The following is a 72089-nucleotide window of genomic DNA, read 5'->3' on the forward strand; positions in this document are numbered from 1 at the left end:
TGAAAAGTCAAGAACTGCACAGGCACCAGGATTTAATTGAAGTATTTCTTGTGATTGCATGATGCACAAAGCAGGACAAGTCTTAGAACAACTACATAGGGGTCTATGAGATTTGGTACACCAAAACCTTTTTTTTAAGTGGAAGTAAACCTAAAACCAACCCAAATCAAAAAAATCGCACTTACCTTCAATCCCGCAGATCAATCCATCTGTCAGGAGGTTTCTTCCATCGGGTACCACGTCGTCCCGGTATCTGTCTTCGTTCTGGCGCAGAGGAGGCGCCAGGCACCGACATCTTTTTCTCTCTTCTTCCTACGTCACTCAATCATAGATTGAGAAAAAACGTGCCAATCTCACTGCGCATGCTTGAGATCAGCAGTTTTTTTCTCGACTGATGAAAGGGCTCCTTCTGCACATGCCCGAGATGCCAAGGCAATCAAGAATTAAGAGGGGAAGTGCTGCACCCTTTTTCTTTTTAAAACACTAACAAACAAAATTTTTACTTTAAAAAAAGGGTTGTCCACCCTTCTATGTAAAGTGGAAATTCTAAGTTTAGGTACACTTTAAACTTTCATACTAAGAGTCATTTCAAACCTACATTCTGCCATAAGCTTAACTGTGATCCCAAACTCTTCCATTTAAGTGAAAGGGAGAGGTTGGGAACTATTTTTTCCATGTGTTTGCATATAGCCACACGCAACTGTGGGAGGTTGAAGTGCAGTTCCCAAAGACAACAAGTTGTTTGAAGATTTGCATTGCAGCCGTGTGCATATCTGGTTACCTGTGGGGTGCTTTGCCTTTTCCCAATGCAATGTAACAGTATTCTGTATACCCCAGAGCTTTTAGCCAATGCAGCTTCACACTGCTGGTGTGAAAGGGCCCTAACCCTGTTTATATTCACTTGAATTCGCCTTAATTAGGGGCCGTGTTGTTTTGGTATGGCACCCACCTTACCCTCCCAGCCACATTCATGATGGGCATGTAAATCTCCAAACTTCTATGGCCAATTGCTCATTGCATTGGGACTGTGGAGGTGAACAAGGAAGAAAGCTTTAAAAAATAAAAAGCCAACCCAATGTATAGAACCTGCTTGAAGTATATATGAACCCAATCACTTACACCTCATATATTCTTGAGAGATTAAAGCTGAAGTCTAATCTGCTGCAATCTTGTCTTCCCTGGCAATTTGTGTATGATGCAGAGGTTTATGAAGGCATCCTAAAGGGGTTATGGAGGAACCAACAATTGGAAACTACAACAACCTATACCAAAATATCTAGAATAGATAGAAGTTGGGATTTGTTTTCTCGATTTTCCTTGGCCAGTGCCCCCTAAAGAGATTTGCACTCACTTCCTGACAATGTTTTTTATTAGACAGGAAGTAAGGAAAATCCGCAACAGCAACATTTCAAACAAAAATTGCACAGGAGCTCAAGCCATCCGCTACTTTGTTTTGTTCTGTATTACTGGTGGAGAATTCCCCTAACTTCCTGCCTGTTGAAATGTCAGCAGGACATCTCTTAAATGGGGACCCAGTTGGCATTAAAAATTTAACATGGGTTCTAACTCTTCCCCCGCTTTAACCAAAAGAAAACAAAAAAGCTATGGCTGGACATACACTGTGAATTCTTCAGCTGGGTGTTCCAATTATTCTGTAATTGATCAGAAACAGGCTTTAAAATAAAGGTACTTGTGCAAGATTTATTATTTATCCTCTGTTTTACTTGTCCTTCTCTGTTCCTTCGGAATTCTAACAAGCTGCAGTAACCAGGACGTACAAAGAAAATGACTCTTTTGTTTACTTTCACTGAACAAACCTTTAGCACCAGCTGTTCAGAACTATATGTACTGACAAAATTCAATCTCGTGGAACACGCTTCGGACAAATGTTGTCTTAGTGCTGTCTTTTCTTATATAAGAAAATATTAATAAAAGTTATTGAAAAAAAAATAATTTTGTCATTTTGCCTAAAAAATGTTTCATGACTTTTTTTTTAAGAAGCAGAATCCTAGTAAATGCTAATGCTGACAGCTTCCACGCAGTTTGATTGTTACATTTGATTATAAAATATTGTTAAATGCAGCACAGAAAACAACAACAAAAAAAATTACCAAAAAGTACATTAAAGTGACTACTTTAGTAGAAAAACTGTTCAGATTTAATATCTGGTACATATATCAGTTATTGGCATAGAAGAAGATAAATGCAACAGTAATTTCGCTGTATCCGTCAAATAATCATCTTCAAAAAGTGCTGTCCAGTCAGATGCAACCAATCAGTGACTCAGCTTTAAATATCCTCCCCTTTAAAGCGGAATTAAACTCAGCCGACTCACCTAGCTACATTCCAGCATCAGCTGCTGCCATCTTCCTTCATTTATTCCTCTTCCAGACAATCTCTGGCCATCTTAATTGGCAATGCTGGGATGACATGCAACTGGTGGATATTTTGTAATAAAATGTATTTGAACATTCTACATTGTTCTACGTTGAGTATGCCCCAATGTTATTATTAATAATATTATTATTATTAATATTAATAAACTGGATTTATATAGCGCCAACATATTACGCAGCACTGTACATTAAATTAGGTTTACTAAGGACTTGGGTGGGCTTATCAGGGTTTTTCATATTTGTGTATAATAGTCCCTGACCACTGGTAAACTACACATGGGCTTTTTATATTTGGCTAATTGGTATGAGAACAACTGCCCTATATATATTAATTTAGTTAAAAAATTACTGTTTCAACTCAACTTGGTTTGAACCAATACATAATAATATAGTAAGTGCAGAGGTCGATGTAGTCAACAGTGGGCCCTTGTGCAGAACTGACTTGAAGCCCCAGTGGCTGAGTAAGGTACAGGCCCCAAGTGAATCGGCACATTTTGCACCTCCCTATGTCTGCCACTGAGCAGGTGCCAGTCTGATATATGCTATATTACCCAATAAATTGTGAAGATATGACTGTAACCTGTAACTCTGAAAGTGAAAAGTAATTTTAACATGTCTAAAAACAGGTTGTTTTTTTAAAGCAGCACCCCAGTTTGCTTCCCTGCCCTATTTCTACCAAATACTCCCTTAGATCTGTTAACAAAATCACATTCTATTCATACTTTCCTGCCTGCAGTCCTTATGACAGTTTAGCAATGGTGTAGATCAGGGGTAGGCAATCTCCAGCCTTTAGGCCAGATATGGCTCAACCAATCGTCTGTTCCGGCCTAACGCCCCCCTGGTCAATCCTGCCTAATCCTGGCCGGCAGGGGTCGGCAACCCGCGACTCCGGAGCTGCATGCGGCTCTTGAGCTATTTTTTTATGCCTTCCTTCCCTGTTTACTGTAGCCGGCATTACCACTTCCACCGGAGGAGAGGGATTTCCCTTCAGGGGCATTCCTGGTGGGGGGGGCAGAGCCATCAGTGTGGGAGAGAGTCCGGCCTAGTGTGCCTTGACCTCCTGAAATGGCCTAGTAGCCAAAAAAGTTTGCTGACCCCTGCTGTAGATCCTTCCTCTTCTGCCTGAGCTGCAGAAGGGCAATGAAGAGCTTGCTGAGGGCAATCCTATGCCCAGGTAGGACATGTATTTGTCGCTCACTCAGGGGATACTGTGATCCCAGGATCAGTGATGATTCACCCCAAGGTGGTGTAATTAATTATACTTGACATTTCAGAATAGGACATGCATGGCACTGGGCATTGGACTAGTAAGCATACAGGGGACGGTGCTAGGGATAGGGTAAGTATTGCAGCAAAAGTTACTTTCTTTTTTATTATGCAAATTAGGAAAATGTATAATGATTAAAAAAAAATAATAATTTAATAATAATAATATAACGTCAGGCCTTGAATAGGCCTTGTTTCCAATGGTATTCATTAGAAAGAGATCATAGGACTTGTATTTTTTCCAAAAAAGAAAGGTAACCATATTTAAAACTTGTCAGCCAGTTACTCTTTACAATATCAATTTGTATGCATAGCAAAATTATAGTCTTTGCTATGAAAAAGAACATAATGTGGTATTCAGGTCATATCTGAACATCCAGCTTTATTCTATTGCAGAAAATAAATTGTATGTCACTTACGTAGATTAATACAGATAGATCTTAGAAGAAATCCATAATGTGTTGTGTCTGGGGAGAGCAAACAAGGCTGTGCGAACCACTAGGACTTCCTGTGCACCAGAGTAGTGTGTTGTTTGAAGCCAAAACAATGTTCAATAAATGCATTTTAGATAACCTTAATCAGATTGTTTTACTTGCAAACAGTTCCTGTTTGTTCTAATGATAGTAGTTTCTATTATGTAGTCAGCATTGTTCTTGTGAAACACATTTTGTTTGACTTTCAGAAACACTTCTTGGATGTTGTCCTGAACATATAATGAGAGCACTGTCACTCTTCATTGTAGGTTACATTGCATATATTACACTTATGGTTGTATTTACCAAATCATAAAAAAGGTTGATGGCTTCTACTAGCAAGGGCTTTTAAATACTACCCAGATTGTGGTATTGTGTGGTAAAAGAGGTGCTTCCCAGTAACATGTAGTAGCGCATTGTGTATCCATAACACATCTGCAATACAACACACAATACCACAATGCATGATGAGCTGAGCTCCAAAAATGCAGCAAAAATGAGCTCCAAAAATTAAAAGTTTTTAATGGTGCATTGGATGACAAGTTTCCTGGTTGTTATATATCCGAGCTCAAACTTGTTGATAGTTGTATTATGTATTTAACTAGGACAGCCACCAGGCCCATAGGACTTGTTGTCAAGGTTAATAACAAGAAAGATATTACAAGGCGGGTACTTTTTCTTACAAAAGGTGATGTCCTTATATGGACCAGACACTACGCCTGCCAATCATTTCTTCATTGGCTTCCTGTGTGGATGGTGGGATTGAATGAACTCTCGGCCTGGCCCTGCCAATCAAGGTGGCTGGATATTAGAATGCATAAGTGAAGAAAGGATCACATTATCTGCAACACAATGGATGCATATTACCAAAGTTTAATCCTGCTTTAAGGAGCCACCCCACCCATACCTATTCTGCAACTAAACCTTCATGGCTGCCAGCTTGCTTCTTAAGAATATACTCGGAGCTGGTTATTCTCATGAAAATGAATTATCTCCAGTGTGCATGCATTGTGTTACCCCTAGTCAATCCCCAGCCAAGCATTGGCATAGGGGTTTGTATGTCACTTACCTGGAAGAGAGGTAAGTATTGGTGGAGTTAAGTCATACTTTAAGCATATACATCTATGGCCAAAATAGTCAAACATCTGGATTAATAGTTTGCTTCTATATGAGCACATAACTAGGATCAGATTTCTTTGTCGATTGTATCTTCTTTTCAAGGTCTTCTAGTCAAAATTTTGTTCAGTGTTAAGTGGAGCAAGCATCTGATATATTTTTTCATGTGTAAAGCTCTAATTTTTAAAATAAAGAAGCATTGCCAACACTCTCCCAGCAATACTGTCTTCTGCTTTTTGTCCCTGGTGGGCAGATCCATTTCTGTTCAGGCTTTATAAAAGGTCTGCATCTACTTATCGAGAGATGACACAGTCATGAATGTACTAGTGATTGCATTGCTCTAGGTTGTATTTACCTATGTTAGGCACAGATCTGACCCCTGCTCTGCAGCCATTGCTCTTGAGACTTACTACAAATTCACAATACTGCACTCTCATCTCTAGGGGTAAGAAATGCCTCCTTCTGTCCGCAAAATACTTTAATGGGAGATAAAGGACTAAATAAAACAGTCTTTTATTGAGATCCTGAGAATGTGGAGGATGCAAAATCTCATGAGAAACTATATAGAGTGCTGAAGATTTGCGATAAAATATTATAGAATACAATGTTTTTTGTTTGTGCATGAATTGTGTCAGAGCTGTAAAACACAAAATTAAACTATTCTATTCCAGAAGTGCAAAACCCATTGTGTATTTGGTGCTTTTGTGTCACTTTACAATAGCCAGGAAAGTTATAGTAATAGGAATGTTTCACTGCTGCCCCCTAGAGGTTTGGCAGCATATTACATGGATGAACCTTACAACCTTTGCATCTCCAGACTTCTTTACATCTGTCACCACATGCTCAATGTGAATCTGTTCTCATCTGTGAGCAAAGCAGTGTGCCAATTGTGAACATGCTATTCTAGCGTTCTCTGGGAATGCTAATCAAGCTGCACAGTGCCGAACTGTGTCCTACTACTGCACATTGGGCCCACGTCACCCTCATGGTGTCTGTTTCGAACAGTTTTGATAGAAACATGCACATGGGTAGCATGCTGATGACCATCTTGTAGGGTTCTGGCAGTGCTCCCCGTTCCTCTTTACAAATGCAAATCCTGCTGCTGGGTTGATGCTTTTCTATGAACCAGTTCAGCTGAGAAAGAAAACAATTAGCACTTTCTAAGGTGAGATCAGAAATTGGAGCCTTGTTTTACCTTTTGTGGGTTTAGTTTAACATGTTTTATATTGTCATTGGGCTACTTTGGAGCAGTAAAGAGAGGAATGTATGAATCAAGCTGCTGTGATTCATAAATGTGAATCTGTCTCAATGCTCCTGTTTTGTACGGCCTTACTCGGCAATAAAGTTCATAAATCCACAGCTCTGTGTTAAAGTCTGGCAATAGACATGAAATGTTTGGCTGATACAGAAACAGTTCAAACATTTTATAGGATAAAACGCTGCATGTGTTTAGTGGACAATTACAAAACAATGTACCAGATCCATGGAAAAGGTTGCTTACAGACAAGACAAAGAATAAACTGAAAATAAATTCCCTGAATTATAGATGAACTCCAGGATTGTCTTCATTCTTGCAGAGTTGTACGGGTCCTTTTCTGGACTAATATTGCTTGATTTTACTACACATGGTCAGCTTACCACGATGTGCTTCAGAAGCCACAGCAAGTCAGACAAGGCCTGCCTTAATTCCTGACTGGATGATATCCCAAATGATCTAAACCTGTGATTGCTAACCTTTTCGGACCGGCGGTCCACTAAACTTACTGGCTCTGGACCATGCATTTGCAGGGAGCTGGGAGTCACCCAAAGGGGAAGAAACTTCCCCTTTAGTGACATCATGATGCCAAAACCTGCCCACTCTCCTGGCGCAGATCTGAGCCTGCAATGGGCAAGTGTCTCTGGACACAACTCACCCACTTCCCTGAGCCTGGGATCCGTACGGGAGACATGGTCTGCGGCTCTGGCCGGCCATAGCTGTGGACCACCAATTGGCGACCACTGATCTAAACCTTTCCCCATCTTTACTGACCCTGGCCTGCCCCTTTTAATGACTGGATTATCGTTCTTTCAGTTATGAAGGATCAGCACCTTGTGGGTATTACCACAGCTGGCCATTTTTCAGGAAATTATGTACGACACATTTCTGCCCCCTACTACCAGCCATGATCTGTCTGCATTGTGTTAAAGATGTGTTACTAGCAGAGAAGGGTAGAGTGTGTGTCTGTGTATATTTTAATATTAAATTGCAATTGAATATTATTGATCATTACATAATATACCACAACATATCACAAATATTATTTTTAAAATGTTCATTATACCATATCAAATCTCCCTCCAAATGTATTCCAAATAAAATTAAAAATCGGACGCCAAAAAAAATTTTAGATTTGGACGGAGTGAGGATGGACAATGGAAACACTAGATTCTTGTCAAAATGAGGGGACAGCCCCCTTATCTTGGAGATTACCCAAAGAAAAAAAAATGTCCACTATGTTGTGTATTTGGTATTTTCCATTTCTATATAAAAAAATTTAAAACCAATATATGCTGTATAGCTATCTATACTATATGTAAAATATAAATTAGAATGGGTAATGATTGAACATGATGACATATTATGAAATAGAATTAAATACGTTTAAAATGAATTAAAATTTCAAGAACTAAAAATACAATTAAATAAGGACCAACCCTAACTACAACTTCCAAAACACTTGCACATTGCCATACATGTGTTCGGCAGCTCACACATTTAAATGGTCAGTGTAGTGCATCACTTCGCACAGATATGTAGTATATGCTGTGCTGCACTGCAGTGGATAGGTATAATTAGGAAATGAGCACTTATAGACAAAATATTATGAAAAATCTAAAGGAATATTACCAAACAAGACTGAAAAACAAACAGAACAGGTACCCACACTGCTGGAACTGTTAGAATGGTTTATTAGAGTGACAGTACATTTCGCCTACAGTACACAGCATGTGATGGTTAACACATGGAATGGCACAGTACAAGGATTTTCCCCTCTGCAAGCCCAGAACAGTCATAACTTTAAAAAATATGCATCGATGCTAAAATCATTACAATAGAAGATACATTTTAAAAAGATGCATACATAAAATTGAACTTCCCATGATTTTCCTTTGCAGTATAAAGGTTTTTGATTATTGTCACAAACACAGTAAAAGAAAAAAAAAAACAGCTATCAAAAATATGAAATCATTTTGCTTTTTAGTAATAAAAGGTGACAACACCATGCTGATATAATAAGTAATGGATATGAATATACCGAGTGTCTAGCTGGTACCTTGGAACACATGAAGACCAACCGTACAATGAAAGCAGCTTGCAGGTTACGGGAGATACAGACAAATGGGTCATAAATATTCATTCCTTTTTAGAGAAACTTGTATACTTCCATCCACGAATAAAATTCTGCATTGAACCAGGTTGTCACTCCAGGGCTCTCTCTTTAATACACAAGCTGCCCGTAGTGATAACACTTACAGCTGGACTCACAAATATTCCACTTTTTATACAAAGCTTAAACATTCACCTACCTCCTAGAGATTTCACAGATGTCAATGATTGGTTGGTACAAAAAAAGGGGTATTTATATATGTGTGTCTGCAATTGTACCAGTGTCAGCAACCAGAACTGAAGCAAATGATATCAACATACTTAACACATTCATGGCTTTGTGCGTTATTGGAGCACTGTCTCCAGAATTATGCAGCATTAACATTAAAAAAACAAACAAAAAAACAGCAGGTTTATGTTGAAGACACTTGTCCCCAGGTTACATATGTTCTGGGTGACTCTGTAAGCAAGAAATGACTTCTTCCACAGGTTTTCCCTCATAGCAAATTTGATAAACAGCAGTGAAAAGTGGAAATCTGTAGAATAAAGAAACAAAGGCATAAGAAAAAAAAAATATCAAAGAGGATTCTTTTTTTTCTCTTTAAAGCCTAATTAAAGCCTGCACAGTTCTGTAGCCCTTACAGATTAAGGTTTGTTAAAAAAAAAAAAAAAAAAAAAAAAATATTTTGCAGTGCCCAGTGCAGGCATAGCCGAGTAAAAGCCACACCAATCAGCCTTGCCATACAGACTTATATAGAAGAGGAAATAGGAGCACACTATCTACAGCCTCTAACAGTTTTGGAAATACAATGCAACACCCATTAGGCTCTTTAAAGTTGGCACATTTTTATGGAATTTGTTCTGTACCGGTTAGGTAGACTACAGATATTTTGTAGTTAGGTGAATTCCTGGTATACTGTGACCAATAGTGTTAAAGGTAGTCTACTCTGATCTGTAATGCACATGTTTCCAATTAACCTTTATATTGTCATGATATGCTTTACATTTAGGTGTACAATTTGCAGGGAGCTTTAAAATCATCAGTAACTTTTTAATGCTAAGGACAACTTCTTTGTTCCTTTATTATATATTAGGCACTGTGTTAGAACAAACAGAAAAACAGGCACAGATGTAGAGAATATGCAATACCATACAATGATATAATATAGGATATGCCAGGAATACATCCCAGCCCTGGTTTGGATCTTTTTTTATATTAAAATCCTAATATTCAATATGTTTTAGGCCATTGTTTAATGGAAAAAGCTATGAACAGATTTGTTTGGTATACAAAGTTTCCTGGGCTTGCCCATCATGGCTTGTGTATATCTGTAGCTTGGGGAACCATTGAAGTTCTGGTAGGTGTTGCTTCAATTGAATGTCCCAGACCACCAAATCTATTTTTGATTGAAGACTAGGTCTGAATGGTTCAAATGTGAATGATGAAGCCTGGTTTATGTTAAGCACCTCCACCGAGAACAAGGGGCAAATGTATTTGTAAAATATATCAATTGCACCCATTAAGGGCATGTGCACATTTTTTTAAGTATTGTGAGCATGGATATTACAATTTTGCAAAGAATTCCATTCTCAGTGCTTTTATATTCTATGCTTCTCTAGTCTGTCTCATGTTCCTTGAAAAGCGTTATTTTAAAATAGGGGATATCTAAACTGCCATGCGATCAAGGCCTTTGACAAGTCACTGTCATGAATGCTCACAATCTGCTTTCATGATAATGAAAACAACATTTTATCTGCAACAATGTCGGCTTGTCAGCTATGTACAATTTGTATGTGCTATTCATGGTTTTAAAATGCTTTCTTTGATAAGGTAAACACAAAAGATGGATCACACAGTTCTTTGTGTAGTGTGCCAACTCCATTTGCTGAAAGTCCTACAAATAAAAGCAAAAACACTCACTTATCTACCATGCCCTTCTGCTGCAGGATGCGGAAGACTTCTGCCGAGGTCTGAGGGCCCTGAAGTTTCTGTCCATTAAGCATCTCCTGCTCAAGTTGTTCAATACTCTGGCAAAACAAAACACATCGTCATTACACTCGCAAGTGTTCACAAGAAAGAAAGTGCCTGTAAAATGATTTCTAGAATAATTATATAAAATGATTACATTAGTTTTGAAAACCTACCTGAAAATAAAGACAGTTATTGGTACACACATTGTGGTAACTTAACCCACGGCTTCTCTACCGATCTTTCAAATGGAAGGCTTTAATAGACCTCAACAGAAATGTGCCACCCCGGGGAGATAATGCAATGACAGCACATGGTAAATGAATCTTTCCAGTAACAATACCGTGTTTCCCCGATGATAAGGCAGGGCCATCAAATAAGACAGCCCCCCCTTTTTAGGTAAAAATGAAAAATGAACAATAACTGTGTACTGTAGTCTTCTTCATGGGTAAATAAGGCATCCCCCTGAAAATAAGCCCTAGAGCATATTTTGGCCTTCAAAAAAAAATAAGACAGTGTCTTATCATCGGGGAAACAGGGTAGGACAGCTGAGTAACACACACAGAGCTATGCAAACTGACTGTGCACAGCAAGCTGTGAGTTTACCAACACATAAGGCAGGGGGTTCGGAGAAACCCAGGACAATATTTAAAGGAATTACTAAGAACAGACATCCAGAATTATGCTACCGAAGAAAAACAAATACAATTTGTAACAAAACCGTGCACATGGTGAACTTAAATAGAGTGTTATTTTAGGTGCATCTAAAGCCACAGCTTGTTTTTTTCTCATATTGGGCCTGATTTTTTAAAGCTATCTATCTAGGACTAGAAAGGATAAACTTTCATCAGTGAAGCTGGGTGTCCCAGCAAACCTGGAATGGATTTCTTAAATAATTTGCTATTTGTTAACAAAGGTTTCAGGTGACCAGATCCATTCCAGGTTTTATGGATCACCCAGCTTCACTGATGAAAGTGTATCCTCTCCAGCCTTGGAGAGCTTTAACCTCCTTGTGGTTCATTTCTGTCCGGATATATATGTATAAAAGCGGTACACTGTTTTTCATGAAAATGTATTTTAAATAATAAAAATTAAATATTATAATGAGTTACTTTCAATTACTTTTATTAATTACTTTGTATTGGATTCAATACAGTTATTTACTTTGTACTGAATCCAATACAAAATAATTTGAATTTCCTGCCACACTCTCGCACTCACATACGTCACCAGGAACTACCCCTGAATGTCAGCGCACTCGACAGGGAACAGACCAGAGGAAGGGGACATTGCCAAAGGATGGGAAGTGACCGGCAGGACACAGATGGGACCAGGTAAGTGTTTTTTTTTTTTTTATGTTTTTAGCTACCCCGATAGTGGCTCAGGGGTACTGATTTCAGCAGGTTTTTTTTACCCCGAGCCACACTCGGGATTACCGCTCAGGAGGTTAATAAATCAGGCCCATTGAGGTAAAGAATTGATGAAACCCGGAAACATTTATTTTTGCCATTGGAGTCCTATTAAATAGACAACAAGAAGTGAAAGGAGGCAAAGCACTGACTTTCTGATTTAAGTATTTGCATAGTAGGGAAACCTAATAAGCCCCCATCCTATCTATCTATTAATTAAAAGGTATGTACGGGCTTCTACAGGTCCAAATTAACACAGTTTTTTTTTTCAAAGCACAATTGCCCACAGGTTTACTTTCATCATTCGTCATTTTGGAGCTCAGGTAAAAGAAATACCTTGCCAGTTTTCACAAATGCCTCTGCAACTTTTCTGTTGCGTCCTCCATAACAAGTGGTGATGAGATCAGCAACTCCACAGCTCTCAAGGAATGTGGCTGTTGACACCTGACCCTTACAGAAGATTTTGGCAAATGCAATCATTTCCATTAGTCCTAAACGGATAACTGCAGCTTTGGTGTTATCTCCACACTGGAGGCCATCGCAAAATCCTGCACCCACTGCTACGATATTCTGCAGGAAAATAAAAACAAGATGAAGGATGAACATTATATACAACATCTTTCTATTAACATCTTGCAGTACAGGGTATTGGTCAGCTGAAAAGATTCATGCCAAAGAAAGCCGAACATCTAAAGTTACATAGTTTTGTTTAAAACAAAGATAAGGGGAATCTGTGAGTAAAACAACAAGTCTGTTCGTCGAGCCCCAGAAGGAAACTACAGACACTGTAGAACAAACCACTTCCTAGGAAGTGAAGGTGACCTTAATCAAATTTACTGACAGCTATACAATTGGCCTATGCTATGCAACCCGTTGTGAAACCAGTTTTCATTGTTAAACGCCGTCTACTAATATTTCACAGAGTGTACAGCAAAATAGTACAGGGTCACTTCACAGTCTCAGTTAGTGAAAAGTACTGACAAGGTATACAATACATCTCATTCTCTTTTTACAAGTAAAAAGCAATGGTACTTTTACAGATGTGTAGGAGAGTGGATATTGCCATATGCTATACATTGCTAGGTTACTCCACACTGTGGCCTGCATTTTGCAGCCCATTTATACAATACCGGCCACAGTGTGAAACCTGCAGTATTTCAGGGTTCTCTTTGCCTAATGTTGGAAAAGAAGCCGGTGACAAGACTGACAGGTCAGATAAGAGATTTTTTGTATTCCCAAAGCCTGTGAAGTGCTAAGCACGTTTCTGAAAGCATATTACTGTGCCAATATAAATGTGTTTATTTATAGCTGAAGTATGGCTGTAGTAGGGCTATAATGGTGTTTTTTAATGGACTCCTAAGTATTGTTCTGCACATCAAATTTATTTTATACACTAGTAAAATGCCGTGACCATATGCAAATTCTTACTCATCAGACTGCATGTTGCATGATTAAAAATTTTATTAACTTTATACAAGCAACTAATCTCCCAATTTAAATAAACCAATGTACACTGTTTAACCCCCAAAGGATTTGTAATTTTTTTGTTTTGTGATCCAAATACTCCCACCAAATAGCAGATACAGGCGCCTAACGTTTACTTTTAGCATATATGTACTGCAGCTGAGCCTGAATGACACCTATAGCTGGTCCTTTTTTGGCTGGGTATGAGTGCTATTGTGAAGTGTAATATATATATACATACATACACACAAATACATACAGTACAATCTCTTCTATCCAGCTCACGAATATCTGTCCCAGTACAGAGCCCGGGGAAAAAAAAATAAAAAATAAAAAAAACATTTTAAAATGCCAGGGTGGCGCGGGTGGACGTCTGCTGCGGTGCTCCTTGTGACGTCCCTGCTGCCTGCTCACTGGAACTCTGAGCAGATGTCCGCTGGTACGGAGAGAGGAACACTGCCCGTGTGTGGAGGTGAGTATTGCACTTTATTAATGGGACTCTGGACTATCTGGCTTTTTTGTTATTCGGCCCACCCTGCCGCCACATTAGGCCGGATAGTCGGAAGTCTAGTGTTAGTGTATGTGTGTGTGTGTGAGTGTTATATATATATATATATATATATATATATATATAATCAAACTGTATTTACTGAAGTTTTTTTTCTACTGGAGGTTTGAAGTGAAGCCATACATGGCTCAAGCCAGGCATCAGATTTGCTTACCTAATTAAATTAATATCTAGTGGTAGCCATTCATAATCATTTGGACTAGAGCAAGTCTAGTTGAATTTGACTAACTATTACTAGATATATAATCACCTTGAAAAATGGGAACCTTCGCTGGCACACAATATATTGCAGCATTATAGCCATTATTACATTTTTAAATATGACCCGGTATCCGCTTGTTGCAGGATTTGTACAGGAAGGCTGGATGTGTGTACACGGAAAGAGCGATCACTGTTCTACTTCTTTTATTCTTGTTATGCAGTCAATGATTGGGGTGAATTGCAGCTGACCTTAATTCAGGAGTGGGTTGAATGGTGCTGGCTATCAGACCAGGGACATCTAGTGGTGGTAGAAAAGTATTGCAGAGGAAACCTCCGAATTAAAGGTCAATTTAGCAGCTAAAGAATTTTTTGTTGTTTATTTAATAATTTAATAATTAATGTAGAACCTATTATTTTTGGACAAAAAGCCCTGTTTCAATCACATGATAATCTGGTTGGAGCTTACAAAGAGACATCTGCCCCACGCTACCATCACAGCACTCAAGCCTCTTTATTGGCCACTCAGGCACTAAGTAAATCCTTATGGGAAAATAAGAAAAATCTTCACTTCACTATAGCGGCATACAGCAAACGGAAGGAAAGTATTAACACTGGTACGAGATTGCCATTTCAATGAACCCGCTGCTTTGCCCTGCATGACCAAAACACAGATTTGTTTTAGGCAGGCAGATATAACTTTTCTGTAGTTTAGCTTTCTCTCATCTATAGTAATGAAAGAGCATACAAATTAAAGATTTAAGGCCACCCAGAGGTACAGAAAATCCTAAAAATAAGTATAAAGCTTCCAAACAACAAATACTGTGTCTTTTTACCGAGGCAAGGCGAATGCTGTGGAGTCAAATGATGTGATGCATCACCAAGATCATAAAACCATATTAACAAGCTCTCAAAGTTTACGAGGACACACTGGGCAGCCAACCTTGATTAAAAACACACTAAAAAGCAAATGAAGCAGCTAAGTGGCTGCACAGACCCCACAGCTATACTTATTTAGCAGTGATCGGCTTGGGTTCCGCTGTATTGAATACGAGCATATTGCGTTTTATTTTTTTACCTAAGTATTGTAATTAATCTTGTGTTATCTATATCATTCTAACCCTATTATAAGACATTTCAATTCTCTTTTCTTCTACTTACATAAAATGAAACCAATTAAGTTTTTAAGACATTTTGCAGTGATCAAAGGCTGCATGTGTTTCAGGAGTCAGTGCGAAGATGGAAAATCAGAGGAGTGCATTCCCTGACAGAATGGCATATGAATGTCAAACAGCAGAGTGCCTTTTGAAGAACAGTAAAGTGTATGTCCCCCCGAAGCAAATATACCTTTCAGCAATCTCACATGATATGAAGCTGTTCGGTAATAATAATAATAAAAACAGAAGAAGAAAACAAAGCGTGGATGTCTTATCTTTGCGGCTTCCGAGGCACTCCGACACCGGCTGCATCCAAATGAGGCAAAAGCAATTTTTGTGTTTAGCACCGAGCTTACAAGTCTCGATATAAATACCCTTTTAAGTAATGAGTGGCCACTGCAGCAGAGCACAACACAATGGGAAAAGACAAACAAACAGAGCATCAGTGGCAGATTAGGTAATGGGCAATTTAATATTTTTAGAGGTAATAAGGGCTGGAGATAGGTAATGATTTAAATGCAATGTAAGGGCTTAACATAGGCTTTCCGGGCACATTAAAAGGCTCATTGCGGTGTGCCGAGCATGGCATGCAGGGAAAATTACTATTATAATAGAGCCCCATTATATTTTGTGAGACGATGATCAGCTGCAGATTAAAATAACTATCTAATAAAAGCATGCAGCAGGTTAACGTCCTAGTAATCCTTCTGAAGCCAAATATCATGGGAGTTGCCCAGTTTTAATGAACATCTCTCGTCTGTGTTTATTAAGTAATTAGAAGAGGCATCAATAACATTACAAAATTGCACTCATAACAACAAAGAACCTATCCTGAATGTGTACACACTGACTTGAGGATAAAGACTAACCCATACAAATGTTTACATTCAGAGAAAATCTAAACTTGCAATTGCACAAGTCAAAATACTAAATGCCATCAGTAAATGGAGTTGTGGGTAAGTCAAGTATTACCCCTAATAGCACAACTGTGCACAACTAGCACAATTAGCACAATTAATGCACAACTGTAATATATTGTAAACTTCTGTTTGTGCCCCCTGTATAAAAAACCTCAACATATGGAAAGCTGGTTAATATATATATAACTTAACAGAAGCTTTGGGTTCCTTTCTGCTACTTTACCGGTACACAGGGCAACTTTCAGGCAGATCATATCCTATCTTATCCTTTGATATATATATACATGTGTTCTCCTGCTGCAGCAATGCTCCAAATGACTTTAGCAGAAGGAAGCACAGAGCTGATAGCATTTTACTTTTACATTAGTTTAGAAAAAAAACAAAGTGGTTGAAACATGTAGTTTTAGCTTGTCCTAAAAGGTATTAGGAACATCCTAAGTGCCACTGCAGCATTATATTTCCAGGCCAGAGAGTCTCATTGAAGGATTAATCATAGGCTATGCAATTAGTAACCTTTGCCACAATAAGATTTTTATTTGTGCTGGTAAAGGGAACGCATTGCCTTTTCCAAACTGTTCCAAGTCTTTTTCATCTCTCCACCCCCAAGGCATTGTTTTCTCCTGGTTTCAAAGATATCTTGGCTCATCAGCTTATAACATACCTATCGTAGTCTACTCTATTGACCATATACTTTTTCAGGATCAAAAGAGCTTCTTTGAAGTGCTATGTGGCAGGATCACATACTTGATAATGATTAGTTTGGCTCCTAGACTTCATACTGGACTGCAATGGATTACTGAGACCCACTGGAGCTATTAAGCCTGGGTTCCATTTTAAAATATTGTTGGGACAAAAGACTGCCTTAAACATAATTGTGTCTCCATTTCATTTTTTTTTTTAATTTTATTTACTGTTTTAACTTACAATGTCTCCCATAATTCTATGGATCACTAAAACAATGCATTCCTTAAGTGGCTAATGATCAATCTTAACAATTGTTAAGCAAAGAGGCTTATATTGTCTAACCTACCTGTTCTGTACGAATCGCTGTGTTTAAAACAATAAAAAAAATAATCTGCGATTGTAAAATGTTAACAATTACTTATCAACTAACTGAAATATGCTTCAGGATTTCTCTCCATGACTGTAAATGTAAAAATAGGCATAGCCACTAGATGGCAGTCAGATGTACAGAATACCAAAAAGACAATTTTATTCTGAAAATACTGCTGCAGCATAGATATGAATGCTTGTAGAACATGAACATGCATTTCTATACACCCAGACAGCTATATTATTGTAAATACAAAGACTGAGATTCATGGATCTCCTTGAGAGCAATACTTTCAAAGATAAAACAAAAAAAAAAAAAAAAAAAAAAAAAAAAAAAAAAAAAAAAAAGCATTTTTTCACATATTCACAGCCTGCACTGTATGTGAAGGCCATTGTACATCCTTAAGATCTCTAAGATGTAGAAGAGCTCACACAAGTGCTTTCTTAGAGTTTGCATCACCCAAACAACAAAAACGGAAGATGCTGAGTGCAGTAGAAGGTTGCAGCTGCAATGACGGAGAGTGCAGAGTTGTCACTGCTGGAGGATAGCAAACCTAGAAATTGGTTGTACCTAACTGTCCTTAAATTGCATCCTCCTGTGATAGCCATTACTATGGGGCAGGTGGACTGTGGATGAATGTGCAAATACGCTGCCCATATTGGCGGCTATTGTGAAATGATGTGGCCTTAAGAGGGAAACATCACCCCAACAAGACTGTTGGAATTTCAGTTTGACCCTCTGTCAAATTTCTATTGCTGCCTGTGTCTTCACTGAGAGAAGTCAACCCTTTCATTTATTCCTGTGTTATTCTACAAAACAGAAAATGAATGGGAAAGCCAACATTTTAAGTTGTCATCTGGGCAATAAGTGAGGGAAAATCTTCCAATTAGGACATCTGTTTCAGGCATGAACATTTTACTTGTTTAGGATATTTTTCTTCTCATTTCCTTTTGTGTCTTTAGGGCAGACAATTAGGAAAAATCTCTCTAGTAGGGTACAGACAGCATACAATACCCTCATAGGTTTTATTCTATCCCTTGCTATATTGAAAACTTGCCCGGACATAATTAAGTGCATTCAAGGTGGGCTCACATATTACCCAATTTGCATACAATTACTGTAGTTCCACCTTAACACATTGTTTCTGTTCCCTTTATATTAATAATTCTTATGGTGGTGGCCCCATTGACATCCAATGTAACAACTCTTTACATTCTGATAATGTCATAGACTGGAAACAGTCAGCTACGCGTACTGCTGGGCTGGCATTAGTGTTTGTGGAAAGCTGGATCTGACAAAGGACAGCACGGAGATAAGTGTAATAATTACATTATACATACCTTCCACAGTACGTTTAGTTGATACTTATATTAAATGTATAGGTAATTGTCTTTTTCCTATTATGTAGATTTTAAAAAATAGAATAAATTTTTTGACTGTCCTTTAAGAAGAAACCTGTTTGTTCAAACAGATTTTAAAAGTGCATCCAATCTGATTAATATAATAATTCAGAGGCTTATGAGACACATGTGGCTCTCAGCTTCTTTTTTAAACCCCCGGCACGTGCAAAATAAAATGAATGTCAAAAAGCTGAAAATACATAGGAAAACAAACAAACAATGATATTAGCAATAGGAAAAGAAACAATATTGTAGCCAGAATCTATTGCAAGAACACAAATCTTTTATTTGCCATGGAGAATCTCATACAACTTATTCTTCTTTGGATGGAAATTTCTTTGTCCACTCACCCCATGCACAAAAATAAGAGTTATGTGGTAGCTTACGTTTACATACAGAATCACGGTATGGATATAATGCTGTTTTCACGTAGACAGTAAAATATCTTATTATACACTGCAGGCTGCACCTGAGGATGGCAAAATGTGCAGCACTCCTGTCATCGGTACACATGGCTTATCCCCTACTCAGCTGGGTAAACACTCAGCACATTGACAAGCTCCACACACATCAGGGGAAGGAAAACAGCAAGAATCACTGCAAAATGTTCTCAAAACAAGCTCTCCAACTGTAAATTGCTTCAAAAACTATAAATGTATGGATAAATATTCCCTTCGCTAAGAAAAGGGATGTTTACATGAATATATATATATATTTCTGCCCAGTATAGTCTTTGCTAAATGTAATAGGAATGAAATAATAAATATTTGCTAAAGTTGAACAGTTAGATTTTCCACACTGGGCACAGAAGTCTGGTTTCATGGATGTAAAGCTACAGTGTCAATGCTGCTAGACTGTCAGGCTGCTCAACCTGTTTCAGCAGAATGCCTTAAAATTCAATACAAAAAGTTCCTTTACATTATGGCATTTTTAAAAAATTTGGAATAGGTCATTATATATATATATTTTTTTTTTTAAATAACCTAAGCTTGTTTGTACTATTCAACGTTGACAGGGGCATCCTTTATCTAACTGATGAATTTCAATTTAGATTGACAAGGGGCCTCTCAATGTAAGCAGCTCTGTTGTCATGTATGTATCCTAAAATTGCTCCGATTATTTTTTGATATAAATGAGTATTTTGTTACCCATATAAATGCAACTAAAACTAAGCTAAGATCACTGATGTTCCCCCCCTTAAATGCTCCAGCTCTGCTTGCTCTATGCAGGAATTCTGCATACTATTGGTGGAAAGAATGCTCCTAAAAACTGAATTTCTTGTATGTGATTGTCACACTACCTTTCTGCAGCCACTGCTGCCTATCTCAGTGAAACCCTGGTGGCGATGGAAGGTGGTGATGACAAATGCTCAAAATTAGAACATATGTCGGAAAAAGACAAATGAACAGAAAAAGGTATAAGAAAAAAACTGCGTAAGAGTAAGTGAAACGAAATTGTGCCAATTAAGTACATAGCAGGGTGTCTTCCATGTCTGGTATTCGCACATACTTCACCAACAAATTTGATTGCTAGGGCTGGTAGAAAACCCCAGTAATTTGTGGTTAATAGAACACAGGACACTCTTGTTCTTCCAAAACTTCAAAAGGGAACTAAACTCAAAAATACACTTAACTTCAATCCCGCAGGGTCCGATCCCACCAGGGGTGTCCTGCTTTAGGTCCCGCGTTGTCCCGGAGCCGGCGCTCCAGGTCCCGCCATCTTCTCTTCTTCATCATACGTCACCTGACCCAGACATGAGATCGGGTGACGTAGGATGAAAAAAAAAAATTGCCGATCTCACTGTGAGATTGGCAAATTTTTCTCTTTGCGCAAAAAGGCTCCTTCTGCGCATGCCCAAGATGCTCGCTCAGGCATCCGGGAGGCTTTGCGCTCCCATTCATTCTCGACCGCCTAGGTGATCGAGAATTAGGGGGCAGTGCTGCACCCTTTATAAAAAAAAAATGAATAAAAAGTGTGTAAGTGTTGAACTTAAAAAAAAAAACAAAACAAAAAAATCAGAATTTTTACCTTACATAAAATGGTTGTTAGCCTTTTTATGTAAAGTGAAAACTGTGAGTTTAGGTACGCTTTAGGCATTTGTGCTTATACACTCAACTGGTGGGAGAAACGGCAGCAGAGGATTACTTTGACTGAACTTATGCACTGACTTTGCACTGAACCTATTTGTTTGCCAATATTAGTGAACGGTGTCATTTAATAGTTACATTTGTTCTTTTATCTTTTTGGAGGAGGGGGTGATCAGAATTTAAATTGAATTTAAATTGAAATGTCATATGTTGTTATACATAGGGCAAAATATTAGGTATTTTAAAAAGTAAAAGGAAAAGGAATGAGCAAAATTCACATTAAATAGTTGACGTTACCTTTAAGGCACCACAAAGTTCCACAGTATCTGCATCGTCCACCACAGTTATACGGAAATTTGGGGTCTGAAGTAGTTCTTTGAATAAAACTCCGTGTTCAAGTACTTTGCTTCCTATGTAAAAACAATGCACTGTTAGAACTTTTATTTTTTTCCAACAAACATTACATGGTTATTTTAGATATTTCTTCACAATAATTGGTTGTCCATTAAAAAAAAAAAAAAATAAAATCTTGCCAGACAGGAACTAACTAAACATACACAGGTACTTGGCGAGGTAATTAACGAGCTAGACTTAGCCAACTCCAAAAACAGTTTGCAGCAATGTCATGTACAATAATTTTCATTGCTTGAAATGACCCTTCATGATCTTCTGTAGGAGAGGAATCGAATGCAAATATAGGCATTCCCTGCCATTGTTGATGGGATCACGAAAGATCCACGGTGTTGGATCACAAATGACAGACACCATTGTCATTTTACTGATATCTGCAGCAGGATCGTTTTCTGCTTTTCCTCCTTCTTCCCCCCACCATAGAACAGAATAGGTTGCTTGGAAGAGCTAACTGGTGTACCTGCATATGAATCATTGCCAAACTGTCATTTAAAAATGATCAGCAACAATCATTTCAGGCTACAGTAAAATAAATTGTGTACCAGACTTTATTCAAACTGTCTTTAAGAAGTTCCTTAACCCCCCTAGCGTTCTAATGCTGTCATTTTTTGATGCAAAAAGTGATCCTATTTTTTTTGCGTAGAAATTTTTGTTTATATTGTGGGCCTGTAATTCTTAGGATTAACTCCCGGGTATACGTGCAAAATGTAAATCAGGGCACTGGGCAATGATGCTTGGTGCACTACAATATGTATTTATACTTTTATTATATGTTTTGATGTGTTTTTACTTTAAAAAAAAAAATTTTAAAGCAGATTACATAGTAATCTGCTTGCAGATGCGTGCATCGGGGTGGTGGGACCCGGGCGGTATTTAAAAGCAGATTACTCCGTAATCTGCTTTTAAATTTCCCGCCCGGCCACGCCCCCCGACGGAGAAGCGCCCTGCCATCACAGCGGGATCGTGAGATCGCCGCTGGAGCGCGGGGATAAAGTAAGAGGGACCCTCAAAGGTACCCCGAGTGTGACTCGGGATTACCGCTTTTTGCAATTTTTTCCACCCCGAGTCACACTCGGGAATACCGCTAGGGAGGTTAAGATAACTTTATGTGGTCCAGGACAGCCAGCCAGCTCTTCCTTTTTATCTTTACAGTTGTAAAATAAAAACATAACTTGACCTGAATCAGATCTAAATGATAAAAGACACAATATAAAAAAAGTACAAAATAAATATATTTACAAGCCATAATCTCTCACAACCAGAAAGGTGAATACTTAAGCTACGTACACACGTCAGATGATTTTCGTCTGACAATTGCCTCAGAGCTGATATCAGACAAGAATCTGGCGTGTGTACAGCGCTCATCAGACGTCGTACATGGATCTGTCCTGGCGGATCCACAAACGACAAACCGTCATACTGGAAGCTAAGGGGAGGGAGCGCAACGGGGTGCAGCTCTATCATTCTTCCCCCTCCCCTCTTCATAGGGGAAAACAGCGCTGTATGTGAAAGATCCTTTCCAACAAAAATTGCTGAATATCCTTATGCATCCTTAGTTAGGATGTTCTAAAGATTTTCTAACTAAACCTTGCTCTAACTAAGGCAATCTCTCTATCACCCTTACCCTTTTTTAACCTGGCACCCCATGAGGTCTGAGATCTCCTCTGGCACAGCCATAGCCCATAAATTATTATTATTGAAATGTATTAATAAAGGGCCAACATATTACTCAGTGCTGTGCATCAAATCGAGGTTGCAAATGACAGACAGATACAAACAATGACACAGGAGGAGGAGGAGAAGACCCTAGCCAAAAGATCTCAAATGAACTATGAATAAATCCCTATTTAAGTCTATGACGACTCACCTTGTAGGCATGGCCAGTGCCAGAAAAAAAAAATGGGGCTCCTGAATGTAAACAGAAGCCACAAGGAGATAGGAGCAGCAAGCATTTGGTGGGTTCTAGTTTGGGTTAGATGAGGCAAGGGAAGGTGAAATTAATAGGTTTTAATGAAAAAGTGAACATTTTATTTAGGAGAGTTGGCCTTACTTTCTGACCAATAAATTTATTTTTAAAACTGAAAACTATGAGAAAAATAACAGGGTTTCACGTGTTTAATGGAAGTCATACAAGGGTCTGATCACCAAGTCACTTCTTTTCCTGTCACTGATCTAAGGTAACATTCCATTCTGTTTTTCAGCACCTGTTGCTTGAAAATTCCCCATACTGCGAATAGATAAAGAAGAGATTACGGGACCCAGTGGATTGGGGTGAAAACGGTGGACATGTATAAAATACTCAGCTCCCTACGGGTCTTTTTAGATTTTCCAAAAGCAGGTTCACCTAATATCTATCCTAAAGCAAGTGCACAATTATAATTGGAGCTGAACACGCAGTAACAAAAGATACATCAACTGCCCTGAACAGGTTTTAATGACCATCATAATATACATATTAATAAACCTGAGTACTTTTTATGGGTGTCACATTATTACCTGATCTCCAAAGCATGAAATTGGATAGCTGGAACATTATGTCCCCTATTTGTCGTTTTCAAGTCGTTCAGTAGATATAATGAAATTATGCAAGGCAAAAAAAGCCTGTCTGATTGTGCAGAATATATTCCTTGATTGGATATAAATAGCTTTTTATTTTTTCTGCTGGGTGATATACTTTAATGTGTTACATAATGTGGATATTTTATTATTACAAGTGGACATACAGTAATGATACATCTTCTAGAGGAAATCCACTATAAAGCACATCTACTAAGTCTTGCTCTGGTTACATAAATGGTTGATAAATTATATATTTGTCACAACTAAAGAATATTAAAAGACAAAAAAAAAAAAGACATAACAAAAATAAACTACAATTTTCTTTAAATGGAAAAAAAGTTTTCTAGGATTAGTAACCTGCATTTCCCTGGTATTTTGCATTGCAGGCTGTGATATCATGACTTTTATGCGAAACTTCCGAAGCCGATGCTGTATGTTTATATATGGATTCTTTTTTCCCCTATACTCCAGAGATTTATGTTCTTTCCTGTGTAGAAGGTAAATACTCCAGAGCTTTACTGTGATTGTGAAACTGTGCAAGGAAGGCAATTCCTCTGAACTGGAGATGGACATAGAGTCTTCAGATTTACAGTTCTATATAAAGATTGCTTATGGTGTATATTCTAAATACCAGAGGTCACACACAATTTGAAGCAATTGATCAAAATTCTGTTTAAAAGTGTGGACTGTATAATTATTAGAATTATTTGATAATTAAAGACTATAGAAAATGTAAATATACTGACAATGTCTAGTTTATATGATCAAGATGCTGATGGAAGGGTTATTAGGAGCAAGATAGTGCAAGTGTATGACTGAATTCAGAATATCCACTTATGGTATTGTTAAAGTAGTCATTCCTTCTCTGGTGTTGCCACTGGCATTTTATTGCACATACATGGCACAAAGATCTTTTTATGCTTCCAGTTCTCACAATAAAGTATGTGACCCAGAGGGTAATATTAGCAATCCTATACTAGGTTAAAAAACGGGATGCAATATTATGCCTAAATCCAATACTCTGCCCTATACCTGTAAACTTGGGTATACTAGGGCTACACATAAGCACATTCCTTGGATCCCCTAAAGCTCAGCTTGATGCGTAAGAAATCTTTGGCCTGCTCATTTTAACCCCCCACAGTTTCAACTGCTAACATTTCTTTTTACTGCAGCCAAAATGGTCCTGGCAAAAGCCTGGTGGTCAGCTACCCTTACAATTTCCAAGGTAAAGCAATGAATGTAATGAAAAATTTTGTGCAATGCCGTTTGACACCAAGATGTCCAAGTTTTAACAAGTCTGGTCCCCGTCGGTAGAACAATTTTTTACCCTCCTTCAATCGTATACTAATGGCCAACTAAAAGAATTCCCATTTGAAGTCCCATAATTGCTATGGTTTTATTATATTGGTAATTGATTTATGCAGCTATGGTTCCCACCCCATATTTTATCCCCCTAGCCCTTTTTTGTTCTGTGTCCATAGATTTCCCCTTTCATTGGGGGATTATTATTATTGGCCATTATCTATGACCAAGTGCATGCACAGTTATGTATAGAGAAGTTGTGACTGGACCTAAGTATTTACAATGTTATAAAGGCCAAGGGCTCAGAAGCAGATTGGGGAAGCATTGTGGAGGCAATATTAGAAACCATAGGGTTGCCTGCTTGCAGTTATTTTGACATATAGTCAGTGCAAAGTTACTTTATCATCTTCTATAGGATCTCCAAAATCTATGTGAGTAAAGTATACGCAACTTACCTATTGTTGTCTCACAAAATTTCTCTGCAGCCACTTCATTTGCAATGTTAGCTCCCATCAATACACTAATGTCAATTCCCATTTTCTCACGGATAATGTCAGAAATAAGTTTCAGACCCTCTGGGCCTTCGTCTATACCCTAAAAAAAAAAAAATAAAAGAGTGTCAGACTTGACAAAGAACAAACGTCCTTTGGATAACTAAAAAACTATTTTTAATATAGAAAAAAACATCAATACTTCAAACTTTAGCACCATTTAATTGCATCAATAGGAGGTTGTGTCTCTGAACAGTGGTGTGAGTCAACAATTTACAATTTTTACAGGAGGACACAAATACAACCTCCCCAGTGTGATAATACTAATGCATTGTCCATTTGCAAGCAAGGGCAGGTTGGTAACCAAACTGTATATCTCCACTGTAACAAATAAAAATGAGGTCACTGACCTGGCTGTGTTATCTTGCAAGGTTAAAAAAAAAAAAAACACACAAAAAATGTATATAAAAAACTGATACCGTTTGCAATGCTGTCTACCTTATAAAAGATACCCTTTTTTGATTATTTGGATTTCTAGGAAGTAAACAAGTCTGGTATTTTGTTATTACTTTATAAATGTGTACACAATTACAAAGGAGTCTTATATGTTTATTTGGTAAGGCTGCTTGGATCACAACACTGGCTTAACAAAATTACAAATCATTTGATATCTGCATTTTAAATGCGTACTGAGCAGTTTTCCCGGACTTCAGTTTTAACAAACAATGTTGCAAATTAATAAATAAAATCCTTTTTTTAATAATGTACACATATCAAAAATATGTTAATGTTGCTACTACTTAAGTCTATACTTAGAGGTATCTTGTCTTGCATCTTCTCTTGTCTGTGCACAAGGCAGACTGTGGTGGCAGACTATATCATAACTAATATGCAAATTATATACAAGACGCAAAACACCTTGTTAAAGAAAGGTGTTCAGAGTTTCTGCTCTACTGATTCTGCTACTGCAATAGCATTCTTTAAAAAAAAAAAACTCCAATCCACTATGTACAATCAAGTTATAGCAATGTTATTGTAAGAAGCATACTTCCATTCCAAAGCCTCTTAAAGGATTTAGATATATATGCAAATATTATCAGCTTAAAGCACCTTCTCAATATGTGCTAATGTTTAAAGTCTACTTACTTAAAAGTTCTTGCACATGGGGATAGTTGCATTTACACATTGCATATGGAGGCTGCTCTTCCTCAGAGTGCTTGTAGTGCTGTGCTTATCTATCCCAATGTCAAGGTTTATGTAACCAAGTAAAAATGAAAAAGAATTTTATTTCCATCTGTGTCCTGGAGAGCCTCACAGTCTCAATTTGCCCTATTGACCAATATCAACAGAACAGAAAGTAATGATAAATATGGGGAATGCTATAACAGGCATAGCTGTTTTGGGGATATCTATCCAAGAAAAGTTCAGACTCAATTCCCAATTGTCCACCCGAAATAGGAAGCAAAAAGAATATGTCAAACATGCAACTGAAAAGGGTGTATTCTACCAAAAAACACTGGCCCATCCTTTATGGTAAAGGTTTCTACAACATGCCACAATCTTCTCCCAAACTCAGTTGACAAGTATGCGTTGTGTGTGCACAAAGGAAATTTGTATTCCCTTCCCATTCTTCTTAGACTATGGATTTATTAATGTCTACTAACCAAAACTAAATTCTAAATTAGCTAGTAAATTGCCTTTTTAGTAAAAGCCCACCTAGAACTAACATTTTAGTATTTAGCAGCTGATGAGAAGTTAAACCAATGATTTATTTTGACTTTTTGGTGCTGTACTTATTCTTAAACCTTCACTGTTAACTGCTAGTCTATACCTATGTTTACAACAGTTTTAATTTTTCATATGGCATAGGAGAAAGGTGTACAGGGGAACCCAAGAATACAAAATAGGCATTAAATAAACCAGGAAAGTAAGGCTGAAAGTTGTTGCTTCTGGAGGCTACAAGAGACATAAAAATCAGCAAGTGACTCAACCTAAATCTGTATTAGGAGGCTTGAAAGCCATAGACAGGACAAATAATATATTTATATGTTATTATTAATCTTCCTATGTTTTTACCTATAGCTTAAATGCCAGTCAACAAACTTTACCAGACCTAACTGCTTCCAGACACTGGTAAAATAAGCAGTTTATAAATTAGTGGCAACATCTGAACAGATGTAGGTGCTGGTGTTTTATAGTGATAATTGCATTCATAGAATGTTTGTAATATCAGCCATAAAGTTACACTGCAGAGAAAAAAAAAACGGGAGCGTTTCATCTCCCCTACAAAACAAAACAGTCACCTTGATAAGCGTTATTCCGAGAGCTTTCTTTTGAACTTTCCCTGAAATCTCCTGGCAGATTTTATGTATAAACTGGTGAGGAATGACAAACACTAGAAGATCAGCATCTTTCACCGCATCAGTAAGACTTGGAATGGCAACCTAAAAGGAGAAGAAAATAATTAGGATAACATGAAGCAAGAAAGACAAAAATGGAAAACATCTGGAAAGCAGATCATGGGGAATATTTGTGGCATTTATATTTTGATTTATGGGAAAGATGTAATGTGTGTTCTCATGCCTGATAATTCATTGTTTTCTTTTTTTTTATATTTAATAAAGAACTGTATGACGTGCTAATACTCAAATTTTCTTATGACATTGGAAGTTCTGGTTTAGGAATTTGGGCGATTAGGACTACAAATACAAATCTGTCCATAATTTCTTTTGATGACGCATACACGGTTCTCTATATTTGAATCTAAACCTCCAGAGAAAGCAAAGGATGGTTGTAGAAATGGGTGCCTGTGCAGTGCACAAATACCTAAAATCTCAACAGATAATTGACTAACAGTATACAGACTTTGAGGAAATAGGCATACAAGTCTGGTCAACCTCACATGTCTGGCATGGGTCTGGGACAGCCCAAGGGCATTTGCAATGGTAACCATAATATTAATAAAGAATTCTGGCAGGGAGCCTAGATGATAGTAACAAGGGACTCTTGGCTTGCCTCTGCATGTTGAACACAGGTTATATAGTGACAAACATGCTATTACCTGGCCTGAGAAACTAAGTAGTGGAACAAGCTAACTGCCTATGTATATAAAAAGAGGCATCACTCTAAACATGAAGGTTACATAGAGGAGCTAAAGGACTAGATTATGGTTCCTTACTAGCTAAAAGCTTCCATCAACTACATACACTAAGCAAAGGCTGGAAATAAAAGGGGGTTATGAGGGTGGAACAACATTCTTTAGCATATAAACCAGGAAAAAAAGACCTGGAGATAAAACTAGTTTCCTTTAAAGGATGATAAAGAAAAGATTGACCTCTTACCATTCAATACTTGATAAACCAGTACTACTGGGTATACTACCCCTGTTTATCTTTAGGCAATGAGCAATTTGTGCCTCCCAGGTCAGCTTAAGTGACACCATTTACTATTAAACTGTCATTAGAAGGTACCACCATATTATGTAGTAATAATAGTAGTAATAGTAATAGTAGTAATGCTGTACATTAATTAGAGGTTGCAAATGACAGACAGATACAAACAATGACACCGGAGGTGGAGATGACTCTGCCCAAAAGATCTTACCATTAATCTATTTACCTTTCTGTAAAGGTATCTATAAGGGACATTCTTTTCACTGGCCACCATGTTAATGTACTGTGACCTGAGGACATAGTAATTATAGAAATGGTTCCTGGAAGACCTAAACGTTTTTTCAAAAGTTCCCCCATGTTAAAAAGATCTAGAACGGCTGGACTACGGGTCACCTGTATAATGTATTATACTGCACAGCAACAAAGACAGCAACTTTCATTTAACAAATGTACAGCTTGGCTGTTGTAGGATAAAGAGCATCAAATCTTTGTAGCACATAGTTGGCACTCCCGTGGGAATATTGTGAATTATGTACCCTTGGGAAAAAGCCATGGCAGGGCTAACTCCTCACAAAAGTGACAAAATGTCTTGAAATAAAGCAGCCTGCAAGACACTACGGCTACCCCAATCAGAAAGAGATTTGTTATAGTATCCAGAGCACTTCTGAAATGAAAATAAAGATTTAACCCAAAGCTGTTCAATGTCTATGCACACAGCCCTTTGATACCTGATAAAAGTACAGTGCTGAACCCAAAAATTATTTTGAGCTGGGTGGGAAGAAATTGTAGGTGGGTGGCAGCCCCTGTATTGTGATCCAACTCTTCAGTAACCACCCAAAAACAGCCAGGTGGTTACTGAAAAGTGCAGAGTGGTGAGCCTGGCTAAAAGGGGCTGGGGAGAACACTATAGTAAATGTACAGCCAGAACATTTTCTTAGCTTAGGAAGGAGTAAAAAAAAAAAAAAATTAGTAAAAACATCATAAATGTCAGATTTCTTTTCACTTGCAGTAAATCTATACACGGGCATAAAAAGATGCCCATATATGCAGAAATTACATAAAATTGCACTTGAAGTTTCGATAATTCCTACCGAACTTTACCCATTTGTAGACAAAATACGTGTTGATCCTGCCCGTCCGAAATCCCGTCCTGTTTCTTGCTCAAGCAGTGTTAGCAGCCCTGATCATGTTATCTTATAATACCCCATCCCCTTGTAATAGAGATGAGAGATGGGGAAGTGTACTAAACTCTCTACGAAGGAGGTACTGAGAAGTTCCTGGCTTTGCCCCCTTCCAGATAAAATAGAAAAATGCGTGTGGTGGCATATGGCAGCCTAATATCTTAGTATGTAACTGTGCAAATATCAGGTCTTTGTTTTTCTTTTAGTGAGAAGCTGTTATGGCAGAGGCACAAGCAAGTTTCACGTCGTTGGAGTTACGGGCCGTCATGAAGTTTTTGTTTCTCCAGGGAAAGTCAGCAAAGGACATTCACACTGAGATGTCAAAAACACTGGAGGAGAAGTGTCCTTCCTACAGCACTGTCAAAACCTGGATCTTGTTTCAAGACTGGGCATTTCACCATTGAAGATGAGCCCCCCAGTGGGCGTCCCCCAACCTCAACTGACAGGCAACCTATTTAATGTACAGCGCTGCGTAATATGTTGGCGCTATATAAATCCTGTTTAATAATAATAATAATAATAATAATAACCTGCGATGCTGTCCATGAGCTGAATATTGAGGACCGGCGAATATCTGCAAAAAAGATAGCCCAGATACTTGACATCTGACGGGAGCGTGTTGGGTTTGTGATCACCACTATCCTAGACATGCGCAAGCTTTCAGCGAAGTGGGTGCCGAAATGTTTAAACAGTGATCACAAGAAGGAACGAGTTGAAGTATCCAAAACCGTTTTGGCCCATTTTGAAGCTGCACAGGACTTTTTGGCTAGGTTAGGGACTGAGGATGAAACCTGGCTCCACATCTCTGATCCTGAAACCAAGAAACAGTAAAAGGAATGGCTCCACAACAGGTCCCCGTAGCCAAAGGAGTTCCGAAGCCCTGAAATCAGCCAAAAAAGTCATGGTGTCCGTTTACCAACAAAGATGGTATTCTGTTGGTGGACTACCTACCTCAGGGCTCTAGTATCACCAGACAGTATTATGCTAACCTCCTGGACCAGCTGAAGGAGGCAATTAAGACAAAACCCCCGTAGAAAGTTGACCAAAGGGATCCTTTTTTTGCAGGACAATGCACCTGCGCACACGTCCAACGTTGTGGCTGCCAAATTGAACACCCTGGGTTTCCAAATTGGTCTACTACCCCCCTCTACTTACCTGACCTGACCCCTTCGGACTATTATCTGTTCCCGAATTTGAAGAAACACCTGAAGGGCAACATTTTTAGGACATTTCTGACGTCAAAGAGCTGCTGAGAGCTGGTTTGCAGCCCAACCAAAGGACTTTTATTTGAACGGTCTAGAAAAGCTGCAACTACGCTGTACCAAGTGCATTAGTCTCAAGGGGGAATATGTTGAATAAATGTGTTATTTCATAACTCTGGCTCTCTTCTTTCCGGGCAAAGTCAGGAACTTCTCAGCACCCCCTCGTACACACTTGTCCTAGGGCAAGAATGCTGCTCCTTCAAAAGGCATAGCAATAGTGAGTAAACTTGGGCACCCTGGGATGGGAAGATTGTTATTAGGAAAAAATCTTTCCATGTGGGGAGGCTGAATGCAGGCATGACAGAGCAGTAACAGGATCCATTCAGAATCAGAAAACAGAGTACAACTCAAGCTCATTGCTATGAACACTACAAGAGGGGATTGAAAATTGATTGAGAACCATGGATAGTGAGGTGAATCACAGTATCACCAATAATAAAGATAATTAGAGAAAGGATAAGTAAAACAGAAAACGGCTTTAAATTATAAATGCTAAACTGCTGCCCCTGCCTGATCTCATCTGTATAGATGGGGCTATATGTGTCATAGGAACCAGATATTTTTGTCTCCTCCTTTTCCTGAAGAAGCGGATTTATTCCATGAAACACGTTGAAATCAGCAAGGTTTTCCCTCATATATGTGGGCAACCTAGACAGGAGTATTTAGTTAAATCTATCGCACATTTTTTATGGTTTTACATTTATGTTTTTAATGTTGTTCTAATAAAGATTTGTTTTGATAAGCTACATGTTCAATTTGATTAAGGGTTGGCCTCTAAAGTTCCAGATATTAGGTTAATCTCAGAGGTTATTTGTTTAAAAGAAAATCTAGGTGAAAACGTAAAAAAAAACACTAATTGTAAAAAGCCAAGGATTAGAACAAACTGTATACTAAGAACTACATGATAACCTTTTCCGATACAAAATAATAAAGGATAAGGAATACAGTATCAAATATACTTTTTCATAATTGTGACCGGAGTTGAGAAAAACCAAAACCTAATCTTAAACTGCAACTTAAAGGTAAAAATAAGCAACCAGTTACTACTGCTTCCATCACTACAGGTTGTGCTTCTTGGCCACACCATGTTTAAGAGGTGACTGAAGGTCATTGGAATGAAATTTCTTTATATATAAATGAAACTGAAGCACTTATCTGAGTTTGACACTCAGTAAACCAGGAAGGGAAATATATATACAATTTTCTGATTATACAATTATCTGATTTTAGATTTTGGTATAGACAATCTCTATAATACAATGGCAATGCAAAGTGCTTATAAAAAAAGAACCTCACCACATTCTCTGGCAGCTTATGACCTGGGAGATATTTTACATTCTCATGATCTGTGTTGATGATCTCTGTGAGTTTCCTCCCGTTAATATTTTCCTCAAACACCCACATATTGACAGTAGGAGCAAATTTTGGCAGATTCTTCACATTGTTTCCCACAATTTTTGCAACTGCAGAGCCCCTTGAAACAGAGAAGAAAAACAAAGTCAAGAACACTTGAACAGTGTAAACATACATCAACAGTAAACATCACAGAAACAGTTCAAGAGTAGAGATTTGAAGAGGAAATTCAGGTTTCTTTTTAGGCTTGTCCAATATTCTTTCTCTTGTGCCTGGAAGGGAATGACTAAACATCAGCACTCAGGGGTTGGGTAGAATGGAATTTGGCACCAAGTACAAGGCAGGTTCATTCACAGGTAGTACAGTCTATAAACCTAACAGGGTCAATTATAATGCAAATCTAAAATGTATATATTTTACATAGGTTATCTTACGATAATACTACTTAAATATTGGTAGAATAAGAAACACACTAAGGTTGAGTACAAGTTAGATTTTTGTAGTTGGAAATTATATTTCACGATCGTTTCCAACAACAAAAGACAGAAAGATTAATGAATGTGCATACAGCACTGTTCTGTTCTATGGGGAGGGGAGAATAAGCAAGAGGCACCCTGCTGCACTCTCTTCCTTCACTTTCATTACAGATGTTCGTCTTTTGTTGTTCATGGCCGCTGTACACATGCGAGATTCTTGTCCATTACTAGCCCTGACGCTTGTATCGGACGAGAATCATCGGACGTGTGTACATAGCCTAAAATCACTGCTCAGGGGTTGGGCAGAATAGAATTTGGCATTGGGTTGATCTCCTTTGATAAGCATAGTAAAAATGTAACGGGGAAATATAATGTGAATCAGAACTTGTTTACTTTTTACAAACCTTACCCATTATCATTTTGCTAAATTACTTCATCACACAGTATTCCACTAAATTTAAAGACGGGGCAATAGGATACAGTACATTTACAAAGCCAGCTGTGAAGAAAACATTAACTGCATAGTCCTGACATAGGCAGAGGAGAGCTTTGCTGCTGTTCTGGGGATATATTATTAGTAGAAGTGTTAATCAGATTAACACATAAACAGTCTGCTATTCTATGCAGACAAACTGGCAGTGATACAATGATACCACAACACCTTCAGGAAATTATTGGAACAACAAATAAAATTTAGGTTAAAATTAAGATATATATATATATATATATATATATATATATATATATATATATACACACACACACACACACACACACACACACATCTTAAAAGAAACACTACTACTAGTAGATATATTTATAAAATGTATGAAATAATTCTTCTTGTTGGCAACAATAGGTTTAATAAACAAGTGCTTTGGTTTGTGAAAACTATAGGTCTACAGATCCCAATCCAAATATACCCAGTTACAGGTGACCCAAAGGGTTCCTGCCTTGAACTTTATTTTCAACAGTACAATTAGTAAGCAAAACAAGACCCACAAATGTCATTAAAATGATGAGAGTTGTCAGTCTTCCTCAACAATCCACTGAATCTGTACCAATCAGACATTGCACTGTAAAGCTGTTGGTTGACCAAAAAAAAAAAAAAAAAAGCAGATCAGGGTAGATTTATACTACTAGGCCAGTGGTCTGCAACCTGCGGCTCAGCCTCCTTGTTGTGGCTCCCTTCGGCTGCTGCGGGGAGATCTCTGATGGGGGATCCCCTTCCTCCCAAGACACTGCGGAGGAGGGGGATTCTTAAAAGTTTATAAACTGTGTTATGTTTTGCGGCTCCAGACTATTTTTCTTTAGTGGAAGAGGAGGCAAAATGGCTCTTTTGATAGTAAAGGTTGCTGACCCCTGTACTAGGCTGATCTTGTATCTAGACAAAATTAACATTAAGCTGATGATGTATGCAAGGACCGAGAGAAACAGAAATGTTGTCTTAGTAACACTGAATTACTATGAATACTCATTACATTATTCAGAATATCATATTTGGCTTTAAATGTTGTGTCAAGGTGTAAAACACTTCACAGGACAGGATTGTACCCAATAATGATGGAAATAAAACATGTGGCTGGTGATTGTACATGGAATAGGTGACTATAGGCATGGACCAACTGTACACAATGGATGATCCAGTGCTGGTAGAAATGCCTGAGGATACCAAACACAAATGAAGTTACCTAGAAGCTTTGTTGTTCCTGATCCCCATGGTGAATGCAATCTCTATAATTACTAGAAAAAGAATGTCTTTGGTATAGGCCCTCAAGCAAATGCTTTTGTCTGCTTTTCTGACCACATCCTAAGGGTTATGATTGTTCATTAGATCCATACAAACATCCTATTATTGTCACCTAAAATTATTCTTATCATTTTTATATTATTTCAATTTGAATGAGGGCTGTACAAAGAACCTGCTTGGTGTTCTGTTCTGGAAGAGGAATGGGGGCGGGGGGGGGGGAGGACAACAACGCCAACCCCCAATTGTGGTGACACCAACAGTTTAACAACTGCAGTTGTTAGTTTACAATCTTTTAGTGATCAGGCTTGGCAGTTAGCTTAATAATGTCATGAGGGACCTGTACTGATGATTTTCATGCAAGACAACCAAATACGAACATCTCAGGTGACACAAATCCAGTGTCTGTATGTACCCTAACATGGAACTAAACGCAAAAATTGAAGGCTTTTGAAACAGAGGTCATGCAAAATCTTTTTTAACCTCCCTGGTGGTATGATTATTTTGTATTTTTAAATGTCAAATCGGTACATTTGCCATTTAAAAATACTTCTAATTTTAAATTTCCTGCCGGTCCCGCCACCTGGCCGCACACGCGTCACATACCTGGCCGGCATCTTCAACGTTTACACGCCGGGATGCTAAGCCAGAGGATGCAAATGCTGGGCATCACCAACGGGACACCATAGCTGGCTGGGCATCAACAAATGCACACAGATAGAGGATGCCGCAGGCTCATGTGGACCAAGCAAGTCCTCAATTCCACCCTGGGTGTGGCTTGGGGTTACCGCTTTTTGTAAAGAAATTTCAGCCCAAGCCACACTCGGGAACACCGCCAGGGGGTTTAATAAAAAAAAAAAATTTCCCTTGCTCTTTGTGGCTTTTTGTATTTTGCTTAAACTGATTGGCACAAGCAATGTAGAGCTCGACTGTACTCTTGGTGGTATTGGTAACAGACAAAATGTAATCCCAACATATGTGCAGGAGTTACATCATCAATGGCCGGTCAATAGCTGAACAAGATCATTGTGGACTTAGAGGCAAAGACAGTGGATTTGGGGATGCAGCAGTAACAAGATCCTGAACTTGTCCTTGATACAGGGCACAAACATAAGTGTGTGCGCCATGCCTTCAGACTATGGCAAAACTCATCCCAGCAACATGGATTTAATTCTGCTTCAACTTCTGGGAGGTTTTACCCATTTACAACTTGGGTGATCACTAGCAGACACCAGGAAGAATTCCCCCATTGGCCCTATCTGCTATTTGATCACACAAAGTTTGTAAAACTAGAACGTTTACTTAGAGAACAGCAGCCACTGTCAATTTTTTGAAAATGCTTATTTCCTGGTGGAATCACTGAGCTGGAACATGCAGAAAGTAAATGAAGCCAGATCTTGTAATCTGCATATTTGTGTCAGAGCCATTAATGAACATTGCAGCCAGGAGTCTGGCATTTCCAGCAGGAATATTATGGCTCTGCAGATTGCTACCAGCTTATTTAAATTATGTGATATACATCTGTGCTATTCCTCTATAATGGATGCAAGACATTGATTGCAGTTATTATTTTAAAGTAAATAGTATTATGTGCAGATTGATCAGCAGCACACTACAGGGAGGACATGTGTTACTCCCTGTGATACTGGGGGAGGGGGCACATGTGGCCACATAGGAATCATCACTTCCCTTTTATAGGACATCATGCACACAGCCTTATCTTCAGCTCCCTGACTGGGGCAGCTAAGGCTGCAGGAGGTTACACCCTGGGATGTTATGAGCAATGTAAACAAAGCCTGCAATGATTATGCCCTGGCAGACATACATGGGGTGTGTAGGTCACTGCCATCCTCATGCCCCCTCGTGCCCAGCTCTCACCAGTTTCCTGAGCCCACGATGCACACTTTCAGAGGTCCTGCCAGAGCCATGGCTGTATACGGAGCGGCTGGGTGACTTTGTGCGGGGAACCAATGACTCTCGCCGCTCCCGGATTGTTGTTGTCAGCCTTGCCCGTGGCTGCAGAACTAACCAATGAGAGAGCAGGAACCGCCCCCAACAACGGGCTTTATGTCACTTATTGGCGACTGTAGAGAGAGTACCCTGCTGCATTGTGGGTGATGTAGTCCCAGCGGCTGTGTATGTTATCTCTATGCAGTGATGTGCAGGGAGAGATTTGTACTTCTCATACATTTTATCTCCAAATAAAGCTACACTTTGCCCTAATAACATTCCAAAAACAACTTCCTTTAAATAAACACCCCAATGTAACACATGCAAAGTGACATTTTCTTTCATAGTACATTAATATTATTATTATTACACAGTATTTATATAGCACCAACATATTATGCAGCGCTGTACAAAGTCCATAGTCATGTCACAATAAATCGATATCACAATCATATCATTTCAGGTTTTTCTGATCAGCAACAAGCATTGAATTTGCTTTTTTGAAATTACATTCCCATCATTACATCTAACTGAAATTTTAACTGTGACACCAAAAGCTTTGTTAATTGGTGTTTTAACTCAAGAGTCAATCAACTTTTACCCAAAATTTACACTTTTTGTACGTTGGATTGAAGTGGAAATATCTGTATCATCTTTTACTCATTCATACATAAAAACACTATTAACCCCCTGGGCGGATCATTTCCGTCTGAATTTATATGTCTATATTGTGATAATTTGTCACAGACAATTATAAACAATGACAAATTATCACAATATAAGTTTACTTTGCCAAAAAAACCCAGCTTTCCTGTTCTTCTTATTTATATTTACATATTCAAAATATGGGGCGGCATTAATTATACTCTACCAGGTGCTATTGCTTTACTATTTCCACTTGTAATGGGTTTATATGTCTAAAAGCAGTACATTGTCTTTCATAAAAATGTATTTTACATTGTAGGCCTGAAATTCTTAGGCATACCTCACCGAAATATGTCCAATATTTAATAATAAACTTTAAATAAAAAAAAAAAACACAAAAATCTGTTAAAACAAGGGTGCAAAAATAAATAAAACATACTGAAACCTGTAATGTACCTTTACAGTAGCATATATCTATCTAAATAATGATTACTTTGTATTGGATTCAATACAAAATAATTTGAAATTCCCGCCATGCTCCCTCGCACGCACCAACTTCACCGGGAACTACCGGGAATATTCGATATATTACTGGACTTTCGCAGAGCTTAGTCAGTGTTATCCTCGGCCATGTACAGGGAAATGACTGTAAAACGTTTTCATCATGCCTATATTTCTCTCTCTCACTCTCCCCCAGTTGGGCCATATTTGGGGATCCTGCTTTGCAAGGCTAACAAATAAATAAAGGATGCAGTACTCTCTTAACAATACAGTCTTTGGTGGCCGAGAAAACCATCTTGCATAGCTGGATAAACCCTAATCCGCCTACTGTAGCCTTGTTTCGGGAAAAACTATGGTACATCATTCGGATGGAATGGGTTGAGGCGTCTTTGAATAAAGAAACTCAAATGTTTGTGTTTTTTTAGTGTCACTAATTTTTTTGAGGTGTGGGAATCTTACATTGCCCCTTGCTTGATAATGATCCCCCAGTACTATGTTAAACAAGAAATGTTACCTTGGATGCAAATTATTTTTTTTCCTCCCCTAAAATGTGACCATAATATATAGTCAACTCCACCTATAAATAATTTATCTTCTTTTGTTTTGTAATTTGTTTACCCTAACACCTATGTTATAATAATTGATATGTTTGTGCTTTAATATTCTGTATGTTGTATACTTATTTCCTCTGAATAAATAAATAAAATGAAAACAAGTTTTGAATCACATTTAGGGCTCTGTTTAAACAGAGAATCTAACATTCCCTCAAACATTCCCTGGTCGGAATTAATTACTGGTCTATGTGGTACTGAAACACATGGACTTGGAAGATTCTTACGAAAGAATGTATGAGGGAATGTTTTATACCTAGAACCCTTAATATTTGCAGAAAAAGACAGGCAATGTCCATTCTGTAATATCCTGTCTTACCTGCCTGATCATGCCGGTAAAATCTGAAAAAGCTGATCTGCACATGTAAGGTTTGGTTGCCAGTAAAACCTGACAATCCCAGCTTTCCATGCATGTGCTGGGAATGAATGAAACATGTAGGAGTTATATCACCTGGGCACAACCAATAGTCAAAGAAGGAAAGAAGAAAGAAAAATGGTAGCACCATGCAACTCAGAAAGGTGAGTGGTTCAGCTTTAGTGTCGCTTTAAACTACACATATGCTAGATGTCTGTCGCTGGAAGCAAGCTTTTGCGATCATTTCAAGTGACAGTAGAATGAACAAGTGCTGTTCACACAGTCATTTTCAGTTCCATAGAGAGAGAAGAATGGGCGTGAGGCACCCTGCTGTGTTCTCCTCCATACAAAATGAAGCCAGTCATCCCTAGATGATCTAGCTTGCGAATCACTGAATAACTGCAAGAGATCGATGTACACAAGTTTTTACCCCTAGATGTTCAAAACTATTCATTTCGGCAACAATTTTCTAGCGTGTGTACATAGCTTGACTTTTTAAAGCAGCAAGAAGTGCATCCAAGGCATCCAATCAGAAATAACCTCTTAGTACTGAATTCAGAAATTGGTTATTCAGAATTGATTATGAGATTACTGTTTCCTGCATTCAGTACTTCATCATTACTTTGTGCCTTAGGTGACTAAGTTTTTATGCAGCCAGGTGTGCCTCTGTAATTACACCAATGTACTCTTAAACCCAGATTATACCAGTCTGTAACACCCACACATAGCTCTACTATATCATATTATATTATTATAACAGTACACAATTAAAATGTCCTCTACACCTAGCTATCTTATGCAATTTATGCTTTATCATTCCTGCAACTTTTTTTATAAAACCAAAACCAATATATTATACACTTTAAGGAAAGGGAGGCTTTTAACATATTTATATCATATTTATAAAATTGTAATTTTGTTTACACTCTTTCCTGACTTAGTGTATCAAGTATAACCTCATCTCACTGAAAGGATGGATATCACATATTCAATTATACTATTTAGAATAATTAGGAAATAATGTATAGTTATTTCCACAAGGCTACATTACCAAGCTGTTAAAGTAAAAATTAATATAGTTCATCACACATTGCAAGCTGTTAGGGACTGTTTTCTTCTTTACACAGCTGCAATTTAAAATGTTCCAAAACTTTTTATGTAATTTTGAATAAAGCCAATGTTTTAGAATCAAATGACTAGTTCACATAAGAAGCTGTGTAGGCACTTCTGATAATCCAACTAACCATTCAAAAGTTAATTCATAAATTACACTTTATAAGTATAACTTATTATTATACTCTGTTTACTTATTTTGTCACCCCTTTCCTTTTACAAATCCTAATAAAAATGATTGAAATACAAAGGTTATGTTAGAACAGAGGTTATGTGGTCAACTTTCCTTATTGAATTCAGGTGTACAAGATCAGGTTCACAATATATATTATGATGAGTTTGATTTGAAAATCCTGTGGAAAGCCTTTTATGAAGAGTGAAGCCTCGCATAGCTACAGAGGAAGGGGAGCAGGGTGTTTTATCTCTATAAAACTGCCCTTTGACATAGAAATATTGTAAGGTGGATAACAGGCCAGTCTTTCTAGTCCAGTATCAGTACCCAACAAGAAATATATTTTTTTAAATAAATATGCATGAATTCCCAAGAACACACTCTTAAATCGTACAGTAAGGTTTCCCTGAAGAGCAAATGCCATACCAGCCAAAAAAGGGCAATGGGTGTCAGGATGGTGTTATTTGTTGGTGGTGTTTATCTCTACATAATTGTCAGTAGTTTTGGTATATGAAGTTTGAGCTCATATAGATGTGAATAACAAGTGACCACAAACCATATCATTTATGTTGCCCTTTTTATGCCACTTCTGTTAACATGCAATTCCAGTTGTACTACCTTTAAGTGGAGCTAAACTCTAATGACCTGTCCCTATTCCGTGGCAGGGTGACTCCATCTTCTTCCCCCTTATCTTCGTAGTTGTAAGGCACTTACCTGTCCAGCGAGCCCCGCGGCCTCCTTGGGGATCGCAGGCAGCGAGGAAGACGCCACTGCAGAAGGCAGCGTGGCTGAGGCTGCTGTCCTGCTCACAGTGTGTCTCTCCTTGCCGGCGGAGGGATCTGTTCTGGCCGAACTGTTTGGCCAGGCGGCATCCCCAGCATCCCTATGGACGTTAACAGTGATGTTCTCATTCTCAGCACTCCTGTGGACGTGCAAGGTATGACCACGTTACCACGCGTGCCTCTTGTACCCCCTGGGGGCGAGGCACTCGGCTGCCTCGCCGCAGGGCAGGACATAGTTAGTTTGAATTCCCTGCAAGGGATTCAGTTATCCTTCAATCAAAGGGTGCCGGGTGGTGCAAGGTCATTAGGCACTCTGGCCATTTAAGGAGAACCTGTCCTGAACACCATTGCTCGCTATAAGCCTCTGTGTGTACAGTGTGCTTGGGTGCGTTCAATGTGTGTTGGTTCAAATTAACCTCTGTTGTGTCATTACCAATAGAGACCCGGTCTGATAGTTGATTCTGCCTGAACTCTGCCTGCCCTGACTTTGGATTGTTTCTGACTATCCTTGCTTGCTGCCTGCCCTGACCTGGGATTGTTCCTGCCTTATCCATCTGTACCACGCCTATCGGAGTGACTTTCTGTGAATGACCTTTGTCTAGTTTTATGACTACGCAATAAAGCTTGATAAAAGGTTTCCTGGAGCTGGCTGTGGTTTGTGTGCCCATGCACATTACAGTAGTTCTTGGTAATCTTTGACATTCTTCATTGGCTGGACTGGGATGGCGTAACTCCCATGCAGCCATGGCGGCATAAACTAATTCTGAGCTGTGCATGCCAGGTTCAGCAAGCGACCAGGCAGGTCAGAAAGCTTATTGGAGGGAGGATATTGTATGTTCCTTTTTGCAATAAATCCCAGCCTGGTCACACATTTTTAAAGTGGAATGAAAGTGGGTATGATCAAAAATGAAAACGCACATGAGTGAAAACCACAAAAGCAATCAAATGATAAAGAAATCAGACAGTTGAAGTTTGTCAAGTGAAGCATGGTCCTATTTGCCATCTCTTCCTATCAGTATTTCAGCCAGTTCATCTCCCACACCTGAATACCCTTGACGGACCAAAGTAATTTTTACATTACTGCTACAGATTTCTTGAGTTATCAAAAATGTTGTCACTATTTAGGATAACAATGTAATAACTTTTTTTAGAACATTTTTTGTAGTGATACTTCAAAAATGGTAAAAACAATTTAATGCAATCCAAAAACAAGTAAAACTAAAAATCATCAATTTGGTATATTATAGATATGAATATATATTTTATTTCATTTGTTCAGTTTAAATTGACAAACAGGTAATGATTCTGTTACAAAGCAATGCAAACAAACCACTTAACAGAATAGGCTTTTATTTTACATTTTGTATGTTTATTTGAATGTGCCAAGCAATGAAAATATATATATATATATATATATATATACAATTAAAAAAAATGTAAAAAAGTTTAAAGATTTGTTGAAAAATGATAAATAAGATGAAAGGAATAAAGATCTAAGGGGAAGAATGAGTCATTGGGGCTGTATTTTTACTTGTCCGGTTACATTAACTGACATCACATTGAAATTGTAGTTCATTCATTTGATCTGCAGATGACTGCAGCAGCAAATACAAAAGTACAGATTTTACAATAAAGAACACTAAGAATATGGTGTGACTGCTTTCTTTTGTCAGTGAACCCCCGGTGAGACACTACACTTCCCCACAGGACAGCTCCATAGAGAATGAAAGGGGGTGTCAGGGAGCGGTACCAGTGCCACTCACTACCGCCAGCAGTCAAATGTGCAGATGCTGGTTCTTTAGGAGCCAGAGCTGTTTTGTGCGTAACCACATGGCTGGCAAGGTGCCAGCCACTGGGAGCCCCACAGGATTGCTGGTTTCCAAAGAAGATCCATATTTGCCATTACTATTTGGAGATTAAAGTGGATCTAAACACATGAAGAAAATATAATTGCAGCATAATATTTTCCATCCTACAATTGGTGGCAGTTTCATGTTTACTCCTAGTTTCTACCAGTTTTCTATCCAGTAATCCTGCCATTACAACATTCCCGGCATTCCAGCTTTTGCATTGCTTGAAGGCAGGACTACAAACACTTCCCCTTCTCTTATTCTCCATAATATGCAGATGTGGAGTGTAGTTCTCAGAGATACAGAGAACAACAATTGAAAAAAATGCAAAACAGACAGGGAACACAAATGAAGATCAATGGGTATTTTTTAAAACATTTTTATTAAACAGTATAACAAAATTCTTTCAACGGCATATTTAAAGCTGATGTTTAATTCCAATTTCGTGCCTTCTGTGGTTCATCCTTTTTTATTTTAGACCCAGCTGGCTATTGCAAAAGTTACATATTGTATTACAAATACTAATAGTAAATAAAACCTTGTTTGGTGGATGGCAGTTTACAGAAATTGGTTTCCTAGGAAGGCCGTATTTTCTGGGAAAACTGCCATAGGTAATGCTCACATATGATTATGACCCTTCATGAAAGAAGTGAAATCCCGTAAATATTATAGGTCAGTAAGACTGGGAAATGATGCTGGACATCCTCCAGCCAGGAAATAAAGTGGGCTATCTCTGACTTGCTGCAGCTTCATTACAGGAGAGGAATCTGTATAAATGTCCATGAAGGTGAGGCTGGAGTTCAGCTTTAACAGACCAAAGTAGAATTTCTTAGTACCCATATATATAACTTAACTATGCACAGTACAGTCTCTATTTATGTCTAATATGTCTCTATTTATCATTTGCTCCAGTTGCTATAAATCCTCACACTTTGCAGTTCTCCCATAATTCTGTATGTTAAATGCTGCAATTTGGATAAGGACCATAATCCACAGAACACAAGTGTTAAACAAGTAATGATTGACCAGTCATCAGATCTGAGTGCAAACACTTATGGGAGCTTCTGGACCTGTACAGCAAACAGCTTTTTTCACCGCCCTCAACAAAACAGCAGCAGATGGAAACAAGCTAAAAACAAAGCTTATTTGAAATAGCTAGAGAAATGGCATATGGAGATGAGAAAATAAGAAATATGCTCCCACGACTCTGAGTCATCACAGGACACTTCTAGTTTGCCAAGTATCTAACTAGCAAGACATGTTCTTCTAAACTTTTAGAATTTTAGACTGGAGTACTTGGATTGACTGAAAGAGCAAACGTAAAAATGTATATTCACTCTGCAATTCGTGGAGCACAGGAAAAGAAAAAGTGAAGGACAGTAATGAGATGAAAACTTGATATCAAATTAAAAGCTTTGAATACTGGGAAAGTTACACTCATTCATATTACAGTCACTGGCTTAACTACTTTAGACCTGCATCGCCAGGGAGGAACCTGGATAAAGGGTGACATAGTGTTTGAGTAGCCTTTGCTATTGCACTTGGGCCCATGAAAAGAAGAAGGTAAGGATGAGTAGGGTATATAGAATGAAAAATCAGTTTAGATCAGTTTAGAGTAGAGTAGGCACTGGGAAATGCCACTTTAAAGAATGCACAATCAGGCAAGTCAATATTGGAGGAAGGAACAGGCAATTTTATAAAAATCACTGCTCCAGAAGGAACACTCTAATCTTGTATCAGTTTGCCTTTAGTTTCTATGACTATGCTATATTTACCAGGAATTGGTCAAAGAGAAAGGTTATACAAGACTGGCAAAAAGACTGAACTTTATTCCAGTAGTGAACCAACTGGAGCATGTCCAATAAAAGAATGGGGCTAAGAATTGTGGTCCACAACAGGTCATTGTGAGCCCTGACAACCCTAGGGTTCAGTGTAGTATGGTCCACTGATGTTAAGGAAGGCAACATCAATTCCAAAGCATTAACCAGCGCCATGATATCATAACCAATTCAAGGACTTTTGTGCATACAGTCAGGATCTCTGGTTTAACCTGCTTATGCTGGCTGTGTTGAAACAGTGATGACAAGTCAAGCCACAAAATCAAAATTAAAGCAGGGGCTGTAAGAATATGTTCAGTCCAATACAACAAGCTAGACTACTCCAAACAATTGGGTAAGAGAGTATGATATTCCAAGGGTCCACAATTTGTATCAAAATGTGCTAGAGGCCTACCAAAGCAAAAGATATTTCCTCATGGCACTGGCACTCATGGCTCCCAAAATTTGACTCCTTACCTACAGCATTGTGGTTGCATATCGGGTCTGCAACACAATCAAAGGACAGCAGCACTAACATCATGTTAAGACAGCCTGTGTCTAAAAAGCTACATCTAGGGGTTCTGTCAGTTACCCTAACACAGGTTTACAAGTGCACAGATGGTATATGTACTTATTCCTCCACCCAAATTTAGTGAAACTGTAGTATATGGGTGCCTAGAAGTGAAATTTGGTGGAGGGTAAGCGGGAACTCCCAAGAAAGCATCTGTTATGCCCAAGCCATGCCCTTCCTGTAGTCTGTTCTTATTAAAAACTATGCTGCCTGTAGTGTTTAGCAGAGGTTGGACTAAGTTGTCACCATTCATGTCCAAGTTGAGTCCCAAGTCATTGACACCAAGTCCCAAGTCAAGTCTCAAGTCACCAATAATTCATCGAATCGAGTCCCAAGTCAAGTCACTTTATTTATCAAGTCGTTTGCGAGTCGTACTTAGTCTGTTATAATGCCTTCCTCTCCGCATTCCTTGCATTCTAAGTCCACTAAGTTCGGCTTCCTCCGCTGATAGCTGAAGTGGAAGGGGAGGAAGGCAGTGATACTTCTGTAACACTGCCTTCCTCCCAGCCCCCCTTCAGCTGTCAGAGGAGAAAGCAATGGACTTAGAATGCAAGGAAGGCGGGGAGGAAGGAGGTGTTACAGAAGAGTCACTGCCTTCCTCCCCTTCCCCTTCAGCTGTCAACGGAGGAAGTCAAAGTCGAATTGCAAGTCGTGGGACAAAACCCCCAAGTCGAGTTGCAAGTCGCTGGACAAAACCCGAAAGGCGAGACACAAGTCGTTTATTAGGTCACTTAAGTCGGACTCAAGTCCAAGTTGTGCGACTCGACTTCTGGTGTTTAGTCAAGCAAATACTTTATCAAAAGAGATCTGCACAGAAAGATAAGGACCCGCAACATATGCTGCTGAAGTAGCTCACAGCTCATGGTAGGGGGCACCCTTTGACCTTTTTTTCCCTTTGCTGCTGAATTCCTTGACTCTGACAATTCTATATTTGTTTTACTTTATTTTGATTAAGTTACTTTTAAGTTCTGGTTATGTAAAAGTAAAATGCTCCTCAATGGGACCCATGCAGCAAAAACAAAAAATAGTGCAAGCTATGCAGCACGATAGCAATAGTGTACGCATAGCTGTGAGGTAACATGGCAATATTAAATGAGGCTAATGCCTGACCGCACATATATGTACATTAAAAGCTTTTTGATCTACAGCCAACTCATTTATTATGAATACTAGATATACTAGATATATATGACTACAAAGATCATTAACTAGAAGGCTGTTGGCAGAGGCAAACAAGTGGAAAATCATAAGCTGATTACACCTTTTGTTTGTTGAAGAGCAGAACAGGCTAATATGTAATTATTACAATTTATGTGTGCATCCAACTTAAGACACCTAATCTATTTATCCACTACAGGCGGCATCCAAATCATAACAGAATTAATGCATAGACAGATGGTCCAAAGACTAGACAAACACTAACATGTCTATATTTGGAGTTAATTCTGTTCATGCAACAGCCACAAGGAAAACAGGCTGTGGATCCAAACTATAATAAGGAAAATATTGCTAAACTTTCTCATATCCAACAAGTATAAACTTTATATATAAATTTATCACATCTACACAAATATTATTATTATTAAATATTTATGTTCCCCCTGTAACCTTGCTACACTTGCAGGCATGCACATGTTATTTGTCTTGATGTTCACTTCTTCTTGTTGTACTTTTCCATTATCTGAAGGTTGAACATAAACAGTGTGGCATGAGAAGTTATTATACTCTTCCTAATGATACTTAGAGGCCTGTAAGATGCATCACACTACTTGTAAATTGTGTGTGGCTCAGAGATTGTCGTGAGATTGCTCTGCTAGAGAGCAATCAAGCAGAAGAAGGTTTTTTTTGCACTGTAGCTTCTCAGGTACAGCTTCCCCTCCAGCAATATTTTCATCTGCTTTTGACACATAGTTCTTAGTCGCCATGCTGCTTTTGACTGTGTTCAACTGACCACTGACTCAATCACAGCCACTCCACTGTAGCCCAAGAACTATTTTTTTCATTACAAATTTACAGTACAGCTTTTTTTTCTGTTAACGTGCACTTGTAGAATTACTAAAAGGGTCACTTTAAGTTCTTGATCAAGATCTAACATGACAGTGCTGGAACACTCATCCACAAAAACAAAGTAGCAATGTTAATTCTTCTAGTTCTATTCTGTCAGTTCCTCAGTAATGTGAACTGGGTAAACATTCTGACTTTAGCACAGCTGCAGTGTATGCAGGATGGAATTTGAAACCCAGTTATTAGTTTTACTCTTTGCCAAGAACTACATTAAACTTTTTGTCTATTTCTATGTAACTAGGATTGCAACATTGTTATCCAATATATCTGATGCCTTGCAGTAACATCTCATACTGTTTATTAAAAGCTCATAAAAACCATTATCATGAAATATATCTTTACCTGTAGGTCCTTTTGTCTTCCTTCCTGGTGTTTTCCTCCTTTTACTAAAAGCTATAAATGTTCTTTATCACATAAATAAGTATTTGCCACTTTCCATTTTCCATTTTATTAACAAGAAGTGCTTAGTCTCCTATGTGGAATCAACAATGAGTTATGCAGCCTATGTACTGTTGTTCTTTATTAACTTTAGCAGAATTTCATTTTCTCTGCAGTTAAATGTATATAAATTTGTATACATAGAAACAAATACTTCATTAGCCGCATTTGTAGTAAAAGCAGAGATTCATCATGAAAATGTCCAATTACATAGTTCCAACGCTGCAGTATTAAATCATACATTTGTATTTGTGCGCTCTTTCTGTAGTTCTTAGTGTTTAGATTTAATACACTTCAATGCAGAATGGCAATGTTAACATAATTAGATCTGAGCAAGTGTGCTGCCTGCTTGAGCAGCAGGGCTCTCTCCATAACACTTCCAGTGTTTATATTTTATGAGCAAATAGAATGAAAGCTGCATGTTCCATTTCATTAATGTATTCAGGTGGATGTAGGAACTATGTTTCTAAATGTCTTAATCAAATTTTTTCATATAGAACTGATGCAGATGAGTACAATAGATTATTTTTCAATATATTTCTTCATCTCCTACCTAATGCCTTCTATTAAATGCTTTGTATGCTATTAGAAGCAATCTTCATTTTTATTTAAAGGGCAAATCTATTCAAGGCTTTTATGAGCCAATAGGTGATTGTCTAATATATTCATGACGTGGAACACGCTGACTTAAAGCTGAACTCCAGGGAGATATAGGGGACACAAATTAGTATAAGTATAACTGTAATAATTAAAAAATAACTACATGTGCCCTTTCAAATACAAGTATTTGTAAGTACCTAAATTTGATTTTGTGTCAGCCTCTTGCAATTTCTGTAAAGAAAAGCTAAAACTGGAGGAGGAAGAAGCAGTTCAAGAAACTAGTCAGTTGTGCTATAGGGCAATGAGAATGCTGCTAGGAAGAGAAAGCAGACTGGCTGAAAGATAAGCTCATCCGTTTACTGGTTCTCTTTACTTTGTACATTAACAGGGTGGGGATGGGAGGATACTGGTGTTATTAAAATATGGCACCTCATCTTTAAAGCCGAAGCTTATTCTGATAAAAAATTAGATTCCATGTTTCATTTTCTTCCCCCTCATCAACTTGCTAATTGTATTTTTATCTTCAGTGATTGCATACAATAGCAATGTAACACTATGTAATGTAGGCAGTTTATAGCTGGTGGTGGGGGCTGGCAAGATGCTGTACTTGGTTCTATGAAAAAATCACAGCACCCTACTTCTCTCAGGAGCTCTAAGCCCTAATGCATAGAGTGGGCTGGCTCTTGAAAGAAGTTAGGCAAATCATAGGCATATTAGTAATCAGTGAGCGCCAGAAAAAAAACTTTGTGTGCCCCTCCAGGGAAAAATTTGAGGACAAGGTAAAGTTGAAGTGGGTGTCTCCAGTGAGGAAGGTAGGTTGGTTTTTATCTGAGTAGGTTACCTTGTTGCTAGTAAAGCTGCATACACACGTGCAATTATTGTCGTTGGAAAATATCTTTCACGCTCCTTTCCAACAACTAAGGACTGCAGGATGCATGAACAAGTGCTGTACATACTCGTGGAGCCGCACTTGCTTTAAGATGCTTTCAGAAATGCCTTTCTTAAATCTTTCCTGTCTGGCAAGATTGCTCCATCGCCATATGCCCTGTCTCTGGGATACCCAAACAATACTGGGAATTTTAGGATGTGTTTTGCAAAAAGTAGGCTGAGACTCTACCACCACATCGCCCCAGGATTGTGACATTGATCTCCTTCCTGGTGCCTCTCCTCCCCATGGCAGAGTCTACCCTCTCTCTATTTCTGAGACCAAAGCCATGTCTGAATACATGCAGGAGAATTTGGTGAGGGGCTTCATTCGTAAATGATCCTCCCCAGCAGGGGCTGGATTCTTCTTTGTCCAGAAAAAGGATGGATCCTTACGCCCTTGCATTGACTATAGGGGTCTCAATAACATCACCGTTAAAAATAAATATCCCTTGCCTCTGATCTCTTGAGTTATTTGATTGTCTCCAAGGGACATCTGTCTTCACCAAGCTTGATTTGCGGGGGTGCCTACAATTTAATCCGCATCCTCAAGGGCAACGAATGGAAGACAGCCTTCAATACCTGAGATGACCACTATGAATATCTAGTTATGCCATTCGGACTCTGCAATGCCCTTGCTGTATTTCAAGATTTCATGAATAATGTCTTCCGGGACTTGTTATATGACTACGTGATTGTCTATATCGATGATATCCTGGTATACTCTAGGGACCTTTCCTCCCATCGAGTCCATGTCAAACAGTCTTGGAATGGCTTCGGCAAAACAGACTGTACGCCAAGGCAGAGAAATGCCTTTTTGAGCACCCTGAAGTTCCTTCCTGGGCTATATCGTTTCTGCTGAAGGTTTGCAGATGGATCCTGCCAAACTCACGGCCATTATAGACTGGCCACAACCCTTTGGGCTGAAGCCCATCCAGAGGTTCCTGGGCTTCGCCAATTACTATAGAGAATTAATTCGTGACTACTCTTCGCTTGTGGCACCCATTACTGCAATGACTAAGAAAGAGAGCAATTGTAAAGTATGGTCTTCCAAGGCTCTCCAAGCCTTTGAACTTTTAAAGAAACCTTTTGCCTCTGCTCCTGCGTTGGTGCGCCCGAACACTTCTCAGCCCTTTTTTGTGGAGGTGGATGCCTCCTCTGTTGGTGTTGGTTCTGTGCTGTTTCAAAAGAATGCTTCCGGCAAGTTAAGGACCTGTGCGTTCCTTTCTAAGAAATTCTCTCCACCTGAGAAGAATTATGCCATTGGAGACAGGGGAGCTTCTTGCTGTCAAGCTTGCCCTAGAAGAATGCCGGCATTTGCTGGAGGGAGCTCTCCAACCTGTGACCATTTTTACAGACCGTAAAAACCTACAGTATCTGCAGTCTGCACAACGTTTGAACCCCCGTCAAGCCCGCTGGGCTCTGTTTTTTTCTAGGTTCAATTTTGTACTCACCTATCGACCAGGTCTCAAAAATGTCAAAGCAGACGCCCTTTCTCGTTCTTTGGAGAGAGAAAATCCGGAAGTGGAACCAGTCGTTATCAAAGACCCATCTCAAATCGTGCCAACGGCCCAAGTCCAGCTGCTTCGAGTTCCACCTGGGAAGACCCAGTTCCACCTGGGAAGACACCTTGTTCAAAAAAGACGGCGTCCGTTGGTCCTTCGATGGGGGTATGCCTCTAAGTTTGCTGGGCATCACGGACAACAGGGGATCTTTGAAATGATTAGCCGTAGGTACTGGTGGCCGGATCTGAAGCAAGATGTGAGGGACTTTGTGGCTACATGTACCGAATGTGCCCGACACAAGGTGCCACGGAAGCTTCCCTCTGGCCTGCCTGGTAATTCCGCTTCCCACTCCAGAACAACCCTGGTCACACCTCTCCATGGATTTTGTCACTGACCTTCCATCTTCCAATAGTTTCACTACTATTTGGGTTGTGGTTGATTGGTTCTCCAAAATGGCCCATTTCATTCCTCTACCAGGTCTCCCGTTCGCCTCGACCTTGGCGAAGATCTTCTTCAAAGAAATTGTTCGCTTACACGGCTTGCCTTCCCACATAGTGTCCGATCACGGAATACAATTCACTTCTCGCTTTTGGAGGGCCCTTTGTCGCCATCTAAAGATCCAGTTAGACGTCTCTTCAGCCTATCTCCCTCAGACCAATGGGCAAACTGAAATAATTAATCAGGCTCTGGAACAATATTTAGGTATTTATTCCAACTCCAAGCAAGATGACTGGTCAGAACTCCTGCCATGGGCTGAACTTGCCCACAACAATCGCGTCAGCAAATCCACAGGTCTGTCTCCCTTTTTTATTGTTTCCAGTCGTCAGCCCCGGATTCCTGCTCCAGACCCTTTTGAGTCAGACGTTCCTGCTGCTGCTGCTGCCGCTAATCACTTCCAGCAGGTTTGGAAAAAAGCCCAAGCCATTCCTCTGCATGCTTCAAAAGATAGGCTTTGGCTTTCGATTAAGCATATTTGTTTGCAAGTGCCCTCTCTCAAGTTTGCACCTCGCTTTGGTCCGTTACCTGTCCTGTCCCAAGTCAACTCTGTCACTTACAAGTTGAAACTGCCTCCATCCCTTAAGATCCATAACTCTTTTATTGTTTCCCTGCTTAAACATGTTGTTCGTAACAGATTCTCTGAGAAATACATCCCTTCTAGTCCTGTTGCTGCTGCCTCGGAGGAAGACTACGAGGTTGAACAAATCTTGGATTCCAGGCTTGTCCGAGTTTGTCCACAGTACCTGGTACATTGGAAGGGCTATGGTCCAGAGGAACGTTCTTGGGTGGCTCTAAAAGACCTCCATGCACCCCACCTGTCCTGTCCAATCCCCTGCTGCCAGCACCATCTCTGGATCCAATGCTCTGCGTGCTTCCTGTTCCAAATCAGGTGATTCTCTGTCAGCTGAGTATTCTGCAAACAGACTACCTCGGCTAGCAAACATCTGAAGAACACCTTAAGATTATCTCAGCAACAGCAGTCCCTCTGCCCATCACCTGACATTCCCTTTTTAAGGAAGTGACCTCGCAAAAAGAAGTTGCCTGAACAAGGAGTTCCTTTGGCTCTGCTTCCAGGTTCCTGTTGTTTGTTTCTACTGTTCCAGATTCTCCGTGTACTGACACCGACTTCTCCTTTCCTTTCCTCTCCTTTTCTGTGTACTTTCCTGACTACTCCTGTTCGCTGCCTGCCCTGACCTCCTGCCTGTTTACTAACCAACCTTCTTCGCTGCCTGCCCTGACCTTTTGGCTCGTCTGACTACTCTCTTGGATTCCCCGTTTACACTACATTTGGTTCCTGCTTGTTATCAGTCACCTGCCTTGGTGGGCACGGGGTCCGCAACCTGGCAGTAGCTTGCCGAACAACATCCTCACCTCAAGAGGCTCTGGAGAGGACCAAGCTACTGCTTAGACCCTGTGCCCTGTGCATGTCTCCACCCACAGGGTAGGTGACACAGTGGGTCCACCACTTGGCCCTGTGGAACCGTGACTTTATCTTTTCACCCCCCACGTTGTTTGAATGTGTATGCGCAGGTGGTCAGTCTCGGAGGGCTGATCCCAGAGATTTACCGGATATCGACTACTGAACCGGCGATACGTTTAGTCAAGCATGCTTATATGACTAAATGTGAGACCATTCTGGGTAAGAAAATCCCTCTGGAGTTGTGGCAGGTTATATGGGGCTCATAGGAGTTTGGTATGCATGCTGTATAAGGAAAATGTATATACAATTCTTGCATTGGTACTATATCCCAGACAGGCTTCACTCCATATATCCGTCTTGCAGTAATAGTTGCTAGAGGTGTGATTCTCAAGTAGGCACCCTGTTTCATACTTTTTGTAACTGTTCTAAGATAGTGCCTTACTGGAGTGGGGTGAATGCTTTGCTCATTAAAATACTGGAAACCTCTATTGGTTTAGATCCGGTGACCCATTTGCTCAATGTCCCCAATACTGAACTTTCTAAGCCGAGGAAGGCTCTTTTGGCGCATATTTTTACGGCTGCCAGATGCCTCATCTCGGTACTTTGGAAATCACCCACTCCGCCCTCTGTTGCGGAATTGAGTACACGTGTAGGGGCTATTCAGATGCTGGAACATTTATCTGCTAGGCTCAATAACAAACTGGAGAAATTTGAGGAAATTTGGGCCCCATGGGATCAAGCAACTGCTACCGGTATTGTATAGTTGCTCATCTGAACCTTAAATATGATTGGTTGTACTAGTTGTTTCCCTAGTGAGATCTTGGAATTCTTCCTGTTCTTGTCTTTTCTTCTTTTTCCTTTCTTTCTCTTCCCTTTTTTTTTTTTTTTTTATTTGATTTTGCAAAGGCGTTTATTAAAGAATGCTCATTGGTTTTACTTGATGCTGGATAAGCACTGACTGTGTATTGATATAATCGATATGAAGGTTTAGAAAAACACAGATGTATTTGTAATCTTGTTTTGTTCCTGTGGTTTTGTATGTATTTCATGATGTTTGTTTTCATGTTTTAACATCATTCTGTATTCTGCGCATACCTTTCTCTTATTGTTTAATATATGTATTATTTGCTTTTATATAAAAATGAAACCATTTGGCTACTAAACTGCATACTCCTCTAAATTTTCTATTGTTGTATATATTTTATAATTGGAATTTCAAAAAAATTCAACACTTTTACTGTAACACTCAGCTCAATCCCAGCTTCCACCTTTCATCATGAGCATAATAATACTTTCTTCACCGTTTCCAATGCAAATTTAGAGCTATTTTTGCTGATATCGTGGGAACAAATATACATCTATTCAGTGTAACAACTCTATAAATGGCAACTGGAAAGGGGAGCATTTACTGCTGAACCAACATTTTTGTTTTTATGCTCTGCATCCAAGAGGTTACAGCTTCTCGCTCTGTCTTTATCTTCACCGCCTGGCAGAGACTTGGTGCAAATAAAAGTAGGAGAGAAGCCAACAGACTTGATAAGTGAGTCTCTGTCAGGCTGAAGATCATTTTGGTGTCACATTGCTGGCACAGCTTTCCATTTTCTAGCACAAAGCTTAGGTATGGCCTCTGTATTGTTGTATAAATCATACACAGTGTAAAGGGAAACACAGAAGTGCTCATACAGATACAGTATATTACATAATGCACATTTATTCACATCCTGCTTCTAGATATATTTTAGAGCAATGTATTACACAGGGTTATTTGGAATGCTTAGATATATTTATGCAAAGTGAATCAATCCTTGCATCACTTACAAGCCAAACATAAAAATTTCTTATCAGGCATTGTACCTTTTTAAGGTGATAGGCAGAAACTGTCATCTTTCTCCATCCATATCTATGTGGTAAAGCCAAGTAAACATGAATAAATAGGCTTAACAAGCCAGTCCAATCAGTAACTGGTCCCAAGGTCCCAAAACCAATCACATATTATTCTGTCATTTTTCCTGCAATCAAATTTACTTGATGATTCACACACATGATGTGACCATACTTTTCAATGGTATTCAGCAACATATCCAATCACTTCACATGTATAAGGGTAGTGTGGGAAAAGTTAAATGAGTGTTCTTAATAACAGTATTTGCAGTTTTCTTAGAAAAATATGTAGTTTTATCACATATGAATGTAGATGTTAGTCAACAAATTGAGACTGGTTGGAATTTTGTGAGCTCATGCCTAATATATTGAATTGGCTTTATAGGTTGAAAAGGTAGACATGTGGATCCAATAGTGTTGATTTAAGAGAATTAATAGGTGTCAAAGGCAAGTAAAGCAATGTAGATGGTTACACTGAAAAAGTATGTTTACTTCCAAGGGAATAATATCAACTAACGTGAACCTGTGTTTACTCGAATGGCAATCCACAATCCTTTGAAGGCTCAGAGCTCAATCCAATTGTATTCTGCACAGTTCTGGAATTGGTTTTAGCCAGGGAGTGATGGTTGGATACCTTCTGTTGCAGAAACCTAGACCTAGTAAGGTAGGAGCCAAACACAGCCCTGGTGCATCACATTTTGGGCCTATGACATTTTGCCTCTGTTTCAGGTGGGTTTTGGACACAAGTTAGAAATGTAGAGCAATGAGCTAGGATGCCCTCACCATGTAATACTAGGAAAGTTAAGGAAGTCAGGGAAGGATGGGTAATGGGATGGATGGATGGATTTTTGGTAAAAGGGAACAGGGTTAAGTGGAACATGGTAAAAAAAAAATCTGAACAAACAATAAAAATACAAACCATAATTTACAGATAGAAACATGGATGTGGGGGGTTACCAGGCCAAAGATGTCTTCCATTGGAGAAAGACGTGGTAGTATGAACATAACATCAGGTAGATTAAATGGCCTGGTGGAACAAACAAATGGGGGGGATTGCGGGGAGGAAGTGAATAGGGGAACTAAGAAACAAGGACAATGCTGCAGGGGAGTGAGGATAATGGGTGTTGTATACTTGAGTAACAAGAAAAGTTTATTGGAGGGGCTGTGTTTTTGCTAATTTGACTGTGCCAGGCTCAGGTGTCAGTTCTGTGGAGTGTTCTGTATTCTGTGGAGCTGAGACCAGTAGAACCATGTATAAGAGACCCTCCTGCTGGTCCCTCGAATGGAGGAAGTAAGATCCTTCATAAGGTGGAACTTGTTGACACTCTGCAACCACAGGCGCAGCGGAGGAGGCTCAGGGTTCCGCCAATAGGCAGCTGTACATGAACCGCTGCAATGAGGTGTCTGAATTACTGAATGTTTGTACATTTTCAATGAAAACGAGTTGTGCTGTTGGAGGAAGAAGGCAGGGTCATCAAGGACATTATCTTTGTCCATCATCTTTTGAACAATGGATCAAATAGTGGACCAGAAAGGCCGCAACCGTGTGCATTCCCAAATATATATATTGAGAATAGAGCCTAACGCCGTTTCACATCTCCAACATTGATCAGGCACAGTTGGGAGAAGACAGTGGGATTTCTCAGGAGTGGGGTACCATCTTGATAACATATTGGATTCCTGGAACCTGCTACTAATGCACGCTTTGTGTGTCCAATATAAAATACTCTCCTTCTGTTCCTTTGACAGTGTAATTCCCAGGTCAGATTCCCAAGCTAATAGATAGGGCAAGGTGTAGTTCAGGGGGGAGGCCTGTAAGACCCCATATACAACCAAGAGAGTGTGTAGGATCCCGCCCCCCCCCTACACATAACTGTTCAAAGGGTGTCAGAGGTCTGCAATAGGCAGTGTCTGGTCAAAGAGTTTGCAGGAATTGAAAAATTTGTGCTGACCTCCAGAAATGTAAACAGTAATCTTGTGACCTGGCGCATAGGTCTGTCCTCCCCACCCATCTTCTGGATCGGAGGAAGTGGCGTGCTCTACAAATATCAGCTGACACTAGTCCCAAAAATACCTGAGCGTCCATTCTGGGCAGGAAGGACGGGTTGCCCAGGATAAGGAAGAGAGGTGACAGGGAAGGGGATATATTTAATTTTTGAAAAAACCTTACACTGATTTCCCAAGTGTAGCCTATTATGGTGTGTAGCTTAACCCCAACAAACAAGTTACAACAAACCCAAAAAAAAAGTCAGAAGAGACTGGCTGCTTCTACAGGAGTGAATGCTACACTTTGAATACCCAGTCATTAATGAAGATATATATAAATTATGTTAGCTAGCACATGATTGGTTGATAGAAGTGGACATAGGGTTACCTGATTTACTGAATTCTGTGAATATGATCTTTACAAATGTGAACGTTTCCTCTTCCATTAGAAACATAACCCAATTACTCGTAAAGACACAGAAATAACATTTCATGTTGAATGATTTTTTAGCATTCTTCGAATAAATCAGCAGATGGAATTTAAGGAACCTTTTCACAAGTTTAGGGGCTCCCATTAGTTCTTGTTCAAAAAGCCTATTTACAGAAATAGTTACTCAAGTGAAACTACACACATGCTAATAACTTTCAGTGAGTCACCGAAAGGCAAGGTCCAAAGTGTTATCAGACAAATGGAACCTCAAGACAGACAGCTACTGATGCACTGTCTTTTTAGTTAGATATTAAATGTGTATGAGAAGCCCGGGCTTGATGCCAATGCCTAAGTACTCACCAATCCCATATTCTGGCATCATAGACTTCACCTATAGGCAAGTCTACGCTCAGTAGTGGGAGGCTACTTGCACCATAATAATGGTCAAAGTGAAACCCAGGCTCACTGCCAATGCTTAGTCAGATCATCTCTCTCAGAATTTGAGTACACAATGGATGGTGGAAAAGGGTTGGGGGAGAACCCAGGATACGCAAAGTCATGCAGGCCTCAGGAGGCACAATAGTGTTAACCAAATCATTGCAGTGCTTGTCAGAAGGCAAAATCAAAGTCAAACAGGGGAAGAAAGCAGGACAGGCAAGCTTTAAAAGGGGTAGAAAGAGGGGTCATAGGTCATGCTGAGGTTGGTCCAGGCCACAATGGATCAGGAGTTCAGACAGGATAAAGGTCAGCAACAGGTATTAATCCGAAAAAAAGGCACCTATTAGCAAACACTAATGCTACCATGGGCAGCATTAGTGCAGTTTTATGTTAACATTTGAATAGTAAAGGGGCAGAGAAAGTAGGATTGGGGTGTGAAAGGGCAAGAAAGGGGAATTCTTCTCTGGGCTTTGAATGCTCCAAATACCCCGAGGGACAGCACAGAGTCACCAGACACTAAAACAGACAGCTGAAAGTGTGTTTTATACATGCAATAATATTAATACAACAATTTTAAAGAGCTTTGAAGAAAATAGACCCAAAACTATTATAGTTTCCCTTTACATCCCTCTTGAATTTTTTCAAGCCTTTATATAATAATTTACAGCATGACACCTATATATATTACCAAGTGATTTGGGGTTTTGTTTTCGTTTTTTTACATATGGTTATAAAAAAAGTACTGTACATTACACTACTGTACAACAAAGTACTGTAAACACTGTAATTTTTGACTGAGAACTCTTACTGGAGAACACCAGTTGTGTAGACCTAAACTCCAGGTAAGGATTGTCAAGGACAAAGAGCGTGTTTAGGATAAAACAGTGGTATGAGCCAGAAAAATAATATAAATATAACCATATAGTTTATTTTACTTTAGCGTGCCATAAAGCTGCCTTCAACATTAAAAAAAATGCAAAGCTCTTTCATTAATTTTCCAAAGTACTTCTTCTCCATGCTAGACACAATGCCAACAAGCATTACCAACTGCTAATGTGCCAGAGTCTGTAGGTTTCAATTAAGGTCTTAGGATAAATCTGCCATTGGTTACAGAAAATAAAATAGTTAAAGTGTATCTGTTAGTGGCCCTTTTGAATAGTCTGCACTGCAGTAGCAGAGTTTACCTCCAGTTTACCTTTTTTTGTCAATAAAACCTCTCTCCAGCATGCATGTGATCACAATGTTAGAGCTGACATAATGAGCCCATAAGATCATAGTGGTTCCTATTTATTAGTTCTGAACACAAAGGACTTAAGAACTTATAGATTTTTAATGGGGCATTGTAAAGGTACCTATAATATATAGAATGCAGAAGATAAAAAGGTTAACTTTTTATGGGTTTGCTGGAAACAGAGGATTCTCTAATATGCAAAATCTGTCTTTTATTAAATATGAGAATAAATATAGATTTTTGTACATTAGAAAAATAAGACATCCCCTGAAAATAAGCCCTAATGCGATTTTCTGAGGTAAAATTATTATAAGACCCTGTCTTATTTTGGGGAAACACAGTAGTAAACAGAATAATGAATATTTTTGGTGCGACATTATCTCTGGATCAAGTGTACATAATCAACATTGATGAATAAAATGCACTTTGGGCCCCAGGCTGCTTTCAGGTCATGTAATTTTTCAGGTCATTTTCCTTGCCCCATTCTTATTTAACAGTATCATGCACTGTAAAAAGTAGAACATGTACTTTATGCCAACATTTTTAAACTGTAGCCATTATTATTATTATTATTATTATTATTAATAACATATAAATTTAAACATAGGCTTCAATATTATGGAGCAGCAAATGTGTTGTGCTGTCATTGCCCATATTCCCAGAACCCTACAGATTTATTATATAGTATATACTTGTAAAGGACAGAGTGCCATTTTCTAGTTGCTCTCTATATTTTGTTGATGTAAGGAACTTACCCGCCCTGCGAGCCTGCGGTGTCCCTGGGGTTCCCAGCCACAGAGGGAGACCCCTCAGTAGCAAGCAGCATAACCAAGGCTGCTCCTCTGCTCACAGCTTGTCTGTCTCTGCAGGCGGAGGGATCCGCCCTGGACTAATTACTGATCAGCCAGGCAGCAGCCCTTGCATCCCTTTGAATGTGGTTCCTGCTCCCAGCACTGTGCAAGTGCAAAGTAGTGCACGTCCTAGGGGTACTGTGGGAAGAGGTGCGCGTGGTACCATGCGTCCCTCTTGTACCCCCCGAGGGCGTGGCACTCGGCTGCTTCGCCCCAGGGCGGGACATAGTTAGTTTGAATTCCCTGCGGCCAATCAGCTGCAGGGGATTTACTCAGTCTCCCATCAGACAGTGCCAGGTGGCGCAAGGTGATTGGTCATCCTGGCTATTTAAGGAGAGCCTGTCCATCATCCCATTGCCCGCTATAGCCTCTGTTAACACAGTGTGCTTGGGTGTGTCTCTATGTGGTTTAAAGTTTATCTGTTTGTCATTACCTTAGTGACCTGGTCTGAAACTCACCTTGCTTGAACTCTGCCAGCCCTGACCTCGGATTGTTACTGACCATTCTGCTTGCTGCCTGCCCTGACTTCGGATTGTTCTTGACCTGCATTTGCCTTATCCTCCTGTACTTCGCTTTATTGGACTTAACCCTTGCTGTGCTGTATGATATTGAATAAAGCCTGATTTAAGGGTATCTGGAGTTGGTCGTGGTTTGTGTGCCCAGGCGCATTACAGTTGAGCTTTGTTGCTAAAGACTTTCATCATATCACATATATGACAGGTGTTAGCAAGTTTATTAAAGGTTCCCTTTAGAGACTCCTAATCAATTCAAACTGTTTTACTTTAGCATATATAGTGAGCAAAGTCTGCGAGCCCTCTTGTAGACATACATCCATAAAATAAGCACAGAAATGTAATTATTGTTCATTGGATGTTGTGTATACTGCACAATTATCGTGCACAAGGTGTGTGAGCTGCATGTGATGTATTTTGGGATGTGTACACTTTTTTGTGTTCTGTTTTCTGATGTGCATTAAATGTGGTGTGCATTATGTGTACATTCTGTACTATGTATGTTCTGTGACATGTGGTTTGTGTACGGTGTGTGCTTGGTGTAGTTTATGTTATGTATATTCTGTACTGTGTTTGCTGTGCTTTGTGTTGTGAATGCTTGCTACATGTTGCACTCCTGTTGTACATGCTCAATGCAGTGTGTGTAATGTGGGTCTGTATGTAGTGCACAATGTGTGCAGAGTATTCTCTTAAACAGATCATTTGCATAGAACCAGTTCAATGGCAGTGCACATCCCACATGTTGGTGCAGTGTTGTGCTATTCATTATAAATTATACCCCAATGCATTTTATGTCATAAATAGTGCAGGTCCGATTTTGGGATCACTATTGCCCTTGGGCAGCACATTCAAATAAAAACTAGTGCACATTATGAACATGTGGGCACACATATGCACTGAAGTAGTGTATACTGTATGTGTGAATTTTAAACGGAGGAGGAACAAATATTATAATGGTTATACCAGCCAACATAACATATTACCTTAACTATCACCTAGTTCTGGCAGAAAAAGAGGGAAACCACAAAATCAAATTAATTTGCCACTTGAGTCTTTAGGTATAAATACACTTTTTGGAAGTAGTTCTCACTATTTCTTTTGCCACTTTTTACAAATCTGCACCTTGCTATGTGACCATAGGCCACTCAAACCAGATCATACATGCATTAATGCATTGTGGTGCCATTTGTGGTGTAATTTTAACTTGTTCACCACATGTGCATTGTGCTGTGTGGAAGTAAGCCCTTTTCATGCATTAAGGGTCCAACTATATATTTTTAATTGTATTATATATCACCACAAGTGTCTAGTAGTGTACCATAATTATACTTCCATGACTGACAGTCAGATCTGCCAAAAGTAGGACCCGATCTACTGTAAACTTCTTAGTTACAGAGGTATTGACATCATGCTATAGAACAATGGTAAATTAATAATGTTAAGAGAAAAAAACATGAAGAGCAATGGTGATTTTTACTGTTCAATTAGGAGTGGTGAAGCAAAGTTTTGGAAGGGAGACAATTCAGGCCTTAAAGCAAAAACATAATTTAATACTACTAATAGCATACCATGTTCATGTACTAGATCTAAATTTTGAGCTTTAATTATTACATCTTGTTATGTCAAGAATAAAACAATAGAACCCTGCTGACTCTCAACTTTCCGGTGAAAGTGCAGTAAAAGCTCAGTCACGAGATTGTGATGAAAGAGATATAATTCTATCTGTTTTCCTGTTTGTTAAAAGATTCAGTACTTGCCCTGTCACTGGAGAGAGATATAACTAAATAAATGACTATGAAACCAAAAGTATAAACTGTTAGTGCTACATAATTAGCTACAGTTTCCTTGTCAAAGCAATAACTTCTACCATTAGAAGTGTTTGTCTGTCTTGTTCTACTGCAAATTTTACATATTAATCTAGTCTGGCTGGTTAGGCAACTGTAGGACATCCGTCACCTCTCGGGCTTTTTCCTTTGCACGTTTTCTGGAACATTATTTCATTTAACAATATTGAAGAAGAATTTAACATTGCATATTCCAAAAAAAAAAATTGCTAATACAAAACAATAAACACCAATAAAAAAGATTTAAAAGGGCAAAAAAGAGCACTGGGAGACAAGTAAAAGAAATGTTTTTTTGCAGAAACATCCATCCAGAGAGACATTTTGATCATCAAAAACTTCCAAAAGAATAAAGGTTACCATAAACCACTGTCCTAAATAAAAGGGGGTAACCTGAGTTCCATGGTAAAGCAAAGATTCTCCCGGGACAATGGAGGATAAGTGATAGAAAAGATGAATGCCAGTTCTTTCTTACAGAAGGGACAGGATATGTCTCTTTTGCAATACAACAAACGTACCTGCCTGTTAGCAATCTTTTATCTTAATTCACTCCAGCACCAACAACTTCACTGGTTTCCACTTCTGGGATGGGATCTTCAACCACCTTGGTTGGCCAGGCTGGAATGATGTAACTCAAGCACATGGAAGTTCATTCATTCTTTCTTAGCAACTTGGGCAGCATTGTGGCTCAGAGGTTAGCACTCTCACATTTGCAGTGCTAGGTCTCTGGTTTGAATCTGGACAAGGACACTATCTGCAAGAAGTTTGCATGTTCTAACTGTGTTTGCATGGGTTTCCTCCCTCATTCTAAAAACTTGTAGTTAGGTTCAATGTATTGATTACATTTATTAACTGTCCTTAGCATATCAGCACTGCGTCACTGAGTCATTTTGCAGAATACAGGAAGCATTTCCTTAAACACCTGTTTCTATTCTGCATGTATGGATGCTTCAGGGTAGTACTTCCTTTTATATGTTAAAAATACTACTTCTCCTTGGTATGTTAGGTCTAATTCTTAGTAACTGTTCTTATTTTGTATGTATAGGTACTGCACTGTAGCACTTCTCATGCTCTATATACAAAGTATTATTCCTAAAAACAAAAAGGGTTAAATGGCTTCCCCCCAAATTGACTTTAATGTGCTTTAATGACATATGACAATGGTAGGTACATTAGATTGTGAGCCCCTTTGAGGGACAGCTACCGGTAGTTACATGACTATGGACTTTGTAATGTGCTGCATAAAATGTTGGCAGTTTATAAACACTTTGTAATATTAATATTAACTAGCTATGTGGGGATTGTACACAAACTAAAGAAAACATTGTAAACTGGCAGGTATGTGGCAATCAGTGGGAAGAAAGTCTCTTACTCTGCTGGCCAGTGGAAAGAATGTCAGCTTTACAGACAACCAAAAAGATCATTGGTGTCATTTAAACTGACCTGAGGCACAGGAAACCCTAGCAAGCTCTAGTGGAACCTTGGGGTTCCACAGAACCTTGGGTGAGAAACACTGGTTTAGAAAAATGCACATTTCTGGATGTGCTAGACATGTAGGTGTCAATATCAAAAGAAATGTACAGTATCTTCAAAGCAAATAGATTTTGGTAAAGCCACTCTCATGACCAGCTATCACAACTAGGGGTCAAAAATAAAAAAAAAACAAATGTGGAAGACAATGCTACAGCATTTGATAGAGGAGTCCGCATATTTTTTTTTGTCCAAAAAAAAAATCAACACATTTTAGGGGTCAGTAAAATTTTCCTTCATCAGAGCTTGTACCCCCCGCCTTCTTTTCCATAGAACTGAATAGTGTACAGAACTTATTCTTTTTACTGTCACTGGAAACAATCAAGAAAAGATCATTTTCACCAACCAAAATTTACCGCTTTAGTGACCTGGAGTGGCAGAAAATGATGTCAGGGGACAGTTGTCTTATATAGGACCTATATAGTGTCAAAAGTTTATAATTTTGGAGATTATTGGGAACATTTTCCTTGAGAAGTCATAGCTAAAGGTGGTGCCCCTTTCTGTCCTGTAGTACTGGCATTATGACCTCCCTGGAGGAATTCCCGAGTGTACCTCGGGGTGGGTTTTCCATACAAAAGCGGTAACCCCGAGTGTACCACACTCAGGGTTGAATTTTCAGGGAGGTTAAAACTCCTACCTGGTTCCCACGTTCCAGCGGCGTTTTCTAGCAGTGCCCGTGGCACCCTCCAGTGATGTCCGCAGGGTCCTCCAGCGATCTTCTTTCCCTGCCGATGCCAGCCGGGATCTGTGTTACCAGGGTGTGAACATTGGGGACGCAAGGCAAGAGGAAGCAGATGCCAGCCGGGCATCTGCTCGCGAGTCTTAGGCTGGAGAACGGGACCGTCATGCAGGTAGGTGGGACCGGGCAGGAAATTTAAAATAATTAAGATTTTTAAATGCACCGCTTTTGCATTTAAAAACCTTCAATAATCATACCGCCAGGCGGTGATTGGCGTTCCCTATACTCCTGAGGTTTTAGCAATATGCTAGCATGTACATATCCTGGGATATGCAGTTCTGTGGTAACAAACCTATGCAACTTTGCTGAGAAGTCCCAAAATCTGGTCAGATACTTGTAAAGTCTATATAAATTATCTCACCTGACTAAATAGGGTTCTCTAACTATTCTATGTTCGATATTGATCATTTATAATCAAATTCATAAATCTGGATTTATGGTCTATTTATTGAAATTTTTTAATGAACCATTGGATTGAACAGGAAAATCAAATTGTGAATGCACAGCTTGAGACTTAAACTGGTTGATCCAAAAAAGATTTATCAAGGATTGTAGGACAATTTGTGAATATATAGTAAAAATAATTGATGAATTAAAGTAAAAGGGATCCCTCAGATGCTCCAATGCTCCAGTGATAAGGCTTTATCTGGAATAGAAAGAAAAAAAAATGTTTCAAAGTTCCGTAGGTGTAACTATACAGCCTATAGAGGGCTACCTGCTCCCTTGAACGCAACTAAACCATCTAGAAAACTGGTACCAGTGGATTTCTTAAAGAAAGTGCGAGATCAACTATAGAAAAAAAAAACAGGAATCAATCATTAGCTAAAAGAGGAACCAGTATATTGCCAGGTTCATAAAAAGGATTATCTGTATCACTTTGCCATGATCAGTAACACAGTGCATGTAATGAGAGATACAAAATGTAGATATTAGAAGACTTTTTATACAGTCTCCCTCCTTTATATAGTCTCCCTCATTTCAGGGCCCAATTATATTTGGGACAATGTAATAGTAGATATAGTAAACCAGTCATGTTTAGAACTTTGTTGCACATCCGTTGCATGCAATGACTGCTTGGAGTCTGTGAATCATGGACATCACTAGGGGCTGAGTATCTTCTCTGGAGATGTTCTAACAAGCCTGTATTTCAAAACTATATTGCCAGTATATGTTCTTAATGTGAATGTAAGGACAGTACATGATACTACTATTTTTTTTATTTTGGTTAAAAATCTGGCTCTGCTTGACACTATTGAACACAATTAAAAAAACAAAAAAACATTTTGTCATTTAGGCTAAAATAAACGGGCTGGGTGCTTGTGTTTTGGGGGTACCCATTGGCCCATGCCGATCATACTCTACCCACAGGCTAGGGAAGACAAGGAAAAGACATTAAGGAAACCTATTCAAATGAAGGGGCTGCCAACACACCAGAATGGACAATAACAGATTATTTAATTTATCAGCTTTTGCAATATCACAGCATTTATTTCCATCCAGGATCTAGTACTGATGATAAGAAAGTTGGACTTCTGTGTCCCAAAGATTCTCAGTGAAGTTAAAGCAGAACTGAAACCTTTCTGCGATCCAGTGCCAGGCTCCCATCTTCCTTCTCTTCTTCCTCTTCCGGATGATTTGGCCATCTTGATTTGTCGTGGAGGGATGGTGTAACCTCTGTGCGCAGGATTTCTGTGTGCGTGTTAGGGGTTTGCTGGGTTTTCCTGGCAACCAAAACTAACTGTACGCATGTGCAGCTACAGTTTGATTTTAGAACCCTAGAACAGTCAGGCAGGTAAGACACAATATTGCAGAATTTACACTGCCTGTCCCTTTTGGCAATAATGACCCCTCTGATCATACAAACTCAAAAGAGGAACTTTATTTCCACCATTCTTTCACAATCTAAACCCTGTTATTCCTGGCATAGTCATCTTGGAATATGCCAATGCCCTTAGAAAAACCTGGTCATTCAGGGGGTCAGGTGACCTCATTTTTGGGGCACAGAACATCGCTGAACCTAGAACTGACCAATTTAAGCAACACCATATCATAACATGGTATGATAATCCCCACAGGATTGGGGGTTTTTTGCAGCCAGGCATTGAATATACATACAGTGGATACCACCATACAGTGCACATTGTGGGAAAGGTATCCTTTTGGTGAAGAGTTGTTTTTGCACCTTTTAGAACTATGGTAAAAAAGTTCAACCTTGGTCGCATCAGACCATAACACATTTATGTGCCTTTGGGATACCTGATGTTATTTATTTGCAAATTTTGGCCGGACATGGATGTTTTTTTTTTTTGCAAGAAAAGGCTTCCTCCTTGCACCCTTTGCATCACCAAAAGAACACCATCCCCATGGTGAAATATGGTGGTGGCAGGGTCCTGGTTTGGGATTGCTTTTTTTCAGTTGGAACTGGGGTTTTATTCAAGGTGGAGGGAAGTAATAAAAGTTCAGAATTTTATTCACTTTTGGCCCAAAACCTTAAGTGGAGGATTAGGAGGGATTCCATCCCAAACATACATCAGAATCAATAAAAGAATGGCTTCACCAGAAGAAAGTTAAAGTTTTGGAATAGCCCAGCCAGAGCTCAGTCCTAAATTCAATAGAAAATCTGTGCGGTGACCTGAAGAGATGCCCTCTCAATCCGATGGATTCAGAATGCTTTTGCAAGGAAGAGTGGGCATATTGCCAAGCCCATAGATTCCCCATGCTGATAGGCTCCTACCTAAAAAAAAAAGGAAACTGAATGCTGTAATAAAATCAAAAAGTGCTTAAACAAAGTATTAGTTTAAAGAGGACCTATCATCACATTTTTACTGTATATAAAAGGTTGGCTAACCCTTTTATAAAAGAGAAAAATGTGTTTGTTTTTTTGCAGATCTCATGTATGAGATCAGTAAGAATGGCACATTTCTGGAAGGGGCATCACCTGATATCACACCTTCGCACTGTGAAGAAGGAGAACCCGGAAGAAATGGTGGCACCGAGAGGGAAGACAAGACGGTTCTGGACTAAGATTGCCAAGGGATTTATGGTTAGGGATGAGCGAGAATGCCTCTGGCATTCTCGCAAAAATTTACTCGAGGTTCCAATGGTTCAGCGAAATTTCAGCGAACCAATTTCGCGAAACCACTGGAAAAGGAAATTAAAACAGGGGGATTCTGAGAGCTGCATTCAGCCCTCGGAATCCTCCTGTTTGCGATCCCTGGGGCACTAGAGGTTAATTAACCTCTAGTGCCCAGGGGATCGCACACTCTTCTCAATTAATGCAGCAACAGCTTGTACATTTTTTATGGTTTATATGTTTCCCCTTACAGATTTGTTTTCCAGTTGAGTTGTACAGCTTATAGGTCACAATAAAGGTGGGAAAAGTTTGGAAATTATGAAAGCGTACCTAAACTCAGAAATTTCATTTTACATAAAAGGGTACACAACCCTTTTATGTAAGGTAAAAATTCAGTTTATTTTTTTTTTTAAATGCAACACCGCAATGCATACGGAGGAGAGGGATTTCACTTCAGGGGGTGTTCCCAGGTGATGGGTGGAGCCATTAGGCGGGGACTCAGAGTCCGGCCTAGTGTGCTCCTGCCCACCCCTGAAATGGCCTATTGGCCATGAAAGTTTGCTGACCCCTGGCCTAGGCGACCGAGAATGAATGGGAGCGCAGCCTCCTGGGATACCTATGTCACACATCCTGGGAGGCTCTTAGGTGCTCTTCTGCACATGCCCGAGCACCTCGGTAATGGGCAGAAGGAGCTCTTTTGTTGAAAGGGGAAAAAGGAGCATGCGAGTAAGATCGGCAAGTTTTTTTCCCCAACTACAGCACCCGATCTTGTACCTGGGTCGGGTGACATAGTAAGAAGAACCCGGAAGAAAAGGATAAGATGGCAGCGCCTGGAGCGCCAGCCTGAAGATGAATACCGGGACGACGCGGGACCTGATGGGAGAAACCTCTGGACCGATCAAATGCGCTGCGGGATAGAAGGTGGGTTTATATTTTTTGTTTTGGCCATTTTTTAGTTTAGTTCCTTTTTAAACTCCCTGGCGGTATTCTCAAGTGTGGCTCGGGGTGGATTTTTCAAACCAAAAGCGTTAACCCAGAGCCACCATCAGAGTAGAATTGTCAGGGAGTTTACCAAGTCCTACCTGGTTTCCATGTTCCAGCGATGCCTGCCATCTGCTTCCCTGGCGATGCCGGCTGGCATATGCATCCCCGGCGTGTGAACATTGGGGACGTGAAGCCAGGGGAAGCAGATGCCGGCCAGGCTGCATGTGAGTCTTAGGCTGGAGGGCGGAACAGTGGGGCAGGTAGGTGGGACTGGGCGGGAAAATTTAAAATAATGAGGATTTTTAAATGTACCGCTTTTACATTTACACCCTCATTATTGGCCAGGGAGGTTAATAGTTGTCTCATTTTTGATACCACAAATACCTGGCAATAACCAGGGGTGTAAATATATATTGGTATACATGAGTGTGGAAGTCTGTATCCTGTATGAGAAGTCAGTGCTGGTACCTGACCAGGTTACATTGCACAACACTGAGCCTTTCCCTGAGAAGAAACTATTAGATTTCTGGGAAGCAGAAAGCAGATCACAGCTGTCCGGGAAGAAGGTGTGTGAGAGGAGGTGGCGCTGCCATAGACCGGAGAGGAGCGGGTGGAGGCTGTGTCAGTATGAGTGACAGTGTCAGTGACAGTGTGAGGTGTCAGTGACAGTGTGGGGTGTCAGTGCTCATTCACATTTAGGAACAGGCACACATATACCTCAGAGCACAGAGCAGCAGCTGACTCCCAGCTATGTGTGTTGTACTATCATGGAGGCAGTGCTGGGAGAGAAGAGCCGAGCAGGAAGCTGCATGAAATAGGAGACTGCATTGGGGAAAACTTAGAGAGTAAAGTAGGGTTAAAGAGGGCGGGCCCAGCAGTTGGTGGCGCTGAGGGCACGGAGCCTGGTGTATCCAGCAGGGCCATGGAGAAGGCGGCTCAGCACAGTGCAGGAGGCAGCAGTAATAGCAGCAGCCGGAGCAGTAGCAGAGCCACCTCAGCCGGCTCCTCTCCCTCATCCTCCGGCCGGGGGCTCCTCTCAGGGGCCGGGAGGGTCATTCAGCAGCAGGCTGGGGCAGCCGCACAGACCGGCAGGGAGCAGCAGCAGAAACAAGTCATAGAAGGGCAGCTGAGCAAGTACACCAACCTGATCCAGGGATGGCAGAACAGGTAACACACCTTCCTTTTCTATACATCTCTGTGCATTATCTGCCCTGCAGACCATTGTGCCCTGTGTATTGATGCTTTACCATGTGGTGCCATGCAGATATCAGTGTCTATGTAATCATTATTGGGCTGACACATCACCATTGTCAAAAAAGTCAGAGTTGTTTTCATCCACGTCCAATCAGATTGGAGAATGACAGTCACATGACAAAAGAAAGATCCTTATTGCTGAATTGGGTATGTTTTATTCCATCAGTTTGCAGTGAACTTTGTGAGTCCAATATTAAGATATCAGTTTGTGTTTTTTGTTAAGGTCCCATACTGGGCCCATTTAGATCTCTGTGATGCATTAGTGCTTTTTGGTTATTGTGCTTCAAGCGCTTGGATGGCGCCAGCCTACATCTAAATAAGTCTTTGGATCTATATGGTGCTTTAATGCACATGCTATCATTTTATTGTATTAATAAGCTGGCCAGGCGCCCTAATATGCAGAAGCGCATTTTTCTTTTGAATGTCGATTACTAAGGTACATTGAAATGCATTGCACAACACATTTTCATTGACTTGCATTGCCACAAGCAAATTTTTCTGCAACAAATGTGTGCGTTACTGCACATTATCACAATGCAAACAACTAAATGAGATCCAAAAGTTGGAAAGAAAAACAATAACATTATCCTCCATATAAACCAGCTGACTCTTTTTGAGTTGATCAGCTGAAAGCAATAGATCAGGCCATTATTTATGGCATATATTAAGAAAATCAAAGCGTGCATTTAACCATGAATAATATATCAGGATACTGCAGTCATTATTATATCTGCTGCAAGCAAGGTAAATAAAATATGTATTGGTAAGTGCTTTCTAGTTGACCTGAAAAGGTTTGCAGATATAGAATATGTAAAAACTAATGGGATAATTTGTTTGTGCAATCTTAGGAATTCTTATAATTAAGCTGCAGTGTAACAATAGTACAGGTAGTCTCTGGGTTAAATACAAGATAGGGACTGTAGGTTTGTTCTTATGTTGAATTTGTATGTAATTTGGAACAGGTACATTATTTTAATAAATAATGGCACAGGTACATTATCTTAAAAAATGCAATTAGGACAGACCTTTGTCTCAAAATAATATTAGGCAGTGTGGTGTGAGTTACTGTATACACTCCGCACTGTGAGTTAATCACAAAGAAAGCAAAAAAAAACTTTTGGGAGCCTATACATCCATTTACTTCTGAAGCAAGCTGTGCTTTGATATGCATAAAGAAACAACTGCAGAGTTTGTCTTGGTCATTAAGGAGTTACATGAGGTTGCAGAAAGAGCTCAGTCCTTAGGATCACCCACAACCTCAGCTGTGTTTAGTAAAATATTTCTTCTGCAAGTCATGCAAAGCCCCGTTTGTATTTAGGAGTCGTCCGTATGTTGCATGTCCTTTACCCAAGGACTACCTGTAATCAAAGGTCACTGTATTTTTTATAGCTGTAGTGTAACTTTTTTTGGGAAATAGAGTTAAACCTCATTCAAAACTTATCAGCCTACTGGCATGTGTACATGTTAGTTTCTATCCTGCTCTATGGATGACCTAAGTGCTTGATCTGGCAGCAATTTTTTTTATTCACTATGGGCACATCAGTATGCCTCATTCATAGGAATCAAGATAACGTGTAATATTTTGTTCCAGTATGGAAGGTCATCATGGAAGATTTGTTCAATATCTTCTCTTATTTCTTCAATATTTTTATCTCCTTATAGACTTGTATACATCAGTCCTAACAATAGACTAGGCTTCCTATTGTGTGACAGCTGGGATATGTTGTGCAGTGTCTGATGTAAAACCTGAATCAAATCGACATTAGATTTTAGTCACCTGGGGTGTTCATTTGTGGATGATCACATCTCATGTCACTAGCTGTCCCTCAAATGATCTCGCAATCTAATGTCCCTACCTTGGTCATAAGTCTTTAATACAGTCTAAGGTCAATTTTGAGGGAAAGCCAAATAACATAACTGCATGTTTTGCCATGTGGGAGGAAACCCGCGAAAACACAGGGAGAACCTTCAAACTCCATGCAGATAGTGGTGTCCTGGCTGAGATTCAAACCTGGGACCCAGTGCTGCAAAGGCCAGAGCACATACCTTGGTGCAACCATGCTGTTAAATAGGACTTTATTACAAAAACGGACAGGCAATGTCCCTTCTGCATTAAAACATACCTGTCTGATCAGTGTCTTCTTCCTAGGGCTGAAGTTACCATGCTGGATTGATAAATGACAGATGCTAACAACTGGTTCTGTTTACTACTGGGGAGAATACTTGTGGACACCTACCTGCGTTTGTTCATTCCTACTTCATTAGCATGATAGTTTCCTACTAACAGTTATTAAACTTGTGCACGAAGCCTAAGCTATTTCATTGGCTGAGACTGACTAGTAAGGTGACAAAGTTGTCCATTCATGTAGCGGTTTTGATCAATTTAGATATGCAAGACTGCAAGCAAGTGATCTCTCTATGTTTCTGTCTTTTACATATAACTGAAAATAAAGATTCAAAAAACATCCTATTAGTTAAAAATTTAAACATCAAACCAATATGATT

The 72089-nt window shown here is 39.4% G+C and overlaps 2 protein-coding genes across 4 annotated transcripts in view; one reads left to right on the forward strand and one right to left on the reverse strand.

Moving 5' to 3' along the window:
* Positions 1 to 8183: 8183 nt before the first annotated feature.
* Positions 8184 to 37053, reverse strand: GPD1L (glycerol-3-phosphate dehydrogenase 1 like). Its single transcript, XM_072412373.1, has 8 exons — positions 36897 to 37053; positions 32739 to 32916; positions 27911 to 28051; positions 25572 to 25710; positions 21142 to 21254; positions 12333 to 12566; positions 10540 to 10646; positions 8184 to 9154 (listed from the first exon to the last, which is right to left on the reverse strand). Exons 1-8 carry the CDS (start codon positions 36944 to 36946, stop codon positions 9058 to 9060), a joined length of 1059 nt encoding a protein of 352 aa, XP_072268474.1. The 5' UTR covers positions 36947 to 37053; the 3' UTR covers positions 8184 to 9057.
* A 31886-nt stretch (positions 37054 to 68939) lies between these two features.
* OSBPL10 (oxysterol binding protein like 10) overlaps positions 68940 to 72089 on the forward strand; it is a 195768-nt gene continuing 192618 nt past the window's right edge. Inside the window, exon 1 of one of the 3 annotated variants that reach the window (XM_072412376.1) lies at positions 68940 to 69497. In XM_072412376.1, coding sequence (XP_072268477.1) covers positions 69253 to 69497 — 245 coding nt within the window. In that variant the 5' untranslated portion in view covers positions 68940 to 69252. The remainder of the gene's footprint in view (positions 69498 to 72089) is intronic. The other 2 variants (XM_072412375.1, XM_072412374.1) reach the window with 2 other exon arrangements.

The sequence above is a fragment of the Pyxicephalus adspersus genome, chromosome 5 (genome assembly GCF_032062135.1).
Source record: "Pyxicephalus adspersus chromosome 5, UCB_Pads_2.0, whole genome shotgun sequence".
NCBI classification, from domain to species: Eukaryota; Metazoa; Chordata; class Amphibia; order Anura; family Pyxicephalidae; genus Pyxicephalus; species Pyxicephalus adspersus.

Excerpts from the sequence above, each read along its gene's own strand:
- GPD1L (XM_072412373.1), bottom strand. The coding sequence starts at position 36,946 with ATGGCTCTGGCAGGACCTCTGAAAGTGTGCATCGTGGGCTCAGGAAAC. Across the intron at positions 25,711-27,910 it reads TCGGAATAACGCTTATCAAG|GGTATAGACGAAGGCCCAGA; the intron begins GTGACTGTTTTG and ends TTTTTTTTTTAG. Across the intron at positions 10,647-12,332 it reads CATTTGTGAAAACTGGCAAG|AGTATTGAACAACTTGAGCA; the intron begins GTATTTCTTTTA and ends TTGTTTTGCCAG.